Below are 72089 nucleotides of genomic sequence, written 5' to 3'. Positions count from 1 at the left end.
AACCCTTAGAAATTATTTGAAGGTGTTCTTGGTGTTCTTGGGTGTTCCTGGGTGAAAAATTGAATATTGGACGGAAAGTATGAATGTTCTTGTGGAAAATAAGGAGATTTGAAGGAATCTAGGAAAAATATTATGAAGATATGGTGTTTACGAATGCGTTTTGAATGCAAAATGTGGATGATTTCGGTGTGAAAAGTGATTTATGAGAATTGATTTCAGTTATACACTTATATATAGGGGGTTTCAGGCCCGAATTGTAACATCCGGTTTTCCAGGTATATTATTTCAATAGTTTAAGTTGAGAATTTTGTATGGACTCAACGATTGGGTGCCTCAACTCGTCGAGTAGGGTTGTCGCTGATGACTAAGATTAATGAGTGGACTCGACGAGTCGATGAGACGACTCGACGAGTCAGCACTGGATATAGAAACCCTAATTTTCTTGGGCCTGGGCCTATTTAAAGGGACTTATAGCCTCCTTGATACCCCCCATCACTGCCATTCGTCCCTTTAGAGAAACCCTAGAGTCATTTGTTTGCAAGAGAGGTAAAGAGGCTAATTTGAGGTAATTTCATTGAGAAGAAAATCAAGGGTGTTGCAAGGATCTCAGATGAGAGTTTGTTGATCAGTTTCATCTTCATTTCAAGCTTCAGATCTGGTATAAGCTCTTGCCTTCTTTGTGATTGAATAGATTTCCTTTGGTTGTGAAGTTAGGGCTTGTATCAACATTTGTGATGGGGTTTTGGGTGCATCCAAACCATTTTTCGAGTTATTCTATAGATTTGGACCTTGTGAGGTCCAGAGAACCAGAAAGTAGAAAGCCATGATTGAGTAACCTTGGAGCTTTGAAGCTATGAAGCTTTAATGGAGTCATAATGGTATATAGATCAATATACACCATGCATGAACCCCAAGTTCAGGCCTTTACGCGACTTTTGGATGCTAGAAGGCCAGATATATGAGTTAGAGTTCCAGATCTGACCTCAGGAGACCATATGAGTGATGCATTGGAGATGACTCGCCGAGTCTAGGAGATGACTCAACGAGTCGGATCAGGTTTGACCTAGTACCATGGAACCAGAGATAACTCGTCTAGTTAGGGGTCAAATCGATAAGCTGAGTGAATCCTGATGAGAACAGTATGAAATACGATTAGACTCGGCGAGTCACATGGGTGATCTCGGCGAGTCAAGTCAATCTGGTATGCTGACTTCGTGTGTGGGTCCTTTTGGGAAATCTAGAGGAGTAAAAGGGTCTTTTACCCATCCCAAGGGTTAGGGAATGAGCAAATATGGTTATAGTTTAAAAGAGTAAAAATGTGTTATTAATATAGATGCTCGTTTAATGTGTTAGGTGAAGGGTAGTTCGGATTATCAAGTGTGTGTCTATTTCCTACTAGTCGCAAGGTGAGTCTTCTCACTATACTTACCTTGAGTGGTAATCTACGTGTGACTAGAGGGTCTTATGTGCATACTCTGTGTTTAAGATACCATGTTATTTTTATTGAGATATTCTATTATTGCTTGTGATATGTATGCTATGTTTATTTGAGTATTGTGTAGAGGGATCAGAGTATCCAACCTAAGTTATGGGACCGGAGGATCCTACTGAGACACATTGACCATAGGGTCCTATTGAGTTACAACCTTGAGTGGCTAATGAACTGTGCATTGTATTTTGGGGAACTCACTAAGCATTTATTCTTACCGTGTTATGTGTTATGTGTTTCAATTACTTCCGAGGATCACGAGAAGGCACCTGCATGATTGTACTCCTGCATCGAGAGGAAGTGATGATCTGGGATTTTGAATAAATGTTTTGAGAATTTTAGTGGATAATTGTTACATGAGATTTTTGGAAATATGCGATACATGTTTTATCTTAATTTAAAAATGAAAATTTTGGTTGGAAAATTTACGTTGTCACAAGTTGGTATGAGAGCCTTTGTTTGAGGGATTCGGATGCACTTTCGGGTACATTTGGAATCAAACTGAGGATTTGAGAAAATTTTCGAAAAGAAAAGAGTTTTCTAAAAGAGAAAGTGTTTTAAGAGAAACTGAGATGGAGCAGTGTGTGCAATCAGCCAGAGCCCGAACGGTGACTACCCAAAATACCCTCACTTACTTGTGTTATGAGATAATTTATGAAATAATAGTAATGCATGCTGGAGAATAAGCTAGGTATTCTATATCATAAGGCTAGGGTGCCTGACTTATAATGCCTTAGCTTAGGAATCATGATTATTTGCTATGTGCTATGAGTATGTGCTAATAAGAGTAGAGAATAGGAGCATTTAGAGTAAGAGATCTGAGACGAGAATAGTCTGGTATTGAGAGGGGTAGAGTGCTTGGATATTAGAATCCTGGGAGGAGGATTTAGGGTGACTACAGGCTGGGTGTGGAAGGTCGTGTTGGGCCCGTACTACTGAAAACATCTGATCTGTATGCAACCTAAGTAAGAATCCTTAGGAAGCTAAGGAACAAGTAGAGAGGATAATTGAGTGTGAGTCTACTCGAGCTGGTCTCTGACAAATTTTGTGTTATGTTTCAAAGACATCTTGCTGGGGACTCACATCAACCCTGGAGGCAGCGGGACTAGTGATGACGAGATACAGAGGATCATCTATGAGGAGGTGGCCACAACCATCCGAGCAGAGATTCCTGAGATGTTTGGGTCTATTAAGACCACCTTGATCGAGACATTTGACGAGCGATACGCTACTGTCACTGAGGCTGCTGCTGCTAGACCTCAGGGAGGTGATTCGTTATTGTTCTGAGAGTTTAGTAACACGAACTCACCAGAGTTTGACGGGACTCGAGACCCGATCGCTGCGATGCGGTGGGACTCTGATATTGAGGGGTGTTTCTATACATGTTCGTGTCCAGATCACTTGAGGGTTCGGTTTGCGTTGAACCAGCTTCGCTTGGGGGCGAAGAACTGGTGGAAGTTTGTGACCTCTAGTTTCACCTCTGCAGACCTTGCTGCAGTGACATGGGAGAGATTCATTCAGATGTTTCGAGATGAGTACGTTCGCCCGATTGATAGGGAGCAGTTGGAACAGGAGTTTCTGTCTCTCAAGTAGAAGACAGAGTCAGTCACTGAGATCTCGAGGATGTTTCACGAGAGGGCGATACTCTAACCTAAACACGTGCCCACTGAGCATGTATGTGTGAGCCGGTACTTGAGCATACTGAGGACGGATATACGAGAGTTCATGGTGAGCTCATCATATAATACATTGGCTGGGCTTCAAGCCAATTCCAGGAGGAGGGATATCGAGCTTGAGTTACACACCAGAGAGGCAGAGGAGTCACGGGGTAGGGACCGTAGACCAGTGCAGTTGTGGCCCGCGACGAAGCGGGCAAAACCCGTTGATGCTAGAGTTGGGGGTCAGAAGGGCCGCACTTGTGGCAAGTGCGGTAAGAGCCACGAGGGTGCATGTCATATGGGGATTTTCTACAAGTATGGCAAAGAGAGGCACATGGTGAAGGACTGCCCCAAGGGATTCTTGGTTTGCTTCCATTGAATCCAGACATGCAACCATAAGGCCGAGTGCCCTCAGCTCGTGCAGGGGTCAGCACACGGATTTGCACCAGCTCCGTTGCGTCCTACTGATAGTCGGCCTGTGAAGGCTGAGATGCCGAGGGTTCGTGGGAGAGCCTTTCAGTTGACAGTGGAGGAGGTCCGCGCAACACTTGACATTGTGGCGGGTATGTAACTATTCTTTTCCATAATTTTGTTAAGATACTTGTGCTTATTTCATACTGTGTATATGTACTTTTCTTGTGAGTTTTGTACCTGCCTTGGTGTTATTTGACTCGGGTGCGAGTCACTTTTTCGATCTCTAGCTTTTAGTCGCCACATCATCATTAGGTGTGAGGCTTTGAGTCGGCCTCTAAGGGTTTTCATAGCCGACGAGCATACGGTTTTTGTCACTGACATGATTCGAGGGTGTACTCTAGAGATTTTTGGTGTCAAGTTTCCAATAGACCTAGTACCGATCGCTATGGGTGATGTCTATGTCATTGTGGGCATGGACTGGTTGAGTCGATTTGGAACCATGATAGATTGTGAGCGTCAGTTGGTGACTATACGAGACCCTAGTAGGGGAGAACTTACAGTATACGACGAGGGTACTAGGCCTGAGTCGACTTTCTGCTCTGCTGCCCAAGCAAGGCAGAGCTTACAACAAGGATGCATGGGGTATGTGGCATATGTGATTGATACGTGGGTTACTGCTGAGAGATTGAGTCCTATTTCCGAGGTGCTGATTGTGAGTGAGTTTGAGGATGTGTTTCCCGAAGAGTTATCAGGTTTGCCACTTGCGAGACAGGTGGAGTTTAGGATTGATTTGATTCCAGGCGCGACACCTGTGGCCAAGGCACCTTATCGCCTTGCGCCTCCAGTGATACAGGAGTTACCCTCTCAGCTTCAGGAGCTGTTAGGGAAGGGGCTCATTAGACCAAGTAGCTCGTCGTGAGGAGCTCCGATCCTTTTTGTCAAGAAAAAGGATGGTTCACACTGGATATCTATTGATTACCGAGAGTTGAACAAGTTGACGGTGAAGAACCGTTCTCCACTCCCGAGGATCGATGACATGTTTGATCAGTTGTAGGGTGCATCTTGGTTTTCCAAGATCGACTTGAGGTCTGGTTATCATCAGATGAGGGTTCGCGATGAAGATATTCAGAAGACGGCCTTTGGGACTCGTTATGGTCATTATGAGTTCATGGTGATGCCTTTTGGACTCACCAACACACCGAGAACGTTCATGGGACCTCATGAACCGGGTGTCCAGGCCCATGTTGGATCGGTCGGTGATTGTATTCATTGATGACATTCTTGTGTCCTCGGAGTCCAGGGAATAGCATGAGGAGCACCTCAGAGAGGTTTTAGGGGTTTTGAGATCGGAGAGGCTATATGCCAAGTTCTTCAAGTGTGATTTTTTATTACGAGAGGTATAGTTCCTTGGGCACCTCGTTAATCAGAATGGGATATTGGTCGACCTGGCCAAGATTGAGGCAATTATGTGATGGGAGGTACTGAGATCTCGATCCGAGATCATGAGTTTTCTAGGTCTGGCTGGTTATTATCGGAGGTTTATCAAAGACTTCTCCAAGATTGTAGTTCCTCTCACCAGGTTGACCCGGAAAGGTGTTGCTTTTGTTTGGGGTCCCGAGCAGCAGACCTCATTTGATACCCTTCACTAGAGATTGTGCGAAGCCCCAATGTTAGCCCTTCCCGAGGGAGTGGAGGACTTCATAGTTTTCTGTGATGCATCTACATCGAGATTGGGTGCAGTGTTGATGCAGAGGGGGCACATGATAGCATACGCATCGAGGCAGTTGAAGCCTCATGAGACGAGATATCCTACGCACGATCTCGAGCTGGGGGCGGTGGTGTTCACCCTCAAGATCTGGCATCACTATTTTTACGGAGTCCGATGTACCATATATACAGACCATAAGAGTCTGAAATATCTTATGGATCAGCCCAACCTGAATATGAGGTAGAGGAGGTGGTTAGATGTGGTGAAAGATAATGACTGCGAGATTTCATATCATCCGCGCAAGGTTAATGAGGTAGCTGACGCCCTGAGCCATAGAGTAGAGTGTGCTCCAATCCGAGATATATGTATGAAGATGACGGTGATGACTCTCGTCTTGGATACCATCTGGAAAGCCCAGGCGGAGGCCGTGAGACCAAAGAACCGCAAAAGGGAGCGAGTGATTGGGCAGGTATCCGAGTTTATAATGGATAGCCGAGGGCTTATGACCTTCCGAGGGTGGATTTGGGTACCCTATATGGGTGGAACTCAGCGTGTATTAATGGAGGAGGCGCACAGGTCGAGATTCTCGATCCATCTCGGGGCCACTAAGATGTATTGAGACTTAAAGAGGGATTATTGGTGGACCTGTATGAAGAGGGATGTTGCGTGGGTAGTTGAAAGATGCTTGACCTGCCGTTAGGACAAAGCAGAGCACCAACGTTTACATGGTCCATTGCAGCCTCTGGAGATTCCCCAGTGGAAGTGGGAATAGATCGCCATGGACTTTATCACTAAGTTACCGAGGACTGCGCGGGGAGTCGATGCGATTTGGGTGATCGTGGACTGATTGACGAAGAGTGCTCACTTCATTACTATTAGTGAGAGCTCTTCAGCGGAGAAATTTGCCGAGATTTACGTGAAAGAGGTGGTGTATCAGCATAGGGTGTCGATCTCAATAGTGTCAGACCGAGACATGCATTTCACCTCCAAATTCTTGGGGAAATTTCACGAGCAGTTGGGCACGCATCTGCATTTCAGTACCGCGTACCACCCGCAGACATATGGACAGAGCGAGCGGACGATTCAGACGCTCGAAGACATGTTACGTGCCTGTGTATTGGACTTTGGAGGAAGTTGGGACACATACTTTCCTTTGGCTGAGTTTTCATACAACAACAACCACCATTTGAGTATAAGTATGCCTCCATTCGAGCTGTTATATGGGAGGAGGTGTCGGACTCCTATTTGTTGGGGAGAGGTGGGTCAGAGGGTAATGGGTGGCACTGAGATAGTGCTCAAGATAACTGAACAAATTCAATAGGTTTGACAGAGATTACTGACAGCCTAGAGCCGCCAGAAGAGGTATGCAGACAGACGACGCTCTGATCTGGAGTTGCAAGTTTGAAATTTTGTGCTTCTGAAGGTATCCCCGTGGAAAGGGGTGATTCGATTTAGAAAGAGGGGCAAGCTGGGACCCCGATACATTGGTCCTTTTAGGGTAATTTCCAGAGTTGGCAGAGTAGCCTACCGACTGGAGCTACCCACAGAACTGAGTCAGATCCATAACACCTTTCATGTGTCCCAATTAAGGAAGTGTGTGGGAGATGAGATGGCAATTGTATCTCTAGAGGACATTCAGGTGGATGCCAGCCTGAATTCCAGTTCTGATTTTAGATTGAAAGATGACGGTCCTCATGAATAAGGAAGTTTCCCTGGTTCCGGTCCAGTGGTAGCATCGGAAGGGATCCGATTTGACTTGGGAGCCAAAGTCAGAGATGCGGGAGTAGCATCCGGAGCTATTTGCGGAGCAAGACTTCGAGGGTGAAGTCTAATTCTAGTGGGGGAGAATTGTAACATCCGGTTTTCCAGGTATATTATTTCAATAGTTTAAGTTGAGAATTTTGGATGGACTCGACGAGTTGGTGCCTCAACTCATCAAGTAGGGTCACGGCTGATGACTAGGATTAATGAGTGGACTCAACGAGTCGATGAGCCGACTTGACGAGTCAGCACCAGAGACAGAAACCCTAATGTTCTCGGTCCTGGTCCTATTTAAAGGCACTTATAGCCTCATTGACAACCCCTATCAGTGCTATTCGTCCCTTGAGAAAAACCCTAGAGTCATTTGTGAGCAAGAGAGGGAAACATGCTAATTTTAGGTTATTTCTTTGAGAAGAAGATCAAGGTGTTGCAAGGATCTCATAGGAGAGTTTGTGGATCAGTTTCATCTTCATTTCAAGCTTCAGATCTTGTATAAGCTCTTGCCTGCTTTGTGATTGAATACATTTCCTTTGGTTGTGAAGTTAGGGCTTGTATCACCATTTGTGATGGGGTTTTAGGTGCATCCAAACCCTTTTTCGAGTTCATCTATAGATCTGGACCTTGTGAGGTCCAAAGAACCAGAAAGTAGAAAGCCATGATGGAGTAACCTTGGAGCTTTGAAGTTATGAAGCTTTAATGGAGTCATAATGGTATATAGAGCAATATACACAATGCATGAACCCCAAGTTCAGGCCTTTACGTGACTTTTGGATGCTAGAAGGCCAGATCTATGAGTTAGATTCTAGATCTAACCTTAGGAGACCATATGAGTGATGCAATGGAGACGACTCGCTGAGTCTAGGAGATGACTCGACGAGTCGGATCAGGTTCGACCCTGTACCATGGAACCAAAGACAACTCGTTGAGTTGGGGGTCAACTCGATGAGCTGAGTGAATCTCGGTGAGAACAGTATGAAATACGATTGGACTCGGCGAGTCACATGGGTGAACTCGACAAGCCAGGTCAATCTAGTCTGTTGACTTCGTGTGTGGGTCAGTTAGGTACTTTTGGGAAATCTAGAGGGGTAAAAGGGTCTTTTACCCTTCCCAAGGGTTAGGGAATGAGCAAAGAGGGTTATAGTTGGAAAGAGTAAAAATGTGTTATTAATTTAGATGTTCGTTTAATGTGTTAGGTGAACGGTAGTTTGGATTATCAAGTGTGTATCTATTTCCTACTAGTCGCGAGGTGAGTCTTCTCACTATACTTACCTTGAGTGGTAATCTACGTGTGACCAGAGGGTCTTATGTGCATACTCTATGTTTAAGATACCATGTTATTTGTATTGTGATATTCTATTATTGCTTGTGATATGTATGCTATGTTTATTTGAGTATTGAATATAGGGATCAGAGGATCCAACCTGAGTTATGGGACCGGTGGGTCCCACTGAGTCACATTGACCAGAGAGTCTTATTGAGTTACAGCCTCGTGTGGTTAATGAGTTGTGCGTGGTATTTTGGGGAACTTACTAAGCATTTATGCTTACCGTGTTATGTGTTATGTGTTTCAGGTACTTCTGAGGACCACGGTAAGGTACCGACATGATTGTACACCTGAATCAAGAGGAAGTGATGATCTGGAATTTTGAATAAATGTTTTGAGAATTTTAGTGGATAATTGTTACTTGAGATTTTTGGAAATATGCGATACGTGTTTTATATTAATTTAAAAATGAAAAATTTGGTTGGAAAGTTTACGTTGTTACACTAATGGGCCTAAATTAAGTGATTTCGCACCTTAAGACCCAACCGAGAAGGATCTTCGGTAAACAAAGTGATTTTGGTCAAGGTTCTCGGTCCTAAGGTGGGGTCTCGCAGGGGGTGTTCGGCCGAAGGGTGATTTCGGTTTTGGGTGAGTTTTGATTCCATTTACTGAAAACAGATAAATAAATATAAATTTTCATTATTAAATCAAATGATTTTTAATTATTTACCCATCGTTTGACTTAATTGACTTGTTTTGATTTTTGGTTTGACTATCTTTGACTTTTATTGACCCAAAATAACCGGTTATTACACCCAATGTAGGGGAGAACTGGTTATGTATGGAGAAGGCACCAGGATGGGTTCAGGGTTGTGTTTTTCACCCATGTAAAGATCCGAAAATCCTTATGTTAATGTCGTTAGCTTTCCATTACCCAAAGAATGTTTATGTGAAGGATTTTAGGTTATGAGCTTAAAATAGAATAAATTAAATAAAAAAAGATATTAATTAAAATCTAAAAGAAGTAATTTCATTTAGTGGGTGTATAATTTAATTAAATAGTTTTGTGGAAAACTAAGTTACATAATATAATTACATGTGTTTATTGGATTTTAGATTGAACATAATTCGTTTAATTGGTAAAAGATGTTGAGGGGCTAAATTATGGTAAAAAAATAGAACTTTAAATGTTATTTTATTAGGGTTAGGGGTGTGTGGGATTTACCAATAATACTTGAGGGACAAATTACTAAAAATCAATGATAACTCCCGAAGATTAATATATGTATTAATATGTTATAATAAAATTCGTCCGTTTTTCGTATATGCGTGCAATTTTGGAGTGCATCCTAATCAATTGTGTGTGTCGTTTCTTTCTAGTGAGTATCTATTAGAAAAACCAATCAAGATGTGATTGTCGAATACAAAGAGGAAGCATAAAGAAAGAAAAAAAATCAGTTTGATTCCTTCCCCTGAGTTTATACGTGGAACAAAGAAAGCGATTCCAACAGTTTTGGCCTTATGGTTATAATCGACAATCACTAGGAAGGAGAAGAAAAAATCATGAAGAGGAGGGAGGAGGACTGATCACGAGGCTCTGTAGTGAGAGAGGTGGATGGGTTTGTGATGCAGATTTCAATTGAGGTTGAAATTTTATCAACAATCTTGGTAACTTCTTGATTCTTCATTCCTCATGTAATTTTAATTTAATTTATAATGTGTTGGTCGAAATCTTGGGTTATTTGTCATCTCTTTGGTGTTAGTGATCACACCTTCTTTCTCCTTACAATCTTTGAATATTCATATGTTTAGTTCTAGTTATGTTGGGTGTATTTTGATGGTTTATTGCTATCAAAACTTGGTTATAAACACCCTTAAGAATTCTTAATTCGTGTTCATGTATTACTCCATGTTTTGGAGACCTTGTTTTCTTTGTTGATTACTAATTTGTACCATGGTGTGAGGATGAAGTTGCTATTAATGTTTCTTGACAAGTTGTTACTATTAAGAACTCAATTTTTATCTTTGTGGGTGCATTTGGTTATGACTTATTGGCTTTAGTGGTCAAAAAGTCCTTGAAATTAAAAGGTGGAAAATTCAGCAAAATTACCAATATGTACCTGTTTTCAAAAAATCAAGAAAAATCATCAGAAGTCATATTAATGATAATAAATTCTCAAAGTTTTCACTTTGAGTCTAGTTTTTCTGTGAATTTTTCCAGGACATGTTGTTGCCTCCAACTTTGGTGAAAATCGCTTGTTTCACCAGTCAAAAAGTCCTTGAAATTAAAAGGTGGAAAATTCAGCAAAATTACCAATATGTACCTGTTTTCAAAAAATCAAGAAAAATCATCAGAAGTCATATTAATGATCATAAATTCTCAAAGTTTTCACTTTGAGTTTAGTTTTTCTGTGAATTTTTCCAGGACATGTTGTTGCCTCCAACTTTGGTGAAAATCGCCTGTTTCACCAGCTGGTCAGAATACAGCTGTATTGATATGCAATTTTGTAAAATTCATAGAAAATTATAGAAAAATCAGTTGGGCATGTGTGAGTATTAATTTTAAAGCTAAAAGTATGAACTACCTAAATACGAAATAAAGTTCAAATTTTTATAGGTTTAGGTAGTGCTAAAGCGGCCTTGAATAGACCGTTGTTTCAGGTTAAAATCTGAGAATTTGACCTAATAACCAATTTGCATGTTTGGGTAGTAAATTGCCATAATTTGTTATTGTAAACTTTTAGTAATACACATGTTTGTGTTTAACTAGGGTAAGGTTTATTACCTCAAGTTATACAAGATTTGAAGTGTGGAAAGGCTGCTTGATTGACAAAGGTATGTCAATCATTGTGGTTGTTGAAGGTACTTGTTAAGGATTCCACATCTTAGAGGGATTGGAATGAACCTAGGTTGTTTAGGTTGCATGTACCCCAATTGTGATTGACATGTTGATACGAATCATTTTTCCTTCATGTTATTCTTTTTGTTTGCTATTTTTATGTGAGGGGTGTGATAGGTTCATGATAGAAAGACGGATTTGTGATGGTTGTGTGTGGTATGTGCATGTTATGTTTTTTTTGGAAATACTTCTCTATGTTGGTTAGGAGTAATGATGAAATTATGATATGTGCATGATTATACAAAGATGTAAAATGCCTTTACTTGATGCCTTGTTGCATGTTTACATATTGTGAAGTAGAGAAGTAATATGCCATCTAATATTAATAGAAATTGAGCATGATTATTTATGGAAGTTTGTAGTGTAATCCTTATGTGATGAATTAATAATATATTAATTAAAATGGGGAATATACTTAGTGGGGTGTAAATGGTAGCAACCTAGACTTAGGTGTGTACCCTATTTGGATACTTGTGAGGGACTTAAAGGTTGGAAGATACCTAAAGGGAAAGAGCTTAAGCCACTAGTGACGCCGAGTGGTGTTTCTAGACCACCAATCGGGACATGGTTCATGGAAACTAAAATTTTCAAGGACTAGAGTGATATTGGCGTAGTGATGGCGTTGGATCAAATATCACGATTGGGTGGGAAGTTCTAGTGATGGGAACAATGACATGTACTACTCTCGAATGACAACGTGCATAGTTGTATGTGCAACGTCGGAGTAGCGAACGGGTCTTACCTTCAGATTAGTGATGGACCTATCGGCAACAATGTTACGAGTGAGAGTCGCGCCTCACTTAGTACATTAGGTCGAGTTGGTCACATTAGTAGTGGACGAGCTTTTTACCTCTTGTGTTTGTGATGGACTCAGGGTTAGTGATGGAGCCATTGGGTTGGGGTTGAGCCGGTCACTTAGTTGTGAACGGGTTTTACCTTCAAGTTAGTGATGGACCTATGTCAGAGGTGTCTTCCTTATGGGTTAGTGATGGACTCATGTGTGGGGAATCTTGCTTGCTGCTTAATGATGGACCCAGGGCTAGGAATAAATATTAATTATAAAAGTTTAAAAGATAAATAATAACGGTAGACCCTAATGTTACTTTAGTGAAGAACATGCGATGTATGTGATGTATATGATGTGTGTAATGTATGTGGTGTATGTGTGGTATGTGATGCATGAGGTGTATGTGATGATATGTTATGTGTTTTTTCCTAACATTGTACTTACGGTTTCCTGACTTAGCATTTGTCGACACTTGTTTCTTTGCTTGTTGTTGCCTTTCATTGGTACAGGTAGCATACTTTAACAACATGGTGAGGATGGTGAATTTAGGTAGTTACATTCCATTTTATGACTTAGTATTGCTACCGTGTGGACATTTCATGGAGTTTTCTTAACACTTTTTTTGAGAACTTGTTTTTGATTGAGTTTATGAACTGTATTTTGATGAATGATGTTTTTGAAAATAAAAGTAACATCGGTGATGTTTCCTTTAAAATTTAAATAAGACTTCCGCTAACGTTTTCTTTTTAAATAAATGTTTTGAAAATAAAAAATATGGTGAAAAATCATAATGTTACAAGTTGCTATAAGAGCCATACTGTGAGTGAACTGAATACATAGGCCAATGTTCAGACTCACATTGTACACTGGCTCAATTTGGTGCTTTAGGATCTTATGGGGGTGGGGTGGGGGGATGGGGTAGGACATGTGTTGAGGGATATATGATAGTTATATGTAACTTCTTGAACTTTCCTTCCTGAAATTAGTGAATACCTGTAACTATTCATTATTTAGGAACATATCACATGCTGATGAGGATGATAACCTTGGGGGTACTGGTGAAGATCAGGACAACTGCACACTTGAGATGCCACCATTTATTTTTCAGACCCCACCTACTGGTCGTCAGCCGCGAGTTCAGCCAGCCCGTAGCGATCACAACACAACGAGTGCTGCTATCATTGCAGATCTTCAAGAACAACTTGAGACACGAGAGGCTGAGTTGAAGAGACATGATCGAGCCATGGAGAGGATGCAACAGCTTATGCAAGCCGCTAGTCTCCTAACCCCGGAGGATGAAGAGGTGGAAAATGAGGATCCACAAGAGGTGATAGATGAGAGTCGCTCAGTTACATGTGAGCGGAATAGGAGCCCATGAGAGATCATGATGAGGGTCATGGTAGTTCCTTCAAAGCATTCATGGACCGCAAACTCCCTGTCTTTTTAGGAGGTGATTACCCAACATTGTGCATGCAATGGTTGCGTATGATGAGGCAGATTTTCCATTCTAGCGACTTCACTAAGTCATAGAAAGTCAATTATGCAGTACTGAAGCTAGATGGTGAGGCTCTTCACTTATGGGAGGCGTTGGACTTTGTTTTTCCTGAGGCTACACTTGATGCCATGACTTGGGAAGCCTTCAACCACAGTCTTCAGGAGCGTTTTTGTCTTGTAGGAAAGATGAGGAATATTAAGTGGGAGTTCCTTTCATTGGAAAAACGAACATTGTCAGTTGCGAAATACAATTTGGTGTACTCAGATATGTTACAGTTCAAGGAAAATTACTGTCCTACTGAGGCAAAACAGGTGGAACATTATGTTGAGGGGTTACCGCCAGAGTATCGGGCTAATGAGAGGCAACGTAAAACTTTGGCGGCTGCCATGGACGAGGCTATTCAGATTGAAGTGGATATGGCTACACCAGGGCATGCTTTTACAAAGAGAAGGGAGAAGAAGAAGTGTGAGGGTTTGTCTAAATCCTCTCAGACAATGAAGGGTTACCATGAAAAAAATGGTGACATGTCGGGCTTGTATATGAGGTGTCCTTCCTCGCACAAGGGGTCGTGCAATGTTAGTACTATGATTTGAAGATGTTGTGGAAACTTGGGCCACAAGCAGTTAGAGTGTAAGAATACCGAGCCACTCTGCATTAATTGTCGACAGAAAGGGCACATGAGTGGGTAGTGCACAAATCCTAAAGTGTATCAAAGTGGCAATGGTAAGAAGACCGATGCACCAAAAGTGCAAGCGTGAGCATTCCGTATTTTCATCGAGGTGGTCAGACGTGATGATGAGGTACTCTCATAGATTTACATATAATTGTTTTGTTTCTGTGTAATTGTTTTTTGATGGTAGTAGTGGTAGATCATTTATATTTGCTACTTCCTATGCATGTTCTGGGTTAGTTCAAATTTTTTCTGAATGTTTGTGTTAGACATTGCGATAGCGGTAGAGAATCTTGTTCCTATGTTTGGGGAAATGTTCGATGAGTGTCCTATTGTGATGGTTAGAAACATTTTCCCTTTGAATTGGACTCTGACTGGGCTCAATTCGTGCAATGTTGTCTTGGATATGTTTTAGCTGTTTGCCTATCAAACTAAGATTCTCTACGCTAGAAGGATGTGCGAGTTTTGCATTTTGAGTGAGTGTATGTCTGTTTTGTGAGGAGAGAACTCTAGGGTTCATTTCCATCCTTTGTACTTTATGGATATCAAGTGTTAGGTTCCTTTGGGTCATGCAATGGAGAGATTAAGGTAATCAATAGTTGTCTTTTTGTGGAGGTGGTCAAGGAGTTTCAACGCTAGACCGTCGAAGGGTGACATTGATAGACTCTCACTGGATGAGCACTATTTTTTGAAAATCAAGGCAAGTAAAGAGTCAAGTGTCATGCTGATAAACAAGTGATGTGTCTACTAATTGATGCACATAATGGGAGATTTGGTAGATATCTTGGTTAGAGGGAGACCAAGAGGCAAGGGATGAATAAAGCCAAACTCATTAAGTTCCAATGGAAGGATGGGTGCAAGTCAGAAGTGACCTCGGTGGTTGGAGAATACCTTAATGTTCGTTACCCTAAGTTGTTTTTATCAGTTTCAGATTTCGAGGACTTAATCATTTTGAGGAGGGGAGAATTGTAATGACCCGAAAATCCTTCTGTTAATGTCTTCAGTTTTCCGTTACCCGAAGGAATGTTTATGTGAAAGATTTTAGGTTATGAGATTAAATTAGAATAAATTAAATAAAGAGATTAATTAAAATCTAAAAGAAGTAATTTATATTTAGTGGGTATATAATTTACTTAAATGGTTTTGTGGGAATTAAGGTAAATAGTTTTATTACATGGGTTTATGGAATTTTAGATTAAACATAATTTGTTTAATTAGTAAAAGATATTGAGGGGCTAAATTATCGTATAAAAAGAACACTTTACATGTTATATTATTAGGGGTAGGGGTGTTTGGGATTTACCAATAATACTTAAGGGACTAATTGCTAAAAATCAATGATAACTCCCAAAGATCAATTGACGTATCAATATTTTATAACAAAATTCTTCCGTTTATTTGGTATATGTGTGCGATTTAGGAGTGCATCCCAATCAATTGTATGTGTTGTTTCTTTCTAGTGAGCATCAGTTAAAAACACCAATCAAGATGTGCTCGTTGATTGCAAAGAGGGAGCAGGAGGAAAGAAAAAAATCCATTTGATTCTTTCCCCTGATTTTATACGTGTGACTAAGAAAATGATTCCAACAGCTTTGGGCGTATGGCTGTAATTGACAATCACTAGGAAGGAGAAGAAAAAATGTGAAGAGGAAGGAGGAGGACTGATGACGAGGCTATAAAGTGAGAGGGGTTGACGGGTTTGTGTTGGAGAGTTCAATTGAGCTCGAAAATTTGTCAACAATCTTGGTAACTTCTTAATTCTTCATTCCTCATGTAATTCTACTTCAATTTCTAATGTGTTAGTTGAAATCTTGGGTCAATTGCCTTCTCTTTGGTGTAATTGATCTCACCTTCTTTCTCCTTACAATCTTTGAATGTTCATATGTTTAATTCTAATTCTGTTGGATGTCTTTTTATGGTTTATGATTGTCAAAACTTGGTTATGAACAACCTCAAGAATTCTTAGTTCATGTTAATGTATTATTCCATGTTTTGGAGACCTTGTTTTCTTTGTTGATTACTAATTTGAACCATGGTGTTAGGATGAAATTACTATTAAAGTTTCTTGACAAGTTGCTACTGTTAAGAACACAATTTTTTTCTTTTTTGGTGATTTTGGTTATGACTTGTTCGAGTCGTAATTTTAAATCTAAAAGTATGAGTTGCCTAAATACAGAATAAAGTTGAAATTTTATAGGTTTAGGTGGTGCTAAAGTGGCCTTGAACAGACTGCTGTTTCAAGTTAAAATATGAGACCTTGACCTAATAACCAATTTGTATGTTTGGGTAGTAAATTGCCATAATTTGTTCATGTAAACTTATAGTAATACATATATTTTTGTTTAACTAGGGTAAGGTTTATTACCTCAAGTTATACAAGATTTGAAGTGTGGAAATGGTGCTTGTTTTACAAAGGTGAGTCAATCTTTGTGATTGTTTAAAATACTTGTTAGGGATTCCACATCTTAGAGGGATTGGAATGAACCTAGGTTGTTTAGGTTACATGTACCCCAATTGTGAATGATATGTTGATATAAATTCATGTTATTCTTTTTGTTTGTATTTTGATCTGAGGGGTGTGATAGGTTCATGATAGAAAGACGAATTTGTGATGGTTGTGTGTAGTATGTGCATGTTATGTTTTTCTGTAAATACTTGTCTATGTCAGATAGGAAAATGCATGCCAGTTATATAATATGCCTTAATGATGAAATTATGATACGTGCAAGACTGTATAAAGATGTAAAATGCCTTTACTTGATGTCTTGTTGCATGTTTACATATTGTTAAGTAGGGAAGTAATATACCGTTTAATATTAATAAAAAATGAGCATGATTAGTAAGGGATGTTTGTAGTGTAATAATTATGTGATGACTTAATAATACATTAATTAAAAAGGGGAATACACTTAGTGGGGTTAAAGGTTAGCAACGTAGACTTAGGTATATATCCTATCCGAATACTTGTGAGGGCCTTAGAGGTTGGAAAATACCTAAACAGAAAGAGCTTAAGCCACTAGTGACGCTGAGTGGTTTTTCTAGACCACCACTCAGGACATGGTTCATGGAAACTAAATTGTTCAAGGACTAGAGTGATATTGGAGTAGTGATGGCGTTGGATCAAATATCACATTTGGGTGGGAAGTTCTAGTGATGGGAACAATGAAAAGTACCACTCTCAAATTACAACGTGCATACCTCTATGTGAAACGTCAAAGCATCAAACACATAAAATTGGGAGCAATGTTACGAGTGAGAGTCGCACCTCACATAGTGGATTGGGTTGAATCGGTCACGTTAGTAGTGGATGAGATTTTTACCTCTTGGGTTAGAGATGGAACGAGGGTTAGTGATGGAACCATTGGGGTAGGGTTGAGCTGGTCACTTAGTAGTGAAGGGGTTTACCTTCAGGTTAATGATGAACCTACATGCAAGGTGTCTTCCTTACGGGTTAGTGATGAACCCATGTGAGGGGAATATTCCTTGCGGGTTAGTGATGGAACCAGGGCTAGGAATAGTTATTAGTTATAAAAAATAAAAGATAAATAATAACGGTAGAGCCTAATGTTACTGTAGTTAAGAACATACGATGTATGTGATGTATATGATGTATGTGATGTGTGTGGTGTATGTATGGTATGTGATGCATGAGATGTATGTGATGATATGCTATGTGTGTTTTCCTAACGCTGTACTTATGGTTGACTCACTTAGCATTTGTTGACACTTGTTTCTTTGCTTGTTTTTGCCTTGCATTGGTATAGGTGGCATAGTTTGATGACTTGGTGAGTATAGGGAATTTGGGTAGTTACATTCCAGTTTATGACTTAGTATTGATACCATTTGGACATGTCATGGAGTTTTCTTAACACTTGTTTTTATTTAGTTTATGAATTATATTTTTTTGAATGATGTTTTTGAAAACTAACGTAACATTGGTGATGTTTCCTTTAAAATTTAAACCAGACTTCCGTTAACATATTCTGTTAAATAACTGTTTTGAAAAAAAAATGTTGAAAAATCACGATGTTACCAGACAAGTCTTGATAGTATATTCATCATGGGTGCGTGGGTTATATGGATTATGTGGTGGTGGATACTCATATTGGGGATCAAGTTTCAATTTCAAAGGTCCCGTTTGTCAGGGATGTTGCTGATGCGTTTCCGGAGGAATTACCCGGTGTGCCTCCTGATAGGCAGATCGAGTTCAGGATTGACCTTGTGTCAGGTGTGGCCACGATTGCCAAGGCGCCAGGCCACTTAGCACTGCCAGAGATGTATGATTTTTCATCTCAGATGCAGGAGCTACTAGGCAAGAAGTTCATCAGACCGAGCAGTTCTCCGTGGGGAGTGTCAATTTTATTCGTCAAAGAGAAGGATGGTTCACACCAGATGTGCATTGATTATCGGGATTTGAACAAGTTAATGATGAAGAACTATTATCCCCTTTCGCAGATAGATGACCTATTTTATCAGTTGCAGGGTGCATCTTGGTTCTCCAAGATAGATCTGAGGTCTGAGTTTCATCAGGTCAGAGTGAGAGAGGAGGATGTGGAGCAGACTGCGTTCCAGACTCGTTATGGACATTATGAGTTTGTGGTGATGTCATTTGGCCTTAATAATGCACCAACAATATTCATGGATTTGGTGAACCGAGTATGCGGGCTGATTCTCGATCGTTCTGTTATTGTGTTCATTGATGATATCTTGGTGCATTCCAAGACTAGAGAGCAACATGAGGAGCATCTTTGCGAGCTTCTGGGAGTTTTGAGGTGATAAAGACTTTATGCTAAGTTTGGGAAGTGTTAGTTTTGGTTACGAGAGGTGCAGTTCCTTGGACACCTTCTTAACCAGGATGGGATATTGGTCAATTCAGCCAAGATCGAGGTTGTGATGCAGTGGGAGGTTCCGAAATCTCCCTCAGATATTAAGAGTTTCTTGGGTTTGACTGGGTACTATTAGAGATTCATTAAGAATTTCTCCAATATTACAGTAACCATCACTCGTCGGGGTGGAGCCCTGAGCATCAATCGACATTTAAGATCCTTCAGCAGAGACTATGTGAGGCTCTAATTTTGACCCTCCCAGAGGGAATTGAGGATTTTGTGTTATTTTGAGATGCATCCATCACTGGCTTGGGGGCGGTCCTCATGCAGAAAGGATGGGTGATAGCTTATGCTTCGCGACAACTAAAGATGCACGAGATGCATTATCCCACACATGATCTGGAGTTGGGGCTAGTGATTTTTTCCCTCAAGATTTAGAGACACTATCTTTATGGGGTCCTCTATACTATCTACACGGATCACAAGAGGTTAAGACATATTATGGATTAACCCAACCTGAACATGAGGCAGCATAGGTGACTGGACGTAGTCAAGGATTATATCTACGAGATCCTTTACCATTCGAGTAAAGTGAATATGGTGGCAGTTGGCTTGAGCTGCAAGTCGGCTAGGTATTCAGATGGGGTATGATGTATGAGAATATCAGTGAATTCCCTACTTTTGGAATTGATTAGGGAGGTTCGGGCCGAGGTTCTTCGAGAAGAGAATTAGAAGAAAGAGAGGATCAGGGAAGAGATTGCCATATTTGTTCTGGATGGTTGTGTGTGTGTTGACCTGATGCGGTCGGGTCTGGGTTCTGATGTCTGGTGGGGTCATACAGAGTATATTGGAGAAGGCTCATAAGTCTCAGTTTTATATCCACCCGGGGGCCACCAAGATGTATCGGGATCTGAGGTTGAGGTATTGGTGGTCGTGTATGAAGAGGGAGATATCTTGGTATGTAGAGAGATGTATGACCTGCAGGAGTTTCAAGGTTGAGCATCAGAGGCGGCATGGAAAGCTGCAACCCCTGGAGGTTTCCATGTGGAAATGGGAGCAAATTTCATTGGATATCATCACCAAGTTGCCGAAGACGACAAAGGGTTTTGATAAGAAATCTCACTTTCTTGTGGTTCAGGAGTATTCTTCGGCTGAAAAGTTGGCCGATGTATATGTTCATGAGATCATTTCTCACTATGGGGTTCCGTTCTCCATTGTGCTAGACCGTGATGTTCGGTTCACCTCCCGTTTTTGGTAGAAGTTCCATGAGGAACTAGGCACAAGTTTTCACTTTAGCACTGCTTATCATCCACAAACTGATAACCAGAGTAAGTGGACAATACGAACCCTGTAGGATATGTTGCAGGCCTGTGTTATCGATTTTGTTGGGAGTTGCAACTCCTAACTACCTCTTGCAGAGTTCTCCTACAATAACAACTTATCATCCACTCCAGCATTGGTGCTCCGCCTTCTGAGCTCTTGTATGGGAAGAGATGTCATAACCTAAAATGTTGGGATGAGGTTGGCCATAGGGCTATGGGGCAGACTGAAGTGGTCCTTCAGACCACGAAGATGATTCATCAGATTTGGGAGAGATTGCAGACTGCTCATAGTCGCCAGAAGAGCTATTCCAATTGACGTCGATCTTATTTGGAGTTTCAAGTCGCTGACATGGTGTTACTGAAGGTCTTGCCTTGGAGAGGTGTGATATGCTTTAGGAAGAGGGGAAAATTGGGTCCCCAGTATATTGGGCTATTTCGAGTGATAGCTAGGGTTGGTAAGGTTGCATACAAATTGGATCTTCCCCGAGGAGCTCAGTCAGATTCACAACACTTTCCATATTTCGCAACTGCAAAAGTGCGTATTGGATGAGGATACAGTGGTTTCATTATATGATATTTAAGTTGATGAGTGCATGAACTATGTTACGAGGCCGAAGGATATCTTAGAAAGAAAGGTATACGTTTTGCATAACAAGGAAGTACCTTGGTAAAGGTATGGTGGCAGCACCGGAGGGGCTCCAAGTGGACGTGGGAGCCAGAGGCTGAGATGCGGGAGCATTATCCTGATTTGTTCACTACAGCATACTTCGAGGACGAAGTCTAGTTCAAATAGGGGAGAGTTGTAACACCATGGTTTTTAGGAACTTTCAAATTCATCCTTATGTTTTAATTTAATTAAGTAAGTAGCCATGAGAAGCCCTAGTGGAAATCTTGTAATTTTTGGGATAGGAGGAGTACGCTAAGCGTACATGAGGGTACACTGAGTATACTAGGGCACTCCCTAGTACACTGGGCGTACACTTATGTATGCTGGGCATACTTATGTATGTAGGAAACCCTAAATTTTAGGGTTTGATAGGTATTTAAACATCCTAATGGCTCATTTATCCCAACCTTTTCAGCTTCCAAATCCTTTGAGTCATTATTGCAAAATCCTATCCCCTTCGAGTGTGATTTGAGCCTTAAAGTGTGTTCTTGGTGTATTAGAAGAAGTAGAAGATGCATCAAGAAGCCTTGAAGTGGAAGCAAGCTTGTGGATCTGGGATCTTTACCCCCTTGTGAAGCTCCAGATGGTATACAATATATACCTTTATGTTTTGATTGTTAGATCTCATCTTTGGGAGTTTTATGTTGCTTTTCTTGTCCGAAAGGTCCCATTCTATGCATGTTTGGTAATTGATGTTTTGAGCTATCCTTGCAGACCCTAGGAAGGGTCCTAATCCATCAAAATGAGGTCCCAATGGCTGATATTTTTGAAGGGTTTTGAGCACTATATCAATCATATGGTGTACATGCAAACCCTAAAGCTTTGGATCTAGTTTGTCTAATGAACATGCAATAATCATCCAAAACTCATAAACCGTACATCTAGCATAAAATAATCAAATTAACATATGAATAAGGCTTTAGATCTTACCTTGATTGTTATATAGCAATAATAATCTCAATCCTTCTTGTAATTGACTTCTGAAAGCTTAGTTCCTCAAATGTTGCACCTCCAATGGAGTCACAAACACCACTAGCAACAAGATGACTTAGAAGAAGGAGGAAGAGGCACACAATGTCCAAGAAACCTTAGGGATCACTAAGCCACGTTTTTGGGGCCTTAGGGGTTCCTTATATAGGTAGGCTATTAGGGTTATCAAACAAAGAAATGCTAATCTGACTGCTTAGGCTCTAAGAAGCCCATGGACTCCCTCCTTAGAGGCCTTGGACGGATTCTTATGGGTTTCCTCATAGATTTCGTTCACTCCAACTTCTATGGAGTCCATTAGCCCATCTATGCAACTATCTTATAATTACAATATTAGTTCCTTTTATTTAAATAATCTATTTTAGCCACAAAATTAATTCTTAATTAATTCTTAACTAATATTACTTAAACAATATGATTTCTCTTTTAATATATTATTCTCATAATATATTAATAAATCATAATTAATCATCTTTCTCCATAATTCATCCTATCAGTTGCTATGGTGAAGGCAACCCAAAAGGACCATGCTCATAATCAAGTCAAGTACATACCAAAATAGTTATGCGCTTAGATACCTGATCCAACAGTCTCCCACTTGGATAAGTCTAATAACTATTTTGTAATTACAACTTTAAAACCCGATCAACACTAGTAGCTTTCAAATATCGTTGCCAACTCTGATCTTATCAGATATGCGTCCTTTAGATAAGGGAACATATATTCCTCCATTCTAGATATCGTATAGACATGAGACATGGATTTTAATCATTCTCTCTGTCTATGTTCTATTTCCTAATTTCTGATTTAGGACGACTGACTATTTGAACAAATCAAATCAGTCCCAGCTTGGCCAAGCACTTTAGGGTGTCATCACTAAATCATTAGGGGCCCACAGATATTGCTTTTATCCAACTTTGGGTAAAAGGAACAGATAAACTTTGACTCAAATGCTCGCTTGCATTTACTCATCAAATCACACACAACAATAACTTTTATAACACCAAGTTACTGGTGCGTTTAATTATTATCAATGTGCAACCGACCAGTAAACAATAACTCACACGTCTTGGTTTCAAGAATATATAATATTATCGTCTCACTAATCACCCGTGATAAAATGCATGAAGTGATTCAAGTGAGCGTGGGTTTAATCCAATACACTAATCTTATTAAAGCACTCATGAAATCTGCAACAAACTTTTGCTATGTCTAAACACTTTAGACAATCTACAGACGTACTCATGACACTCTTGATTCATACCTACTTCTAACGTATGGCCGACTATGGAGGTTTGAATAACCTAGTCATTCAGGCAGTCAAAACATGCAAAATAAAACACAAATAATAATACTTAATCCTATATGGCCTCAAAAAATTTAAGTATAAATAAAACACTTCTTATTTAGTCACTATATTGATTAATCACTATTCATTGTAGAATGTTTCGGATAATTAGCTTGACACTTGAATTATAACAATAATTATCCCATGTACACTATGTTTCCTATGGTCCATACTTTTTGAAATAGATTAATGGAAAACATTTCCAATAATACTCATTTCACAATTCCTAATCCTTATCATTAGTGTAAGAATACCAAATTCTTGCCACTATTAGAATATGTCAGATTCTAACATTTTATGCAATGATCCTTTCGTAATGTCATAGCACAAAAGTCACCAAGACTCGGCCAATGAAATTACAAAATGCTCAATCGGAGATTGTTACAAAACAATTCCATAGATGTGAAGTCTCATATTCAAAGTACATACCTTTGAACATCCTTCTTGCATAAAAGTTTTTTAATCTAGACATAGATTCTTAATTGCCAACTCCTAATATGAAAACATTCCATATTTTTCATATGACAACTCATTCGAAATAAAATCTTATCTATTCATAATAATGTCAATATGGTCCATCTAATACTATACTTCCAACTACTCACAAGCGACAAATCCTTAGCGAACCTCATATCGTCCTTTGACAGTTGTTTAATTATTTTAGTCAAATCCGATTCTAGTCCCTTTTTCCGTCTTAATGCCCTAGGCATTTGGAAATTTTTAGAACAATCAAATATTACATCATATGCAATTGATCCTATACCCGAAGCGTATGGGAGACGATTCATAATGAAAAATGTGCTACTTTTCCAGGTTCTCGCTATAATATTACCATATATAGAGTTTCCTTATGTTGAATCTTTTCAACATATTACTCATATATGTCATTTGACTAAATTTTGATTAAAATTTCTCGATCTAAGCTTTTAGATTTGAAATGAATCTTTTCAACATATTACTCATATATGTCATTTGACTATCCATGTGAATATATCGTAACAACAATCATAAGACGATGTTTGTGACAAATCTAACTCATATGGATTGAACTTGTTCAATCTTGATTTCTTGTCTCATGGTAGCACGAGTGCCTTCCAAGTTGATAAACAGCTCACCTATTCATATAAATTTACTTTCCATTGATCAAGGTTCTTTGCTTTTATGCAGTCAAATGAGAACACATAGAACTCATATGCACAATCAACATAATTGGATTGGCGTATAAATAAGAGTATGTCAACACGATAGGTTATAAAGCTCAAGTCGTGTGCTAGTGAATATCGATAAGGTTTATTCTTGAAACTTTTCAAGATCATTAAAACTCCCACTGACCTCTTGACATATAAGATTCTCTTGTCAAGAAACAATCCTTGACAAAACAAATTTTCAAGGGTTAGTGTGAATTCCTATCAAGACTAACACTTTACACAAATGGTTTAGTTGGTCTTTGTCTTATCCAAGACATCACAACTTACCAATTTCAAATGTGCAAGAGTAAGAAACTTTCCTAATCCACATTTGATAAGTGTTACAAACATTTCTTAAAATACGTCACTCAAGTCATAATATTAGATTACAACTCTAAGACTCAATATTGGAACGAAGTATGATCCACCTTTTGACTTAACCATTTTAACAATTCACGATTCCTCTTCTTAGCCATATAAATGCACTAAGATATCCTTAGAGGATCAATTGTGATATGGCTCTTAATCATTAATATGATCATAAAACATGATACAAAAGTACTCTCCCATCTCTTCAAATTAGAGAAACTTTTATCTTTCCGCCTAATTGATTCTTCTTATTCGTTCTCCTATTCGTTGAAACTATTTCAACCACTCATAATTACACTTAATCTTATAATTATAACCATATTTACTAAGCTTTAGTAAATCATGACGAATAATTTATTGTTCTTTTGGTGTACTTGACTAGTGCACAACAATGTGTACCAGTTCTCCTAGTTCTTCACTTGACTCTTCGTCAAGGAATTAGTCTTAATTTTCCAAATATGGTGGTTCTCATTCACCAGAAAATACAAGATGTATGATTCCAAGCTTCTGTCCAATTGAAGCTTGGGTGATGAGAATCTTTCTTTATTTGATGAATTCTCGACATAACCACAAATAACATAATAAAGAATCGCATCCATTTCAACATTGCTCATAATAGAAATACACAAACACCAATTTTCATACATGCTATTGCAAGGAAATATGTAAATAAGACAAAATCAAATTTTATTTTATTTACCAAAATGCGGAAAAACTTGTCCTTACAATGAAATTCAAATGAAAACTATGCTATTACATATTCCTAAGCAATTTATCATAACTCTAAAAGTAGCAGCTCAAAAATCCGATCTTCGAATCATGCGATTGAAATCCATTTCTTCGCGATCAAATTCAGCTCACTTCTTCCTTTAAGCTTCCTCTCTTTTCTTCGATCCTACAAAAACATCAAAATGTAATCTTATCACATCATGTATTAAGAATCTAAAATAGGAACTTAATAGAGTTAGATAGTGGATTCTATACCTGAAGCTGAGCCATAAGTCTTGACTCTCCCATCTCTTAGATCTCTCAGGTATTCAAGGTAGCTTCGTAACCAATGCTCATTCCTTTGACAATAAAGGCAAATGGAATCTTTTGGAATAGCGCATGGGAAAATTTCAGATTTAGCCTTTCTCTTTACCATCCGGTCAAATGGTTCGACCATGGCCAATCCCTTTCCATTAGGAAGAGAATACTTTTTTGAACTTCCAGTGTCACTAGTGTCCATGGAAGCTTGGGACATTGAACCACCAGACAAATTTGCTTTTCCAGAATGCCAAATCATTGTTGATTCAGCAATAATAAGCAAATAGATGAGTTCAATGAGGGTCACATCGTGGTCCATCATATAGTACTCTCTTACGAACTCACTATATGAGTCAAGAAGCGATTGAAGAACCCAGTACACAACAAGCTCCTTGGAGACAACAACACCCAACATTCCCAACCTGTTGATGTGTGACTTCATCTCACAGACTTTCCATTTTCATGTTTACTTGCCAAGAGGGCTTGAGTGAGCTTGAACTTTTCAAGCTTTTGAGCTTTTGGGTCAGGGAGAACAATTGGAGGAGGTGGAGGAAGTGAAGCATGATTTTTATTTCAACGATCCAATCGCGGAAGATCATCTTCTATAGATTTTGGAAGACCATAGTTGTTAGACATCTACAAAATGGGAGAAAATTCAAGTTAGTTGATAACAGTCCTTGATATGACACCCAAATGAAATATCAAGGCTAGGATCCAACAAAATACTCTTCAACCTAGAAGACGGATGCTGTAATCTAGTTGCAGAATATTTGAAGGTAGGCAAATGAAGATTTACCAATTTGCACCATGAAAAACGAAAACAAATTAGGTTTTAAATGTATTGAAAACTGCTAGATATTTTGAGATTCATTGAATTTTTCAATGACATGTTTAAATCTTGGTTATGCCCTTCAAGTTTGTGATTGGGATGCCGAGGATCACAAAAAAGGTGTGAATAACCATGCTAATGTACTTGGTGCACTCAGTGTCATTATCACCTAATCAATGTGCCGCTTAGCCACACACGCTCCATTGATATATGACAAACATCGAGTCACCCTTTGCTACTAATGCCAATCCCAAATTAGTGTGTCGGTTAACCACACGCACTCCACTAATGTCTCTGCAAGGGTACAATGTGTAATTCCATGGAATAACATCATTTTCACATTTTACCTAAAGTAACTAGGATTTGGGAATTTGTGAAAGTGTTTAGTTTCATGGTACTTCATTATAATTATAATGTAAGGTTGTGTCCTATCTTACCCATTCAGCTAGCGACCCTCTACTAGTCAAGAGCGTCGTGTGTAAGAGTGGATACCCAAAGGCGGTCATTTTAAAGGCCGCTTCCTTAAACACCCCGTATAGACCAACTTCGTGAATGAGACCAATAACAGTAAGACTGACTCTTTACTCATACATATAATATTAGACTTTTAATTTTATATAGTATAAGGGTGTATTTTATACTTTTAAAATATTATATGGTTTAATTTAATAAATTATAGTATTAATTTAATTAAATATAAACCATTACATTATGGATTTATTAACTCTCTTTTAATTATACACTTTAAATAATTTAATAAAACCATAAGGGTGCAATTTTAACTTTTCAAAGTACTAGGGTTTTAGAATTTAATATTTCAAAATTAAACTTTTAATCAAATTTTAAATTCTAAAACTTGAGCACAAGTTTTAGAAACTTTTCAAAAACTTAGGGTTTAGAATTTAAATATTTCAAAAATTAAACTTTTTAATCAAAAATTTAAATTCCAAAACTTAAGGGCAAGTTTTGAAACTTTTCAAAACTATCTAGATCAAATTACAAATAATTCAATTAATCAAATAATTGGTGATTATCTAATTTTGACCTAATTCAATTACTTGCAAGATAATTCAAATCAAAACCAAAAATAATTAATATTTATCTTATAAAACAAGTAATTATCTTAATTTTGACAATTATCTACTATTTGGATTACGATAATCAATACCAAACCTAAAAAATTGAATTTTAAGTGCTAAAAATGTTTTTGGTAACTTTCCCAAGCCAAATCAGCAAAAAACCCCGAAGTTTCCTTTGTCTGAAGCTTGGACTCGCCAAGTCAAGGACCGGACTCGTCGAGACAGCCTGACTCGCCGAGTTCATCAACTAACTCGCCGAGTCAGTCAGGAAGAGGACCAAAAACTTCGATTTTTAGGTAGTGAATGACTAAATAAGCATCAAATACATCAAACAAACAGCCTAGGCTCTGATATAATTGAAGGGTTTTGAGCACTACATCACTCTTATGGTGTACATACAAACCATAAAGCTTTGGGTTTAGTTTGTCTAATGAACATGCAATAATCATCCAAAACTCATAAACTGTAGATCTAGCATACAATAATCAAATTAACATATGAATAAGGTTTTAGATCTTACATTGATTGTTATATAGCAATAACAATCTCAATCCTTCTTGTAATTGACTTCTGAAAGCTTAGTGACTCAAATGTTGCACCTCTAATGGAGTCACAAACACCGCTAGCAACAATATCACTTAGAAGAAGGAGGCAGAGGCACAAAACCTCTAAGAACCCTTACGGATTACTTAGCCACATTTTTGTGGCCTTAGGGGTTCCTTATGTAGGTAGGCTATTAGGGTTATCAAACAAGGAAACCCTAATCTGACTGCTTAGGCTCTAAGCAGTCCATGGACTCCCTCCTTAGAGGCCTTGGACGAACTCTTATGGGTTTCCCCATAGATTTGGTCCACTCCAACTTCTATGGAGTCCATTAGCCCATTTATGAAACTATCTTATAATTACAATATCAGTCCCCTTTATTTAATTAAGCTCTTTTAGCCACAAAATTAATTCTTAATTAATTATTGACAAATATTAATTAAACAGTATGATTTCTCTTTTAATATATTATTCTCATAATATATTAATAAATCATAGTTAATCCTCTTTGTCCTTAATTCATCCTATCAGTTGCTATGGTGAAGACAACCGAAAAGGACCATGCTCATAATCGGGTCAAGTACATACCAAAATAGTTATGGGCTTAGACACCTAATCCAACAATTGTCTCATGCATCTTGTAGAGGGTATTAATGGATTAAGACGTTGTATTAAGGACTTTATGGACGTGCAAAGTCATAAAGTTGGAGACTTTTTTACTTTAGGGTGCATTTGGACCATAGATATGAAATATGGGCTTAAGTGATTAAGCCATTAAACACTTAATGAAAACTTGAGGACTGCAAAGTTACGCCCCACATAGGTGGAAGTACGCCCCGCGTACTTGGTCAACCATCCCATAAGTTGGTCAATATGAGGCTTCATGTACGCTCAACATACCTCTGAGTTACTCCCCACATACTCGCGTGAGTAAGCCCTTGTTGAGTTGACTCGACTGGGTTAACTGAATTGGTTTAGTGGGTTTGATCATTTGACTTTGCGTTTGACCATGTTTGAACAAGTTTGACTTTGAGGGCATTTTGGATATTTCGGGTTTTTGATGGAATTGGTCACTTGGTGGATGTAGGTATTGAGTATAGAATTGAGATTCAGAGTCTGGCCTTATCAGTTCTATTTAGTTTGTGAGGTGAGTCTTGCCCACTGTATTTACAGGTCGAAGGCACCAAGGTCGACCCATTGGTTTGATAACCTGATATTCATTGATGTGCTGAGTATGGAATAGATATTGTCACACCCCCGAACCGTCAGAAAAACAACGGCGGAAATGTCCCGGGGGGGGGGGGGGGGCGACGTCATGCGTAGTATCACAACAATCGTATCATAGCAATCAAGTAAACACAGCCATCACATTACAATATGAATATTTACATCTGTTTGGGGACATAATTTATATACAATAGTTTATAAAAAAGATAAAGACGAGACTCCAAAAATGCTTCGTCTTTTCCAAAAGCTGGCAAGGTACCTGTCTATCATTGCCCTGAGAATACAAGCAATTTTGAAAACGTATCAGCATAAAGCTGGTGAGTTCATAAGCATGTTTTTGTGTATTGAAAACTAGTCACTGAATTCGTATAAATGGTTTCTTTCCATTATAAGTAAAATGTCGTTTGTATCAAAAACCATTGTTATCAAGTTCTGAAATATATATGCATGCTTGCCAAGAAAATCCAATACTTTCTAACATGTTTGTTGGTTTCTGTTATAAAAAGTGTGTTCTGTTTGAAAACCCTGGCTACCACCACTATGTAATGTAAGTTCTGTTCGAAAATCCTGGCTACCACAAGTATGTAATGTAAGTTCTGTTCGAAAATCCTGGCTACCACCAGTATGTGATGTAGGTTCTGTTCGAAAATCCTGGCTACCACCAGTATGTGATGTAAGTTCTGTTTGAAAACCTTGGCTACCACCAGTATGTATAGTAGTTTTATTAATTAAAATAAAACCAAAGGTTGTGTCCCTGGAATTCCCTCCAGTAGGTAGATAGGTAGTTTTATTAATTAAAATAAAACTATAGAAGAAAGAAATCCTGTAAACAAATGTTAGTTTATACTTATTGTTAGTCGTATAACCATACTAATATGATTGGTGACCTCATTGACGTTTCTTCAGGCGTCGTACGATTACAAATTTGTCACCCCAGGCGTGCCCGCCTAACTGTAGCTAACAGTTCAGGTGAGGGATTGTCGGTCCCGAATAGATCTATTCACAAATTTCACGCTCTCCCTCCAGGAGACTCTGGTTATACTACCAGTGAGGATTTATTTGTACCCCGAGGGGCATAACGAAGATAAGTCTTACAATCCTGTAATAACTAGTTTACGTGTCGTTCCGTTGTTTTCAAGTTTGGAATCATTCGTAATGGTATAGAGTATAAATAATTATACACAAAATAATTATTTAGCAAGATACTCTAGTTTTGTATTCGTAGTAATGGATATATGTTTGACTTTGCATGAAGTTTGAATCTGCAAGACTGGTAATTGAAATCCCAAACTATACCCATTGATTTTGGGAAAAACAGATCCAAACAAAGAAACTGGTTAATAAGGTGTGTATCAATGTCCATGCTTCAAAATTATGCTTAATTGTGTTTGTTGCGAATTTTGCAATTTGATTTTATAGTTCATTCTAATTTTTGTTTCATAAATGTCCAGGCTTGTATTCTTGACATTGACTCATAATCTGAGGTAAAAACACTTCCATCGGCTAATGTTTTCGATTTTTTCATGTTTTCTTTGATGAAAGATTGGAAATGAGTGAAAAACCATGTTGATGTTCTTGGTGCTTGGAAATGAACGGAACCACAAATCAATTTTAAAGATTAACCTAAGGTCGGTTTTAGTGTTGTGTAAAGTTTCATTTTTATATTTATTTTTCATTTTATTTGGATTATCTTTTGCTTTTGTAAGTTTATGAAATATGAGAGAGTAATGTTCCCACTATTAATGACTACATTATTTTGTACATTCTTTTCCTTGAAGGTTCATATATTAAGCACTGCATTGATGGTAGCTATCTGAGGTGTATCAAAATATGGACAAAAGATTAATAAAAGGTTAAATTAAAATACTTCTATAACTACTTATCTTTTCGGATATATGTTGTTAAAACATATAACAACTTACAAAAATCAATAACACATTATTTTGACATATGTTTACATTCTAGACCTTTTGTCAGCTTTGTACAAACCATTGAATTGATAAACTCTAATTAATGTCCAATATATATATATATATATATATATATATATATATATATATATATTAAATCTTATAGCTTTTTGATTATGAGCCCCCACTCTTAAGAGGTTGCAAAGAGGAAGAAGCCCATAATCCAATGAAAAAATCCTTTGAAAATGGAAACGGGCAATGTTTCCTCAGTTTTTTTTCCTACATTTTGTTTTATTTTTTTAGTATAAATCCATATGTTAACTGATTATGTTTATCTTGCATTCTGGTGGGTGCCTCATGTAAGGGTGTTTCTTGGTAAAACCAAGTTCGGATAAAAAAAAAACTCTACTTCAAATGAAAGGTTATGTAAAGGAAATAGTGTAGTCCTATGGTTCATACTTTATTTTATGTTTTGTAAGGTATTTTACTCTAATATTAATTTTTTGCATTTTAATTACAGTAAATAGCAAAGTGCTTTCATGTAATTGTATATTTTAGCATCTAACTTTCATTTTCAAAATTCTCGGCTATTTGTGACAACTAGCATCATACTTTTGACGGTTTTTATTATAATATTGTATCTTGAGTGGTTGAGTGTTGGTTGCGTGTTTATGGAAAAAAAAACTTGCATGGTGTTTGTATGATTGGTAAAACGTTTGAAGTATGCTGCTATAACATGTAAAAAATAATGTATATCCTCAAATTGTTAATGAGGGAAAAGCATGTTGCTATTCTATGCAGTTTTCGTCTTTTGTCCATATGCTTGATAACATTGCATCCTATTTTGATATTTTCTCTTAATTGTTAATGTCAGCATCTTTCATTTTTTGTTTTGTTCGATCGGTCAACTGCAAGAAATAACTACATGCCCTTTATTTCGTCAAGTTAATTGTTAGTTGTATGATATTGACCGGATTTCTTATGTCTGAAAACATTGGCTTAATATTTTTTTCTTGCCATTCAAAAGTTACTTGCCTATAAAAAAAAGAGATGAGCTATAAAGGTAATTGAAACAAGTATTCCACAAATATATTGCTGAAACAACTTTCTATATTTCTTTAATACATAATGGCATGTATAACCAAAATTGAAATTTGTTTCTGATTTTTTTATATTCTTTGTTCAATCCTATTACAATTATTGTTTTAACTCATTTTGATATAAGTAAAATATAGCTATCAAATTCATTCATCTTGAAAAAAAATGCAACTAAAATAAATTATTTTATAGCAACATATAAATTCATTTTAGTAGGTTTTACTCTATTAAAAAATGAACGTATTACTTATACTATTAAGCTAAAATTATATTTATAATTTTATTTATTTATCTTTAAGTGAGTTTTACTCTATCCCTATGAATATATTCGGATATTCAAAACTTCATATACTTTTGATTAAACTTTATTGGCATGTAGATTATCCCTATGAATAGAGTTGGACAAAATAACTGGTTCATGATCTGAAATGGTTTGAAATTTAAAAGCGATTAAAAAATAAAACTTGTCTGGTTTAAAACGTAATCGTCTCTATAAATTAATTTTCGAAAAAAATTATTTTCATCTGTCACTAAGCACGAGTAAACAACTAGTATATTATTTATATGGTTTGGTATATATATATATATATATATATATATATATATATATATAGGGTTAGGTTATTTTGTTTTTACTAACTATTGTGTGCCAGAATGCACAGATCTGGACCATTGGATGGAATATAATCAAATGTCATGATTTGAGGGTCTATGGTAGTAGAATAGGATAACATGTACCATATAATCACACAAATTTCAGCATAAGGGCATTTTAGTCAATTAACCTATATTAAAAAAGGAAATTTTCGGATTTTTAGGGATGATTAATTCCTTTATTTTTTAAAAATCTGAATATTTTAAATTAATTCAAATTTAAAAATCCGATTTTATTCTGTTAGAATGATAAAATGTCAACCATAAACTAGTAAATGTATTTTTTGATTTTATTCTGTCAGAATGGCAGAATGCCAAACATAAACTAGTAAATACATTCTGAAAGAATACACAAAATCGATTCTTGAACTAATAATATATCAAAAAATTACATTGTATGATTGTAATTTATTGAATAATAACAAACATTCTGAAAGAATAAACAAGCATAATTCTTAAAAAATAACAACATCCTTAAAAAATGAGTGTGATCATTCTTTAATTCATTCTTCAACCATTTCCCATCAGGTCTTCAAGCCATTCTTGAAGCCTTTTCTACCAGAAATTCATTGCCAAGTAATTTGTAGTGATACACTTGTAAAACCTGCACATTAAACATACAAATAATTAACTACAATTCTATCAGAATATAACCAACAATATTCTTACAAAATAAACTATTCTGCAAGAATATTATTTAAGAATTTGTATTATCAAGAATATATCCAACAAACAAAATAAGGAACTAGCATCAACCTATTCTGATAGAATAAGGAACTAACATTCTTCGGGTTCCATGTGTTTCTTCTCGATATGTTCAATGTATTTAACTACAAATTCTGACAGAATAAGGAACTAGCATCAACCTATTGTTATGAAAATGGCATCCAACCCAATCTAAATTGAGTTATATAGTTATGAAAAGAATAAGGAACAAAGTGAAGTAAAAACATTAATGATTTTTAACTATTTTTTCATTGAGACATTTTATCAAACACGTGGTGTGCTTCTTCAGTTTCTTCAAAAAAAATTAGTGATAGTCTTACCAATTCAGTTTCTTGAATTCAAGAAACAACCCCAAACAACCATGAGTTATATCCCATCCATTATCATAAATTTTTTCAGGAAAACCCAAACATCCAAATTTACATGGATTCAAATTAAAATAAGATGAGGAAGAAGATCACCTGTTGGCCATGGAAACAATAAAGAAGATCAAAAACTGCACACTTTATGAAATTGAATGTCTCATTCGAATGAAACATCAACTTCGATTCATAACGAATTAACCTTTTTTATCAATTAATTGAAAGAAATAATAAAGAACATCAAAAAATACATACCTAACGATTATAAACAAGACTTCAAAGTTCAAACGATAAAGGCTTTATACAAAATCTCGGATAGATCCCGATGATGATGAAGACCGATCAACAATTTGATGGTGGTGGAATAGCCACTTGCTGCGGATTTGGTCGACAATGAAGACCACCAAGCATAAAGAAGTGGGAACAATGGTGGTCGGCGGACTAGGAGGTGTTGGTGATGTACGTCTTTGGAAAAAACGGTGGTGTAGGGTTTTAATAGGTAAATAAAAATTGATCCCTTAAATAAATGGATATTAGTTGTTAATTTTGGATATTCATTAATACATATATGTAATATTACTAATTTACCCTTATTTAATTAATTAATTGCTAATTTCTGATTGGTGCATTTAGGCACACAATATTTGTTAAAAAGATTTGAACCTATATATATATATATATATATATATATATATATATATATATATATATATATATATATATATATATATATATATATATATATATATATATATATATATATATATATATATATATAAAAGATTGAATTGGGTATTCTGTAGGAGATGCCGCTGGTATTACACCAACTTGTTATTTTACTTAGCATGGTTTTTAATATTTGTTGCACATAACGTTACAAACTTGTTATTCTACGTTTAAATTCCGTATTTCTACTTGAATATTAATTTTGCATCTCCGCTCACTAACATTATAAACCTATTATCGCATGTAGAGGATGCTATGGATGTTATATATGCATGCAGTGGCAGAGCTCTTAAGGGTCAGGGAGGCCATGGCCCCCTGTTTTTTGGCCTTCTAATTAGCAAAGTAGATGATAAGATCTGTGAAAATAATAAGGAAAAATGGAAGCAAATAAAAAAAAAAAGCATCTCATACATGGCTTTGCATCTTCGGCGTCACTTTGCCTCTCCGAGTCTCTGGCTTCTTCACTTTCCACAGCTATCCATTTGGTCTCTTCGAAAACTCACACTCTAAAATAAAAAAATATAGAAGATCAATTTACTTTTCCATTGATAATGTCACGAAGGGTTTAAAGAAAAAGAAAAGTCATCTTCCCAATAAATCAATACTTGTTGTTACTTTAGTGTATTTTCAATTGAAAAAATGAAATTTATATAGTTAAAAGATGTCGGTATAATTTTTCGAATATAAAAATCAAGTAAACTATTTTAACAAGTAAAAATGTTTTAACCATTTTAAGGTACTTTAATATTTTATATGGACATTTACTTGTGATATTTTGTCAAAAACAACCTCAACATATTACAAAACTCGTTATACTTATTAAAAACTTAAATTTTAATTGCTAAAACTCATTATATTTTTTAAAAACTGAAATTTTAATGGATAAATTTACTAGCACTCTTTTAAAGATTACTTTATGGTATATGTTAATATCAAAATTTTCAAAATCTTTTGACTAGTAAACAAATGTCCACTTAATAATAATTTTATTTTGAAAATAATCAATATTATCTTTTGAATAATCAATATTTATGACATTCTGTAAATAGTAGTTCTTTTAATAATATCTGGTTGTTCAAAAAAATTGTAAAAAACAAAAAGGAAAAAACTTATCAAACCTACAACTTATTTAACTCAATCTTTGTGTCGGCCCCTCTAACTATAATGGTTGTGTTTCGCCCCTGTATGCATGCATTGCGTTTCTGATTTACCTACCTCATTCAAGATTATGTTCTTCACAAAATCAACATCCAAATCTTGTTGTATCATATAACTTCACTTTGTTGCCTCACTAGATTTGCTTATCGTATTCTTTCTTCCAACATCAAGAGAGGATATATACAATGAATTTGCTAAAAGTTATATATTTATAATTATCCTTTATTCTCTTATTTTACAATACTCATCAATTTTTATTCTTTTCTATAGAGTCCCAATAATATCAACATTTCAATATAATAACTCAAACACCAATATTTAATTCTTACTTCACCATATCCACAATTCTACCTTATATTTCAATACAAATTTGAATATTTTCGTCTAATACTTTAATAGCATAATTTAACACACCCATTAATATTCTAAAGTATGGAATTTACCAAATTCCAACTCATGTGGTAATTAATTTATTATTACTAAAATATTGAAATACATAAAATCCACTGACTTAAAAAAATGTTATGGTTTATTACCGAGGTAGTAACATCTTTAATTTATATTACTTACATTCCAGAATATATATAGTTTTTTACTAATATCCGCACATTAGGAACGAGCTAAAAGAATCTTACAAATGAAGATAAAATTATTATTATTATTATTATTATTATTATTATTATTATTATTATTATTATTATTTCAAAAATTATTGGAGAAAATAAGGCAGGGTTGGATAAAAAATGGTAAATATAAACAAATGGCAAATATAAACCAACATAATATTTTAAATATAAATAAACAATGGAACTATTGCCTCACGAGTCCTGATTCCTGAACACATAACAATTTTCTTGAAGACAATTTGTATTCTTTTGGTCGATTGTAAATTAAAATCATAATTGTTTAGATAGACGGATGATTATGATGCCAATCAATCATTTATATCAGTTTTAACGAAAGTGATTATATGATATTTTAAATCCAAGAAAAATCTCACTGTAACCCAACGAATTTTTGGATTTTGGTTTAAATGGTCCCTTATGATATATTTTTTACATTATAAGGGAACGAATTAAACCCTTACCGGCTACTTTGACCAAGTTATATGTAATAATAGGTTACTGATGTCAAAAAAAGTGTTACATAATAAATAATATGATGATTTGTAATTATATACCTATACATGTAATCATATACATATATAATGGTCCTAGTCACCCAAATATTGGTCTCCACCACCTTCTTCCCTTATTTCCTTCTTCAAATCATCTCATTCTATTCTTCCACACTTACTGGTTTTCTTTCTAAATAAATGAAATCATTTTTTTAATCTTGGGTATGAAAATGAAGATGAAGGCATCCCGTGAAATTAAACTCAAATCAAACATCACCATTACTTCAGAAAAAAAACATCACAGGTTTGGTGAGAAGACTCACATCTGAAATGATGAAAAGGTAAACTGAATTCAGATGTGTACCATGCTGCTTCTTCTCGACTGCCTAAAATGATCAAGTGATTAACTTAATGCCATCCCATAAGTTCCCTCCGCGTCAACCCTGGACAAGGTCAAGGTCAAAGTCAATTGTCAATGTCAATAGTCCATGCTGACCTTAGCTTGTCGAGTACAACCAGCCACTTGTCGAGTTCCCTGCATAACTAGTCAACTCGCCGAGTCACTCGACTGACTCGTCGAGTTCCATAATGTTTGCGGCCGTAAAATCACAACAGCAAACCCATCTAGTCAAAACCACTTGGCCGTAAACTCCTTGGCCGACTCATCGAATTGATTAAAGAACTCGGTGGGTTCCTTTAGTCCTTCTTGTTCACGGCCTTTTCCTGCGGGATCTAGCATCCTAAACTTCTGATCTAGCCTTTCCTTGTGTAGATGTCATGTAGTGTTGCAAACTTTACATGCATGCAAGGCCACACATGGCCATAACACCAAAACTAGCCTTCATACAAGATTTTATTCCATATGAAGGGAATCAACGACCTAAAGGAGACAACTTTATGCCATTGGGGATCTAAAGAGGTCTAGATTTGGAACCATAAGTCCAGATCGAGTATGACTCCATTTTGCACCAAAAATGGCCATCTACTTCCAAGTAGAGGGGTCCAAGTAACTAAAGCTCAAGATAACGAATTTATACCTCAAGATGATGGCCAATACAGTGTAGATGTCGGATCTACTACTTCTTACCTTGCTCCTTCTTTGTAAATCTCTAAAAATCCTTCACAACCACCCAAAATCACACACAAACTCTCTTTAATCTCACTCAAGAGTGTTCACGGCCGCAAACTGCTTTCTGAAGGGAGATACGGTGTTAGGGGAAGCCACAAGGGCAGCTAATTCCCTTTATGTAAGGGGCAACCCCCAAAATTAGGGTTTCTTTCCTACAGCTGCAACTCATCGAGTCGGACCTTCCGGCTCGCCGAGTTGGTCGCGATCCGCGTCCATGAATAAATGCCCTTAATCGACAAGTCGTACTCTAAACTCGCCGAGTTCATGCACCCAAAACCCTGAAATTAACAAAATCAAACAATACCAGGAACTGGTGTTACATTTGCATCAACATCGTTGTTGATAGGATTAGAATCGATTTTAGCAGCTGCATCTTGGAATCCATCCACATTTGATTAAAGGGAGGTTGACCATTCTTCCACTCAACCTGAGAAGATTGAAGCAGTTTAGAATCAAATGGAGGAAGGGTGGGAGTTGGACCTGAAACATTTTGAGAGACAACAACTTCGTAGGATGAGGTTTGTCTTGTTCGAGATTCCGAATCAAGAGATATTTCTGAGGGTCCAAACAAGGTGTCAAAGTCAACTTCATGGATTATTTGCGGGTTCGTACACCCTGACACTGGAGCATCGGACTCCATCATATGAGAGGTAACATGGGTTGGGCCAGATTCCAAACGAATGTGTCATCAAAGGTAACATCAAATATTTCTTCCAAAAAATGATTTCAACGATTAAGAACTCGATAAGCCTTTGATTTAGTAGAATATCCAAGAAAGATGGCTTCATCAGCTTTGGGTTGAAACTTGGTAAGCTGATCACGATTATTCTTGATGAAGCATCTATATCCGCAAACGTGAAGAAAATAGATACTTGGCTTTCGACCATTCATGCCTTCTTACAGTGTCTTATTGAGGCGACGATTGATGAAACTCGGGTTCTGAGTAAACCATGCAGTTGAAACAGCTTCTGCCCAGAGATAGAGTGGAAGATTTATAAAATTTAGCATGGATCGAGCAGCTTCAACAAGTGTTATGTTACATCATTCGACTACACCGCTCTGTTGCAGAGTGTATGGAGTAGAAAAATTATGATCAATACATTTCTGGGAGAGAAAATTCTCAATGGTGGAGTTTGTGAATTCTGAACCATTGTCACTTCGGATCCGCTATACTGGGAGTTTGATGAGAACCTCAATTCCTTTGATAAAATTGATGAGTTCGGAGGCAGTTTCTGACTTGAACCTTAGGAAGAAGACCCAAGGGAACCTAGTAAAGTCATCTACAATCACAAGAATGTATTTTTTGTGATTCAAACTTTCTACTGTAGAGGGTCCACAAAGATCAATGTGTAGAAGCTCTAGCGGCTTCGAGATTGATTTTTCAATGATGAAAAGATGAGCCTTCTTTGATTGCATTCCACACTCATATGCAGCACATAAATGATCATCTTTGAACTTGAGAAGTGGCAAAACTCTAGCCATTTCACTGGAAACAAGATCATTCATATATCTAAAGTTCAGGTGAGCAAGCCACCTATGCCAGAACCAACTAACCTCAGGAACAAATTTTGAGAAAAAGCAGAGTAGGGGCTTGCCAATGATCATGTTCATGTCAAGAGGATATATGTTCTTGTTGTGATTTGACTTGATCAAACTTTCCTTTCGGTCTTCTAACATGACGTAATTGTGTTTCTTGTAGAATTCAACTCGATGATCTTCATCAGTGAGTTAAACCACACTTATCAAATTATGCTTCAAGTCAGCTACACATGCCACATTTGAAATGGAGAAGTTGCCATTTGTAAGAATTCCATATCCTCGGATCTGAGATTTGGAGTTATTGCCATACGTCACATAGCCAACATTTGGTGAAAGTTTGAGATCTCGCAGAAAGTCCTTCTTCCCCGTCATGTGCATGGAGCAAGAACTATAAATATACCATATTGTTTCTTGCTTCGAAGCATAAAGTTATTGGAAAATTAGTGAGTTGTGGAGTTTTTAGGCTCCGAGTTAGGTTTTGGGACAAAGGCACTAGTCTTAGGCTTCGGTTGTGACTTTTGAGCAACAAAAGATTTATGAGATTTGTTTCGAGGTTCCTTAGGAAAAAAATAGAAGGCCATGGTTCTTTTATCTATCCAATAATCATACTCAATGACATGAGTGTACGAAACAACTTTTCTCGGACAATGAGCTTCCGGAACAGTGGCCTTTTCCGGAGTCACTATTTCATCAATTGGTTTTTTTAATTTTCCAAACAGAATTTTGTTTTGAATATTTTTTTGTAATTGTTTTCTTGTAAAATATTTCTTTGTTTTATTGTACACCTGCTTTGAAAGAAATTCATGTTTAAAAATTGTGCCATCGGCTTTTGCTATAAAAACAGATGAAACAGTCTGAGAAGAGTTGGTTCGGAAAGATGTAGACTTCTCCTTGGTGGGACTGGCAACATTCTTTTGTTCTTCAGGGTTGGAAGGATTTGAAGGTTTGGAAGGTCCCTTGAGGATCTTAGTGGGCGAGAAGGTGTATTGACTTTTAGTTGATAAAGGAGTATTTTGAGATGCACTCTTTTTGGAGTTCTCAAGGAATCTAGAGTTTTGTCTTGACTTAACTTCCTTTTTGTGAGCATTCCGGACTTCTACCTTAGCATCGACAATATCTTTCCTATTCAGCTTGGGTTTTCCTTTGGAATGAGGCGAGGATTTTGAGGTTTGACCTACTAAAGGATTGTTGAACACAGGCTCAATTTGAACTAATTTTGATTTAGAAATCACTTGGATTTTAGACTCACATGAGATTGAATCATCGACTTCAGTTCCAGTTGTCTCCTGATTTTTTTTTCAACAACACAGTTGTTGGGAGGGTTGTGGTTTAGATTTTGAATGACAATGTTTGGAATACTAGAGTGGAGTTCCGACGTCCAATTCAAGTCCAGGTTTATTAGAGGTGGAAGATGCGTGGAATCAGGAAACTTGACAACTATAGGCTGAAACTCAAGAATTAATGAAGCAAATTTGTCAGGAGTCTCAAGAAGGGTGACAAAGGCACGACAGGGGTGTCCGAATATTTGATGTTCATAATGTTGGGTTTTGAGCATTCTAACACCCCTATGGTGTACATGCAACCCTAAATACCTTGGATCTATGTTTTCTTTATTATATATGCAAATATGAACTTTCCAAGATATTACCCTATCTAGCATACAATATTTTGATACTTGGGTAATATAACAAGTTAGAATACATACCTTGTTGATGTAGCTTGTCTTCATCAAGCTTGAGTGCTTAGTGCCCCAAGTGTGACACCTCAAATGCTTTACACAACACCATGAACACTTGGATTAACCTTGAGAATAAGGATACTTTGGTTCTCTCTAGTGAAATCGGCCTTGCCCTTTTGTGTACACACACTAGTGCCAATTTCACCAACCAAGGACATCTTTATATAGTGTGGAGATTGGGTTAAACCCATGTCCCTTCATTTCATATAATCCATGGGTTAAACACTCCATGGACTATCCATGAAGGCTTAGCCCAACCTAAATGAACTTGGCCAATAACACACATATATATTTAAGAGTCCATATTTAATTAGTTCATTTTGATTACTTAATTAATTATAAATTAATTCTTGATCAATGATAATTAAATAATAATGATATATTAATATATTACAACTTATAATATATTAATATAAATCACTAGTATCTTTTTTCATCATCTTGTCTATCCAATTATCCCGATGCCATGCAACCCAAATGGACCATGTTGGGTCGGGTCAAGTCTTACCAATTATAGTTATGGACTTAGATATTAATCCAACAGTCTCCCACTTGGATAAGTATAAAACTATTATTGAGTATGACTTCAATACCCGATTAGAAATCGTAGCTCTCAAAAGCTTATGTCGAACTCTGACGTATTAACTGAACTCTGATCTTGTCAATGACTTTTCCATTAGATAAGGGATCATATATTCCTCCAGTCTAGATATCATATGGACTGAGACATGGATTATAAATTATTCTCTCTATCCATTTGTTGTTTCTCGATTTCCAATTTATGATGACTGACTGATTGGAAAAAGATCAAATTAGTCCTACTTGGCCAAGCACTCACATGTGTCATCATTAAATCATCAAGGGGCCCACATATATCGCTTTTAACCTAAAGGTAAAAGGAATGGATAAAATTCGACTCATATGGCTTGTTCTACTACTTGTTGAATCATACACAAAGGCACGTTTTATAACATCGAGTTACCAATGTGTTTTCATGAAATCAATGTATAACCAACTCATAGTAACAACTCATATCTCTAGGTTTGAAGAATATATGATATTATCGTCTCATGATCACTCGTGATAAAATCCATGAAGTGATTCAAACGAGCGCGGGTTGAATCCAAAAAACAGAACTTATGAGCACTTATGAGTGTTGTAGCACCACTTTGTCCAACATCTTAGACCTCTATAATCCAAACCATGACAGTCTTGATTCATATCTACTTCCAACATATGACCGACTATGGATGGTTTGAATAACTTAGTCATTCAGGAAGAATGATCTTGTTTATTCTGGAAGTCAAAACATGCAAAATAAAACACAATAATAATCGAATCCCATATGGTCTCAGAACTTATGAACACAAATAAAACACCTTTTATTTATCATCATATTGATTACACATTATTCATTGTATACTGTTTCAAACAATCAACTTTATACCTAAAATAAAAAAACTTGTTGTCCCATGCTCCAAGCATGTACACTATGTTTTTCTAAACAATAGCTTTGCCATACACCAAGTATGCACTCTATGTCCGTCTATGATCCTTACTTTGTGAACTAGATCGATTGAACATAATTTCAATGATTCTCTTTTCACACTCCCAAATCCTTATCGAAAATGTAAGAATTCCAAATTCCTACCATTTATCGAAATCTGTTAGATTGTAAACTTATATCCAATGATCTTCTTGTAATGATTATGCACAAAGTCACAAAGACTTGTCAAAAGACATTACAGAGTATTCCAATGGAGATCAACTCCATGGAAACTTCCTTCTTGTATTAACTTTTCCTAATCATACACAAATTAAACAGCTTCCACCTATGGAATCATTTCCATATTCCCATTTTGACTATCACTTCTGAACAAGAGTTGCATTTTTTCAGAATATGTCAATATGGTCCTTCCAAAAATTAACACTATACCTCCAATTGTCCCTAAGAAACCAATCTTTGGTAAACCTTAGATTATCCTTGACAATTGCTTAATCATTTTAGTCTTATCCAATTCTATACCTTTTCCTTTCTTAATGCACCAGACATTTGGAAAATTATAGAAAGGATGAATATTATAGCACATGCAATCGATCCTGTACCCAAAGCAAATGGGACACGATTCATGATGTCTCACATAAAGACATGATTCTAGACCAGTCTTTTGCTACAAAATTTTTTATTTTCCATGTTCTCAAAATTTGACTATGAAGAGGGATGCTGTAATCGTAATCGAATTTTAAGAAAACAATATATAGAATTTTCTTAAGTTGAACCAAACCAACATAAAATTCATATATATATTCTTCACTAAAGATGATTAAAATCTCAATCTAAGCTTTTATAATTGAAATGAAGTATAATTTCCTCTCCCTTAATTATAGCAAAACAACTTTTTAACCCCGCAATTCCACGAATTGAAACTTTTGTTTTCTATAATTAACATTGCTAACTTTCAATCTTTATCATAATTATCATGCTCCCACCAACATGATGATTATTAGCATAACACTTATGCTCCCACTAGCTTTGACATGTACTCAGAAATCAGATGGACTTCTAGAAATCAATAGTATATTGACTTTCATACCAAAGTTTAGACTTCTTGATACAAGATGCTTTGATAAAACTTTATCAAAATCATACACCTTTCCTTAGATATCACACATGTGTGTGTCTAAACAATTTTAGAACTATGGAAAGGGATGCCGTAATCATAGTCTCAATTGTTTAGATCTTTGCTATCTGCTTCAAATCTACTTGGTGGAAGTGTTTCCTCACCATCATTTTCATGAAACAAAGTGAAACCTTATGACCCTTAGATTTTATGGTGTATGTGTTCTTATCCATGTGAATTGTCAAAACCATAGTCACAAGACAAGGATAATGAGAAATCCATACTCATATGGACTGAACTCAATCTTAATTTCTTGCCACCTGACAGCTCAAGGGCCTGCCATTGCTTCCAAGTTGTATGCAACCAATTGAGAACTCTAAGAACTCATATGCAAAGCCAACTTTAACTAGAATGGGCACAAAAATACAAATATTTCAGCACGATAGGTTATAAACCTTACGTCGTGTGCTAGTGTTAAACTACAAGTTTTTATTCTTGATTATCCTTTCAAGATTTTTAAGGCTGTCACTATCCTCTTGACATATAAGACTATCTTGCAAAATATTCAAGAGATAGTTTGGATTCTTTATCAAGAAAAACACTCCACTCAATTGGTCTTAGTTAGTCTTTGTTTTATCCAAAACATCACAACATACCAATTTCAAATGTACAAGAGTATGATACTTTTACTCTTACATTTGACTAGTGTTAAGAAACCTTCCTTTAAGATATGTCACTCAAGTTACAATCTTGGAGTATGACTCTAAGAATTGTTTTTGGAACGAGGTATGAATCATCTTCTTGATTTGACCACTTCAACAATTCATAGCTCCTCTTCTTAGCTATCAAAATGCTCTTAGATGATGAATTGTGACATGGTTGTTTTAATCATTAAGATGATAATATAACATGATACTAAAGTACTCTCCCATCTTTTTTAGATTTGAGAAACTTTTATCCTTCTACCAAATTTGATTCTACTCATTCGTTCTGCCATACATCAAATTTTTTTTCCAATGTATCAGAATTACACTTAAACTTGTAAGTGTAACCATATTTACTAAACTTTAGTAAATCATGACGAATAGTCTTATAGATCTTTTGTGGTGGACTTGATCAGTGCACAAGAATGTGTACTTGATCCCTTAGTCCTTCACTTGACTCACATATACATGTGAACAAGAAACTAGTCTTAATTTTCCACAGCTGAAAGCTCTTATTCATCATACTATCCAACTTGTATGATTTCCAAGTTTCGATCCAACTGAAACCTTGCCAATAGGGTTTGAGTGACCTTGAACTTGTGGGTTAGGGAGAATAATTTGAGGAGGTGGAGGAAGTGAAGTTCCAAGAGATTTGGGAAGAACATAGATGTCTGAACTAGACATCTTTTGGGAGATATTCAAGATAGTTGATTTAAGGTCCTTAATATAACAGCCAATATGAAATATTAAGGCTAGGACCCAACACAATATTTCATAACTTGGAAGAGGGATGCCGTAATCCAAGCTATAAAATATTTGAAGGTATGTGAATGATGATTCACCAATTTCCACCATGAAAAAACGAAATAATTTATTAGGTTTTTTAATTGGATTTGAAATTCCTAGATCTTTTGAGATTCATTGAACTTTTCAATGGCATGTTTCAATCTCGAGTGTTCCCTTCAGGTTTTGTGACTGGGATGCCGAGGATCACAAAACAAGGTGTGAATGACCATGCAAATATACTTGGTACCCTTAATTTTTACCCCTCAATCTATGTGCCAGTTAACCACACAAGGTCCACCGATATTATGATAAATATTAAGTTGCCCTTTGCCTAAGCTAGTGTGCTAGTTAACCGCACACGCTCTACTAACTAACTTAAGCAAAGTGCAAAGTGTAATTTCATGGGTTAGCACCAAATTCACATTTTCCTAAGTAACTAAGATTGGGTATTACTAAGAGTTTAGTTACTTAGTATTTATCATTAATACTTTTAATGAAAGGAGAATTATAGTCCTTGTCCAACCTGTTCGACTAACGACCCTCCACCAGTCAAGGAAGCGGTGGGTGAGAGTGGACACCCATTAAACTGTCATTTTATAGGCAGTAACCTTATACCCCCCCTTATAGACTAGCTTTGTCAATGAGGCCTACGAAAGGTAAGACGACTTGATCTTATACATATATATAAATATTATTAACGTATAATATTATAAAGTACAAGGGTTGAATTTTAACTTTTAAAATTCTAAGGGCTTAACTTGGAATTAATGTATTCATGGAAAAACTTTACAAATTCCAAGACTTGAGGGCAAGTTTTGAAACTATTCAAAACTATTGGATTTTCATAACTTATGATTTTAATTAAAGTTTTAAAAACTTTTAATGAAGAGACTCTTGGACATCCATAACTTGAGGACAAGTTATAGAGCCATGAAAACTATTTATAAGAAAAGACTCTTGATTTTTGTAACCTATGAAATTTTTATGAGTTTTAAGATTCATAAATATGACTTTTCATATAACTTGAGGACAAGTTAAAAAACACATTTTATGAACAATTTTTGGATTAATTTGGATTGAAAAAAACTAAATTTTTTTTTTTCATCAATCTAAAATAACTCATAAAACAATGTAACACAAAAACTTTTGGTAATCCATAAGTTGAGGAAAAATTATGTACTCCATTAAAATACATTTAGATCAAGAATCAACTAACAAAAACTTTTTGTAAATAATTCCTATGATCTACCAAAACTCATAAGCATGAACAATCCATATAAACAATTTCAAGAATTACATCAACATAAATAAAACTTGAAAATTTGATTTTAACCTTGAAATTGGTGTACTAATCATTACCACTTTAAAAATAGGTTTTATAAGTCCAAAACAACTTAAGGTAATGATTCTAAACCAATTCCAACTTTAAAACTCGAAGATATGCTGTCAGGGGTCAAACTCATCGAGTGAATGAACTAACTTGACGATTTGGATGCATTTTGCCTTGGACTCATCGAGTCCCTTCATGGACTCAGCGAGTCTGCTGAGCAGACAGCACAAAAATTCAAATTTCCAGCCAATTTTGCAAGTATAACAAGAAAACAAGCTTAGGCTCGGATACCACTGTTGGGTTTTGAGCATTCTAACACTCCTACGGTGTACATGCAACCCTAACTACCTTGGATCTATGTTTTCTCTATTATACATGCAAATATGAACTTTCCAAGGTATTACCCTATCTAACATACAATCTTTTGATACTTGGGTAATATAACAAGTTAGAATACACCTTGTTGATGTAACTTGTCTTCATGAAGCTTGAGTGCCTAGTTCCCCAAGTGTGACACCTCAAATGGTTCACATAACACCATGAACACTTGGAATAACCTTGAGAATAAGGATACTATGGTTATCTCTAGTGAAATTGGCTTTGCCCTTTTGTGTACCCACACTAGTGCCAATTTCACCAACCAAGGACATCTTTACATAGTGCGGAGATTAGGGTTAAACCCATGACCCTTCATTTTATATGATCCATGGGTTAAACACTCCATGGACCATCCATGAAAGCTTAGCCCAACCTAAATGAACTTCGCCCATCACACATATATATCTAAGAGTCCATATTTAATTAGTTCCTTTTGATCACTTAATTAATTATAAATTAATTCTTGATCAATGTTAATTAAATACTATGATTATATATTAATATATTAGAACTTATAATAAATTAATATAAATCACTAGTATCCTTTTTCCTTATCTTGTCAATCCAATTGTCCCGATGCCATGCAACCCAAATGGACCATGCAGGGTCGGGTCATGTCTTACCAATTATAGTTATAGACTTAGACATTAATCCAACACATAACGTCTCCCATAAAACTTAGATTTTGTAACTCCTTCAAGGGACTAACAATTGGTTTCAGAAACTCGCTTCTGAGACCAGGAGCTGTTGACCAAGGATGACGAAAATTGTGAGTCCTCCATTCATTTGCTTCCAGAATATCAATGAAATTGTGAAAATCATCTATTTTATCATTTAGACGTTTATTGTCAGAATTTAAAACATTTCTTTCAAAATAAGTGATTTCACATTTGTCTTTAAGAATGATACATTCATCTTGTGACATTACAAGCTCTCGTTCTAAAGACTCTATTTTGAACTTCTTATCCTCAAAACATAATCTAAGACAATTTAATTCATTGTCCATCTTTTCACTGGCTTCTATGGCTGACTCATCTGCTTTGTAAATGGCGTTCATGTCTGATTGGATCTGGGTTAGACATGGTCCATAAAGAGATAAGTTAAAATTATTATTAGTAATCATAGATTTTACCTGTTAAATGATGCTTCTGCCAGATGGATTATTGGTAGCCATGTAGCAGTAGTTTGGCTCAGCATCTTCATCATGTCTTTCTGATCCAGATAACCAGTAGCCTTCATCACATTCTGTTTCCTATCGAGCCATAAGACACATGTTCCTTCTAGTGGTTACGTCATCATCATCTCCAGATGACCAATACCCTTCTAGATTCCTTGATAAAGTGGTAACCAAATCCTTTTCACTCTTCGCTAGTTCTTGAGCACGACGTGCATAGTAAGCAGAGTATTTAATCTTGGGTTTGTGTGGAACTTCGGCTAGGCAGTCTTTTGCAAAGTGATTTGCATGTCTGCATTTATGGCATACAATCTTGGGTTTTTTGAACTTTAGAGTCTGTAATGACTCTAAGGTGTGATATTGTGTAGGAAGGATAGGTTTGTAGGAAGGTAGGTTTTCGAAAGGTTTATTGAAAGGTTGAGGATTGTTTTGGTGAGGGGTATGGAAGCGGTTGTTTTGGTGAGAAGCTTGGAAATGATTGTTATATGGCTTGTTCTAAGGACGGTTGTATTTGATGGAAAGTAAAGCAAACTCCTGTTGGAAGCAGAGATCGGAGTCCATTAGTTGATAGCTGGTAGTAGTGGGAACATGTATGGTTTGAGGTGGGGGTTGAACAGAAGGAATATGTGGAAATGCAATAGAGAAAGGGTTTGCAATAGTAAGGTTTGGAGGTTGTGGTTCGAAGGAACTGACTAGAGTTAGTGGCCCTCCATTGAGTTCGGGCAGCGTTTATGCAACATTTGATTTATGACCTTGAAGCTCATCAAAAAGTTGGTAGAGCTTCAACTTTTTCAAATACCTATTGATTTGAAGTCATGATTTCACATTTCCCCATCCCTTTCCAAGACTATTAATAAACTTGAGGTTGTATTCAAGTGGGGTTCGGGTTATTCCATGAGCAGTCATGTTGTTGAAAACAATTCGATATCTGTTTGAGGCAAAAGCAACATATTCACCAGGTGTTGTGGTGAAAGTATCGAACTCATTGACAACAGAGGTTAGTTACTTGTCCTTCATGTTTTCTAACCCTTCGAACAAATCTTGAAGTGTATCCTAAATCTCTTTTGCAGACTTGCATAGTTTGATGTGATCAAAGAGAGAAGGTGGAACACCAAACACCATTTCGAAAAAGGCAGCTTGATCTGTATGCATCTTTTCAAGATGATCAGTAGTGAGAGGTGCTTGTCGTTGTTGGTCCTGTCCCAAGAGAACTGCAGCAACATCTCTTACAACGGTTTGGACTGGAACATGAGGACCTTCTATGAAGGATCTCCAGATAGAATCACCCTTTTTCTGTTCCAAGTAAAAATCTTTCCATTCTGACTTTCCAATGATCATACTCTTCAACAACTAGCAGTGGCGCATGTGTAGGGAAACCCACGCTATATTCTATATGCATTTAATACATTTGTTGAGTGTTAGAAGCAGCCATTGAAGTTAAGATATCTTGAGCATAAGTGGTATGTAGAAGAATTTTTATCCTAAACACAGAAATGATCGAAATACCAAGGTAATCTCGAATCAACTATAATCTATTATTATGGATTCAAAGGAAAACCACTCAAGCTATGATACCAATTGTGATAACAAGGACCTGATTGTGTAGGAATAAGGTTTGAAAACTCAAACGTTGAGTTAATGCTTTAGATAAATGTCTGCTACTAAACGGATGTTCCAATCAAGTCTGGTTTGACCTGTCAAGACTTGAAGTTAATGATTCAACAAAGTCTTCAATTCATAAAGTAAGAAGTTATTGATCAAAGTAAAGAAGTTAAATGATCAAGAAGAATGTTTGAAAGATTTGATATTAGCGAAGTATGCAAGTGAAATAAATGTAAAAATATCTATCTTTGGTGAAGCAATCCGTCACTTTGATTTGTAATTGAATGCTCCTTAAGTAGGATAATGTGTTACATGGTACTAACTCAAAAACATTCATAGAACCGGATAATAGAGTTACTCATGACACTGTGATTATCTAAGTTGACAAAAGATACTAAATTCTATGATACGTTACATCAAGCAAAATGATAAAAGTAACAAATGTAGACGGATAGACTGATTTCGGAACATCTTCACCATCTCGAACTTCATTGACTACAGAACATGAGCTTTTACTCCTGACACAAAATCTTCTTCTCTATCTACTTGGAACTCCTTTCACTTCGGAACTGAGGCTGATCTCGGAACATGTTGGGTGATTGCTAGAGGTTCACTTTCAGGTACTAAGACTTTAGTAGATGATGACGTTGAAAGTCTCTTTTTTTAGGTGACGTGAAGAAATAAAGGGGAATGGTGGTAGTCGAAGATGCAGTTAAAAATGGTGGTCGGCAAGTAGAGGTGGTTAGAGATGGTTTCCTATGATAAGAGAATTGAGGGAATGGATAAGAGATGTATATGAACTCATCTTATTTTTGTAAAATAAAAATAAAAATAAAACTAACAAAAATTAAAATAGGACAATATAGCCTTTTCATGTATAGTACATACAAAAACAATGAAAAAATAATTTTACACGGACGGTCCAAATTAAAAAAAAATGTAAAATTTGAAGTAATTCATAGAGAGGATTTCAGCAATTTGCTATGGATCTAAGTACTATGGACGTATTTAGCAAAGAGCAATTGAGAGTTTCTAGTATTTAGATTTAAACAAAAAACTTTGTTTATGTATGCGAGCGTTTTGACTTTTAGTTTAAATAAAACGTTTCAAATCTAAAAGCTATTTCATGTAATATTTAAGAAAAGTTATTGATATTTTAATCTATTTCTAGAATTACAAACACACACACACACACACACACACACATATATATATATATATATATATATATATATATTAAAACAATTATCATTTTATATAATTTTATATAAATTATAAAGCTTCCACTACTTTTATCAAACATCTATATAACAAATAAAAAAGAAAAACGGCAAAATAGGTCCATATGGTTAGCAAAAAAATGTGGATAAGGTTCAAAAGTTTCTGACTTGCATGAAAGGTTCAAAATCAAAATATTTATGTGATTTTGGTCCTAAAATTAAAATATTATTGTAGTTTTGGTCCTTGGAAAACCTGAAAAGATAATTTTTCCTTTATTATTTCTTCTTTTACATTTTTGTTGATTTATTTTAACATTTCATTAAAATTATAACAAAAAAAAAGTAAAAGAAAAAACCCAATGGTAACCGACTCCCCCTTTCTCTATCAACTCTCTTGCTTATATTCTTCTTCCTCACCCCCACCTTCAAATCAAACTTATCACAATTCAGTGGCATCAGGAAGAAATAAATTGATTTCTAGGTTTTCCGGATTGACGATTAACATAAACACACACAAATCGATGTATGGAGGAACTAGCAGAAGATCTAATTTTGGAACGACTCTTTTCTCCCTCTCTCTCTCTCTCTCTATCTCTTTATCTTCCCCAACTTAATATTCTTCATCTTCTAAAATGACGGAACTATAGGAATTTGAACTAATGATCTGAGGAAGTCCGACTTTTCAGATCCGATGAACTTGTCATATTTGTTTTAATCTACCTTTGTCATGGCAACGAGGATGAAAACTTCCTCTCGATTCAACTCCAGATCCTGTGCGAGTACTGATTTTATGGGAAGGATCAATCCCCAGTCACGATCCTACCAGTTCCTGATGGATGTGGATGCCGATTCCCCATTGAAGATACTGATTTGGAGATGCCTAACGCCCATGACCCATGCGGTTGTGTCTAACATTATTGGTGGTTGGATCTGAAAGGTCATTGAGGAGATCCTTCGATGCATTCTAACTGCGGCTGGTGGTAGCGGTGGGTCATATGTGGTGTTATGAGAAAATGGGAGAGATTTCTCCTTGTGGAAGCTCTGCAACATAAAGGTCACGGTGTTGATGAATAAAAATGAATCAAAGGGAGGCATAAGTTTGAAGCAAAGATGAGCCAAGTGAACTGAAGTATAAAAAGGTTGTACGATCCATACATCACATTCACATACCATTCTATCTATCTGTCTCTAACGATCTAATGTTCAAGGGTTTTAGTGGTGGTCTGTTGGCTACGAAGGGAGAGTGTAACCATTTTATGGATGGATATTTGATTTTGGTTTGGTTTGGTTTTGTTCATTTCAATAGATTTTTTTTTTTATCTTTGATTATGAAGTAATTTTTTTAATGTTATTTCATCTTATTTGGTGGTGGCTGGTCGGATGTGACGGACGAGTAGTTTTTGAACGAAATAATGAGAGAGAGAGAGAGAGAGAGTACCTATGGGGATGGGATGACTTTTTTTTTATTTTTCATTTTTATTAAATTAATAAAGTATTAAAAAATGTAGAAAAGAAATGAAAATGACAAAAATGTACTTTCAAAGTTTTTTTTGACCAAAATCATAAAAATATTTTGATTTTAGACCATCTATGTAACTTATAAACTTTTTGAACCTTATCCACGATTTATTGCAAACCATAAAAACCAAATTTTTAGTTTTGTAAATAAAAAACTACATATTTCAACTGTTAACTAATTTTGCAAAACACACTTAATATACTCTTAAACTTAAGCATATAATTGACTGTATAATTTAATTTCACATAATTATTTTTAAAATACATATCCATAAACAACTCTAGACATAGAAACTTCTTAAAAAGCCAAATGTTGCAAAACAATAATTGTAGCTTTAAGCTTTTTTGCAAGATGAAAGGATTAGCACCTTATCTTGTTCTTCGTTTATATGTTTTATTAGTATTTTTCTTAGACAACTGAAAGAAATAGATGAACTAAATAAAGTTAATTTCATGAATCTGAAATTATATATATACAATTTATATCTAACTGAATATGTCAAATTCTATAAAAATAATACCATGGATTCAAGTCGTTTAAATGACATAACCTTGAATCTTGATATTGATATTGTAATAAACTTTTTTTTTTTTGTATATATATATTTTTTCAATTAACAGAATAAATAAATATTTTCAAACATAGCATGGAATATATGAAAGTATATTTTCGTACCCACTACCCAGATTGCCCTCGAATTTTTTTTATAAAAATAGGGAAGTCGAGAATATCAAACATCACTTTCCCATATCTTCATGATTATGACGTGGGGACAAGGAGGAGATCTCATTATCGGATAGCTATTTACTGAAATACCCAAACAATTTCTTTGACTTAACTGCCCTCCATTACCTTGTTTTGTTTAAGGTTTGATATTTCTAGGGGTATATATGGAATTGTACTTTTAACATTTTGTGAAAGCGACCAATTTTATGTTAAATAATGAAAAAGAAACAAAATCAAAATATAATGGGAATTTTGGTATCTACCATCAAAGATATCGTATATAACGTAGGACCATGCAAATTGGTGTACATTGACCAAGTATTTAATAATCATAATTACAACAACTATGATTATGTTAAATAAAGGGTTTTTAGATGTAGGTTTTAAAATTGAAGTAAAGAGGTATTAATATTTTTATTGATATATTTCCTTCATTACTTTAATACAGGGGTCTTTGACCTGAAATGTTTGAGAGTATTTGAAAACTTTTAATTTCTAACGTTTGATAAAATTCTTTGTTTTAAATAAAAAACCTGGTTTGATACAAAAAACTTTTAGCGTTTAGTTTAAACAAAACGATTTAAATCTAAAAACTACATCACGTAGTTTTTAACAAAACGCTATAAGATATCCGCTATTAGCTCGTTTTGTCAAACATACTACAAGCTATGTTGTTTAGATTTTTCTTCCATAACTGTAGAAGTACTCTTCATTCTCAACTGGTATCTAAATCTACCTGTGAGAACATATGATATCTTCGTAATTCTTCACTAACCAATCTATCATAATCACGATATCAAAGCCACATATATTAATAGGTATCAAATCTACCGAAAAGTTATGATTTCCAATACTAGAGTGCAATTTTTATCAACTCTATTAGCTACCAAAATGACACCATTATTCGTACTTACAGTATAAATGGTTTTAGAAGCATGAAAGACACATTCCAAGAAACAAACATAATGATGTGATACAAAAAAGTTGGTTGCTCCATAATCAAATAAAATACTTATAGGTCGAGAATTCATAAAGAAAATACTAGTCACATCGTCTGAATCATTACAAGCCTCCTCAACGGTAATCTGAAAAGCTTGAGCACATGCCTTGGGTACCTCCTTATTTTGATTTAAGGTACTACCCATCATTGGTCTTTGTATTGGCGCTTTGCTTTCATCACGTTTAATACATCGACATTCATGTTGTCGGTGGCCCAAAACTTCACAACAATAACAAGTACGGTTCTTTTGTGGGCAATTAGTATGAACGTGGATCAACTTACCACAATTGAAACATCTCAGACTTGTCACTTTAGTATTCATTGTCCATAGTAATGTTTGTTGTACTTTTAGACAAGTCCTAGGTACATTAGATTGCTATAATGTAATGTTAATTTACATAATTCATATTTTCTTAACCAACTTATTCACAATGCCCGGAGAGTTTAAGCTTGTGACGGAGAATGCAAAGTAGCTTAAGATTAAGATTGTCACAGATGGAAAGATCAAGACTATTACTGAGTTAGTACATAATATGCTATATTTATTCTTTTTATTTCAGTTCCATGTAACGTTGTGTTTCGAATCGTTTCCTATTGCAGCATTGTGATCAAGGAGTGGGTATTAGCAGACTTAGAACCCTTGAAGAATTGAGTTTGGTCTCATTTGGAGGTGGATAATGTAGTTTGGATGATTAGAGTATTCCGTTTATTTAACTTTGGTTGGTTTTCAAAGTAAATAAAGTTTATAGATGTGTAGGTCTTCTCGTTACTTTTTCGTGGATATAAAGACCATCGAAAACGGATAAGGGATGCAAAAGTTATGACCATTTGAAGTTAGAGGAGTGTTGGGACAAAACGGGTACGCATAGCGTACAAGGGAGGTACGCAGGGCGTACACGAGAATTTGGACACGGGTGCATTTAGGAAAGCCCTCCGTTCCCTATGGGAACGCATTGCATTCGTCAGGCCAGATTACAACTCTAATTTAGGGTCTTGGACCCAATTTAAAGACCTTAACTCACCTCCATCCCTCATTTCCTTGAACTTGCATCCTGTCTAATCCTAAGAACGAAACGCTAGCCTCCATTTAAGTGATTCTAGAGCTTCAAGGTGATTTAAGTGTGTTTTTGGTGCTTGAGGAAGATGGAGGAACTTCTTGAAGAGTCATTGCTTGACTTGGAGCTTTTGGATCCAGGCTTTATGCACATAGATCTATCTTCTGGAGGTATAAAGTCTCAACCTTGTAACCTCTTTCATGTAGATCTAGCTAAGTGGTATTTTGTTATGGTTTTTTTCACTTTATGGTGGTTCTTGTGAGTAGAAGTTACTCCAGAACCTTTGAGCTTCATAGTTGGTCCTTGTTGAGGTTATGGATTCATAAAGTTTGGATACTAATGGGTATAAACCTTCCATGCATGATTTGGTAGTCATTTGATGAAGTTTGGGACTTAGGGATTTGATTTGGATCCCATTGAGTTATGTTAAGTCATAAAGTTGGAAACCTTATGACTTAAGAAGTCCCTTGAAATCAGATCTGCAAGTTTGGATTGAGGTCTTAAGGTATTACAATGTTTTTAAGATATTTTTGGGTGATTTTGACCTTTGAGATTCATCTTTGGTGTTTGACTTCATTTTGCCATGTAAAGCCTTAAGGCCTTCGACTTTATGGATCAAGTCACTTGTATTTAGCTATTATAACGTTTTGGAAGTTTGGCTAAGGATTAAGTCATTGTAATGACTTTTGGGTGGCTGTCGGGAATGCTGGGGAACACCTCGTGTTCTAGCTATGATACTTGTTTTGGGACCGGCAACGTACGTCGTGTGTACAAGCCATGTACGATGTGCGTATGTCTGATTAGATGGGAATTGGGATTTTTGGACATGCACTATTTTGGTAGTGGATTCAGTTGGGTTGAGTTGTTTCTTTTGGGCAGATAATTATCTTGAGAAGACCTACAATAGGTTTGGGCCCAATTTGGAAAATTGGGCCATGGGTTGGGCCTTGGTTGGTTATTGGTATTTGGGCCTTTTGGATTATTAGGTTTGGACCTAATTCTTGGTCAAAACTAGGTAAGGGGTAAATTGGTCATTTACCCTTGTAATCGATTTATGGTTATTGATTGGAACCCGATTATTGATTGGGAGTTGTTTTGACTTTGTTAGTTCGGGGATCTGTCAGCCAGCAACCAGAGATTTTCTTTTTGATTCGGCAGTGCGAGGTGAATCTTCTCACTATATTCATGGGTCGAAGGAATCAATGTCAGCCCATTATGTATTTTGTGGTATGCTAGTTGTCTTTGGGGAGCCCATGGTAATTGGATATCACACCACGGGGAGAGCCCATGGCATTCTAGGTAAAGACCATAAGGGGAGCTCATGGTATTTGGATATCAGACCATTTGGGGGAGCTTATTGGATTCCAGGTCAAGACCATGGGGGAGCCCATGTCAAGTATATGTATGTTGCATGATATTCAATGACTGTATGTTATATGGTATTTTTTTAGGAACTCACTAAGCTTGGTGCTTACGGTTTTCAGTTTATGTTTCTGGTAATCCGGTCTTCAAATAAAAGAGCTCAAGAAAATTGCAGGGCAAACACCATATGCTTCCGCATTCTGTGAATTACTTTGATTTGATGATGTTTTTTTCTAACTCTTTCTTACCTTGGTTTTATGAGAAAGATATGTATTAACAATTAATTAATCTAAAAACAAAAGTTTATATGTCATGATTTTAGGTACATTACAAGTGGGTATCAGAGCCTTTTCAATGGGGATTCAGACATACTCTCGGGTAAGTATGAACTCAAATTGAGGATTTCATAAATTTTTCAAAAAGAAATTAAACATCCTATTTTGGATCGTCCGTGATTTAGGGATCGTGGGCTGTAACCCGGGCATGAGAAAGCTTCAGCGCTGCAACGAGTTGCTAGAAGCGTAGGGATTCTCGTCACCTTTATGTGGATATGAGTTCCATTGGAAACAAAGTTATATCGAGGAGACTATGGAAGTTAGAAGTTTTTACAAGATATGTCCCTTATTTGAGAAAGGTGGCAGCTGAGTAAGCTGGGCATACGTGTGTGTACGCTTAGCGTACCAGAGGGTATGTTGGGCGTACTACGCCCATAGTGAAAACCCTAAATGAGGGGGTGTCCCTATATAACAAATAATATGTCCTCATTCCTGGCCACCATCCTCAGGCAATCAACCCTCTCAAACCCTAAATACTCTTCCATTGAGTTTGTATGTCCATTTGTGAGCTATTGAGTGATCTTATGTTTCTTTGGAGTGAAAAAGGAGCCTTGAAGAAGAAGGAGTGGGATTCCATGCTTTAGATCTGAGCTTATCTGAGCTGGATGCTTCATGTTGAGGTATAAAGCTCAATGATTTCTCACTCTTTTGATTTGTGCATCATTCTAGTGTATTTAAGGGTTTAAGTCCCAAAGTTGGAGAATTTATGAGATATTGAGCCCCAGAGTTTATTATTAGCTTCTTGGAGTTTCTTTAGTGGTGTGGAGTTATAAAAATCGAGACTTGGACATTTGAATCAAACCATGCATGAGATATGTGCATTTTGAGATGAGAACATGAGAGTTTTAGGTGTTTGTGACTTTACCAGCCATGCAAAGGCTTGAAGTCATAGACTTTATGAAGTAAAAGCCTCTAGGGAGTCTAGATCTGTGAAATAAGCTAAGGTCTTAACAGGTTAAGAGCAAGAAAGTGAGAAAAGCCATATTGGACGTACGCCGAGCTTAATCCTAGTACTCCCCACGTACTGGGTTGGTGTCTCCAATCACATTTTGTGCATGCTTGTGTATGCTGAGTGTACCAAGGGAGGTACTGTTGCGTTTTGGTATACTACAACATCTTATGGTGCACATACAACCCTAAATACCTTGGATCTATGTTTTCACTAATTATACATGCAAATGGTTTCCAAGGTATTAATCTTACAACTATCAGGCGTTTAACATAAAACATAATATACTAGTTAGCATGACATACCTTTTGATGGAGCTTGAAGTCTTGGTGTATTTGGCCTTAGAGAGCTTAGCCCCAATAGTGTGGAAGCCTCAAATGAAGTCACAACACATCACGGACAAAGGTAGGACTTGAGAGAGAATTCCATGCACCAAAAAACCTCCATATTTCACTAAGAAAAGAAGTGTACACGTTTTTGGTCATGAAGTAGCACATTTATATGTTGGATTCCAAGAGTCATGGGTATAACCCAAATCCATACCCATGGGTGTTATGATCCATGGTCCATGTGGCCCAACTCTTTATGGATCCATACATAAACTTCGTGCAACATGGATCATAAGCCCAACACATATAAATATAACTAATTACCATAATTAGTCCCCATAGATTTAATTAGTCTCTTTTGACCACTAAATTAATTCCAAATTAATTCTTGATCAACACTAATTAAAATATATGATTTCATATTAATATATTATAACTTATAATATATTAATTAACCATAATTAAACTTCTCTCAAAAGTCCATCCTAACAAATTGTCCTGATGATATGCTGTTGGGTTTTGAGCAATCTAACACTTCCTAAGTGTGCATGCAACCCTAATAAACCTTGGATCTATGTTTGTCTAAATACATGCAAAATAATAAATTTTCCAAGGTTTATAACCTATCTAACATGGCATGGGGAACATTTCAACATAAAAGAGTTAGAAGAGATTACATACCTTTTGATGAGTTTGGTTCTAAGGAGTTTAAGGGCCAAGCACCAATAGTGTGAATGCCTCACATGGAAACACAAAACACCACAAACTCTTGGAAACTTTGAGAGAGTATACACACTCTTGTATTTTCGGCCACACACATGCACACACACACTGGTTCACTAGTTCTTCCTTAGGCTCCATTTCATGCTCCATAAGCATGCTTATATAGTGTGCATGGTTAGGGTGAAACCCTAATAACCCATGTCTTTTCCTTTCCAAGGATCCATGGGTTAAAAGCTCCATGGATCATCCATGGACTTCCATATAAGCCTAGCCCATTAACAAATGAGTATTAGCCCACACTATATAAAACAAATAGCCCATAATCTAATTAGTCTTCCTTTTAATTTCTAAATTCATTCATAATTAATTTAAGACTAAAACTAATTAAATAACGTAACCTCATATTAATATATTATAACTTATAATATATTAATAAACATATGTGTATAACTCTCATAAAATTATCTATAATAGTTTGGATGAGATGCAACCCAAATGGACCATGTCGGTCGGGTCAAGTATATACCAAACAAGTTATGGACTTAGACACCTTATCCAACAGACTCCCACTTGGATAAGTCTAATAACTGTATTTGCCTATAACTTCAGGAACCAACCAGCAATCGTAGCTCTCGAAAACTCCGTCGAACTATGAAGCGCCATTTTAAGACAAGTGATCACATAATCCTCTGTTCTCATGATATCAGCCGGACAAACATATGGAACTATGTCTTGCTTATTGTCTAGCAATTGTTTCTCGATTTTCCGATTTGTTTGACGAAGAACTTCACTGAACACATCGGTTTAGTTCTGACCGGGCCCGGTACATGGGTCAACACAAAATCATCGAGGGGCCCAGATATCGCTTCTATTTCTAGAAGGAACAGATAAACTTCGACTGATATGCTTGTTCTACTACTTATTGAATTGTACACAAAGGCACGTTTTATAACATCAAGTTACTGATGCGTTTTCGTGCAATCAATGCACAACCAACTCATAGGAAACAACTCATATCTCTAGGTTTAAAGATTTATATGATGTTATCGTCTCACGATCACTCGAGATAAATTCCATGAAGTGATACAAGTGAGCGTGGGTTTATACCAATACTCATAACTTATGAGTACTCATGAATGTTGCAGCAACCATTGCCATGTCTAAACACCTTTTAGCCATCTACAAACCCAATTCATGACAATCTTGATTCATACCTACTTCCGACGTATGATCGATTGTGGAGATTTGAATAATTAATTATTCTGGAAGTCAAAACATGCAAAACTGAAACTATAGTAAATAATTGACAATGATAGTAACACTTTACTCATAAATAAATCACAAATTTTATTCATCATCAAACGTCGATTACATTTTACAAGTTTCAGGAAAACTATCTAATCTGTAAAACTAATATCGTCCCTCAGCCCGATGCGTCTCGCATGCTGAAAATGCTTAACCCTCGTTAGTCCCTTCGTAAGGGGATCTGCAGGATTCTCATCCGACGATATCCTCCTTGCCACAAGGAGTCCTTCTTCAATCTTGTGTCTTATGAAGTGATATTTTCTGTCAATGTGTCGGGATCTGCCATGATCTCTTGGTTCCTTGGCTAAGGAAACCGCACTATTGTTGTCACAGAAAATCTCCATAGGTTCCTTAATAGCTGGTACAACTCCAAGGTCTCCGATGAAGTTCTTTAGCCATATCGCCTCCTTCGCTGCTTCACTCGCTGCTATATACTCTGATTCACAAGTCGAATCAGCCACCGTCTCCTGCTTGGAACTCTTCCAAGAGATTGCCCCTCCATTTAAGGTAAAGATCCAGCCTGACTGAGAGCGGAAATTATCCCTATCATTCTGAAAACTAGCATCACTATACCCTAATACTCGCAAGTCATCACTCCCACCAAGGGTAAGGACCCAATCCTTAGTCCTCCGCAGGTACTTGAGAATGTTCTTTACCGCGGTCCAATGAGCCTTGCTAGGGTTCCCCTGATACCTGCTGACCATGCTCAAAGCAAATGCCACATCAGGGCGGGTACAAGTCATAGCATACATGATCGAGCCAACTGCGGAAGGATACGGTAATTGGCTCATCTCAACTATCTCTGCCTCTGTACTCGGACTCTGAGTCTTACTCAATTTGGTATTTCTTTGGATCGGTAAATCTCCTTTCTTGGAATTCTCCATGTTGAACCTTTTCAACACCTTATCCAAGTAGGTACTCTGACTAAGTCCAATTAGTCTTCTACTCCTTTCTCTTAATATCCTTATCCCTAGGATATAGGCAGCATCCCCTAGGTCCTTCATAGCAAAGTACTTCCCAAGCTAGGACTTAACCTCCTGTAAGGTTGGGATGTCATTTCCTATAAGTAGTAAGTCATCCACATACAGTACCAAGAAGCTAACTATACTCCCACTAGCTCTGACATACACGCAAGACTCATCTTCGCTTCTCGAGACACCAAAATCTTTGACCTTCTCATCGAAACAAAGATTCCAGCTACGAGATTCTTGTTTTAATCCATAAATGGATTTCCCAAGCTTGCATAATCTATTGGGGTACTCTGCACTGACAAAACCCTCAGGCTGATTCATGTACACATCCTCAGCCAACTTTCCGTTAAGGAAAGCAGTTTTGACATCCATTTGCCATATTTCATAATCATGAAATGTTGCGATGGCTAGCATAACCCTAATAGACTTAATCTTTGCTACCGGCGAAAAAGTTTCATCATAATCAATACCTTGAGTTTGAGTAAAACCCTTCGCAACTAGTCGAGCCTTATAAGTATGCACTTTTCCTTCCATGTCTGTCTTCTTCTTGAAGATCCATTTGCACCCAACTGTTTTACGGCCTGGTACATGGTCAACCATGTTCCAAACTTGATTGTCATACATGGACTGTATCTCGCTGTCCATAGCCTCCTTCCATTTAGCAGACTCCGGGCCTGCCATGGCTTCCTTAACACTGCTGGGTTCATCCAGATTTACCAATGTACTATCACTGATAAACGTATCACCTTCCGTAGTAATATGAAAGCCATAATAAAACGCAGGTGTGTTTCTAACCCGTGTGGAATGCCTCAGAGGTACAGACTCGTCAGCTGGATCAACAGGAGTTTCCTCCTTAGGTTGATTGCTAGTGTTTGAGGTTCCTTCACCAATTGATTCTCGAATTTCTTCAAGATCAATTTGCCTCCCACTGTCTCCTTGGCTTATAAATTCTTTCTCGCGAAAGACCCCTCTTCTTGCTACAAAGACCACATTCTCACTGGGTCTGTAGAAGAGGTAACCGAAGGATTTCTGTGGGTAGCCGATGAAAATACATCTTTCAGTTCGGGGTTCAAGCTTATCATGAGTCTCAAGTCTCACGAAAGCTTCGCAACCCCAAATTTTGATGTGGTCCAAATTGGGAACCTTCCCAGTCCACATCTCATGAGTTGTTTTGGTAACCTTCTTTGTAGGGACTAGACTAAGGATATGGGCGGCAATCTCTAAGGCATACCCCCAAAAAGAGATTGGTAACGAAACTCGACTCATCATAGAGCGAACCATGTCCAACAAAGTTCGATTACGCCTCTCAGCCACACCATTCAGCTGTGGTGTCCTGGAAGGAGTCAATTGTGAGACAATCCCACACTCCTTAAGATAGTCAAGGAACTCGGTGCTAAGATACTCACCACCTCGATCGGATCGAAGCATCTTAATGTTCCTGCCCAATTGATTTTCTACTTCCTGTTTGAATTCCTTAAACCTTTCAAAGGTTTCTGACTTATGTTTGATTAAGTAGACATACCCATATCTACTAAAATCATCAATAAAAGTCACATAATACCGATTAGCATCCCTTGTGGCGGTTTTGAATGGTCCTCATACATCAGTATGTATTAGGTCCAACAAACCCTCACCCCTCTCACAAGTTCCAGTGAAGGGTGATTTTGTCATCTTTCCAAGTAGACAAGATTCACAACTATCATCCGATTTAAGGTCAAATGATTCCAAGACTCCACTCTTTTGGAGTTGGCCTATGCGTTTCTTGTTTACATGTCCAAGATGACAATGCCACAATGATGCTTTATCTAGGCTAGTAGAAGAATCAATATACAACACATTATTTCCTAAGTTGTCTACAATCGACACCATTTTATACACACCATCACAAGGTAATGCTTTAAAATAAAACACATTTTTAAAGAAAGCATTAATACCACCACATTCATTATCAAACGAAAAGGTAAAACCTTGTTTGTACAAAGCATGAAAAGAAATAATATTCCTCGCCATTTCAGACGAGTACACACATTTATTCAAATCTAATTTTAACCCATTATTAAGCAACAAAGTATAAACTCCAATCTTGGAAACAGGTGAAGCCTTCGTATTCCCCATGATCAAGTTTATCTTCCCGTGCTCCACATTCTCACTTTTTCTTAGGCCCTGCAAATCATAACATATGTTAATACCACATCTTGTATAAAGCACCTAAGAGTTAGAATATGTTGAGTAATTAGAAAATATAGTGTAAATACCTGCATGGGTGGGTTTCACTTTCCTATCCTTTAGATCCTGCAAGTACTTAGGGCAGTTTCGCTTCCAGTGTGCCTTTTCATGGCAATAAAAGCATTCAGCATCCTTGGGAATGGCAGAAGGAGTGACAGAACCGCTATTGGTCTTTGATGAGGAGCCTTCAAGAGACTTTCCCTTGGTACCCTTCGAAGGGTGTTTCCTCTTCTTCCCTTTGCCTTGCCCAATAGCCAAAACAGGGGTAGATGTTGGAGTAGGAGTAGTAGAGGTAACAACTGCTTTACCCTTAAGACCGGATTCCGTGGTCTTCAAGAGTCCTTGAAGCTTGCTGAGAGTAACTTCCTCCTTGTTCATATGATATGTCATTCGAAAATGATCATAACAAGAAGGCAAAGAGTGCAAAATGATGTCAATTGCCAACTCCTCAGGGATGTTAACATTCAGCTTCAGCAAACGGTCCACATACCTTTGCATCTTTTGCATGTGGCCCGTGACGGATTCACCGTCCTTCATGCGGGTAGTTATTATGGAGGAGATTATTTCATACCACTCCTGACGAGCACTCTGATGGTACCTTTCCATCAGGTCTTGGTGCATCTCAAAATGGTAGAAATCTTCATATGACTTTTGGAGCTCGGCTGTCATCGTGGCCATCATGATACATGCCACCTTAGTAGCATCTCTCTCATGAGTCCTGAATTCAGCGATCTCCTCAGGAGTAGCAGTAGACTCATCAAGTTCTTTTAAGTCCTTATCGAGGACATATTCTTTGTCCTCATAACGAGTAACCATCCCGATGTTCCTAATCCAATTCATGAAATTGGAACCATCAAAGATGACCCTCCCACAAAGATTCATGAGAGAGAAAGAACCAGTTGGGTTAGAGCCCGAAGCATTAGTGTTGGAAGACATATGAAAGATGAGAGTAGGTTTAGATTAGATATATAGGATCCTTAATAAGACACCCAAATGTAATATTAAGGCTAGGATCTAATCACAATATATTACACTTAGAAGAGGGATGCCGTAATCTAAGTAGTAATATATTTGAAAGGTAGGTGAATGACGATTCACCAATTTCCACCATGAAAACGAAATGATTTATTAGGTTTAATTGGATTTGAAATTCTTTGATTCTTTTGAGATTCATTGAACTTTTCAATGGCATGTTTCAATCTCGATTGTTCCCTTCAAGTTTTGTGACTGGGATGCCGAGGATCACAAAACAAGGTGCGAATAACCATGCTAATTCACTTGGTACCCTTAATATTATCACCTAATCAATGTGCCGGTTAACCACACACGCTCCATTGATCTATGACAAACATTAAGTCACCCTTCATGATCCTTACTAGTCCTAGTTAGTGTGTCGGTTAACCACACACGCTCCACCAACGACTTGGTAAGGTACAAAGTGTGAATTCCATGGACTAGCACCATGTTCACATTTTTCCTAAGGTAACTAATATTGGGAATTAAAAGAGTTTAGTTACTTTATAATATTCATTATACTTTTAATGAGAATTTAAAGTCATTGTTTACCCGTTCGGCTAACGTCCCTCCACCGATCAAGCAAGCGGTGGGTGAGAATGGACACCCATTAAGTCGCCATTTTATAGGCAACAACCTTATACCCACCTTATAGACCGACTTCGTGAATGAGGCCTTACTAACGGTAAAACGACTTATTCTTATACATATATATATAATAATTAACCATTAATGCTATAAATAGTATAAGGGTTGAATTTTAACTATTAAAACTCTAAGGGTTGGAATTAAAGTTTATTAAAGTGTGTGAAACTTTACATATTCCAAAACTTGAGGGAAAGTTTTGTAACTATGCAAAACTCTTCATTTCATAACTTATGAATTAAAGGTTCATAAAAATGAAGACTCTTCATTTTCATGTAACTTATGTGTTTTAAGTGTGTGTTAAATAAGAGTGACCTTTGGAAATCCATAACTTGAGGACAAATTATGGACTCCATTAAAACACATAAATGATCAAGAATTAATTCTAAACAATTCAACAAATAATTCCTATCATTTTCTAAATTCATAAGAACATTAACATGATCATCAAAATTTCAAGAATTATATGAACACATAAAATCATGGAATTTTGATATATGCTATTGTAAATGGATTAGAACAAACATTACACCAACTAAAATAAGTTTTAAAACACCAAAACAGTTTAGGGTAATGTTTCTAGTCCATTTCCAGCAGCAAAAGTCGAAAAACTGCACTCTTTCGATCCTACTCGTCGAGTGCATGAACCTACTCGACGAGTAGGTTGAAGTTTGCCTTGGACTCGTCGAGTCCCCCCCCCCCCCCCCCCCATGGACTCGGCGAGTCCATCATGCAGACAGCAACGATTTCGACCCTTTTCACTATTTTGCATCAAGTATCAAACAAGCAAGCCTAGTCTCTGATACCACTGTTGGGTTTTGAGCAATCTAACACTTCCTAAGTGTGCATGCAACGCTAATAAACCTTGGATCTATGTTTGTCTAAATACATGCAAAATAATAAATTTTCCAAGGTTTATAACCTATCTAACATGGCATGGGGAACATTTCAACATAAAAGAGTTAGAAGAGATTACATACCTTTTGATGAGTTTGGTTCTAAGGAGTTTGAGGGCCAAGCACCAATAGTGTGAATGCCTCAAATGGAATCACAAAACACCACAAACTCTTGGAAAACTTTGAGAGAGTATACACACTCTTGTATTTTCGGCCACACACATGCACACACACACACACACACACACACTAGTTCACTAGTTCTTCCTTAGGCTCCATTTCATGCTCCATAAGCATGCTTATATAGTGTGCATGGTTAGGGTGAAACCCTAATAACCCATGTTTTTTCCTTTCCAAGGATCCATGGGTTAAAAGCTCCATGGATCATCCATGGACTTCCATATAAGCCTGGCCCATTAACAAATGAGTATTAGCCCACACTATATAAAACAAATAGCCCATAATCTAATTAGTCTTCCTTTTAATCTCTAAATTAATTCATAATTAATTTAAGACTAAAACTAATTAAATAATGTAACTTCATATTAATATATTATAACTTATAATATATTAATAAACATATGTGTATAACTCTCATAAAATTATCCATAATAGTTTGGATGAGATGCAACCCAAATGGACCATGCCGGTCGGGTCAAGTATATACCAAATAAGTTATGGACTTAGACACCTTATCCAACATATGCAACCCAAATGGACCATGCTACTCTCGGGTCGAATACATACCAATAATAGTTATGGGCTTAGACACATAATCCAACAGATACGCCCCACGTAACCTCGTTGTGGGCCTTTTTGGAGTAAATCTTATAATGGGCCTTAAGGGTTGGGCCTGGATCTTTGGGCTTGCATACTAGAGACATTGAGCAAAGAAATATTATATATATGCATTAGGCCCTTGTGTTGGGCTTTTCACTTGGACTTGAGAGTTGGGCCTCGGGAGAGCTCAGTCATTATTGGGCCTTGGTGGGCCCAATGGGTTTTAGGTTATTGATGGGCTAGTTAGTGGACTACCTTTAGACCTAAAGAGTGAGGATTTAGACTTAGATCTTAGTCGGGTAATTGTGGATTTTGGTCTAGTGTTAGAGGCCGATGTAATAGTAGCATTTATAAGAGTTGTTCATCATCCGAGGCAATTCTTCTCACTATACTTTAGCTAGAGTTGTAACCTTTTTGTGAACGGAGGGTCTTTCGTGCTTATATTGAGAATTTTGATATCCTGCATTAACTCTTTGTGATTTATGTTGTGTATTATTTCGTGCTTACTGAGTTAGGACTGGAGGGTCCACCTGAGTTGTGGGACCGGAGGGTCCCACTGAGACCCATTTACCGGAGGGTCTTATCTGAGTATAGCCATGGGAGGCTAATGAGATATGTGTTGTATTTTGGGAAACTCATTAAGCTTTGTGCTTACCGTGTTTGTGATATGTGTTTCAGGTTCTACTCACGATCGCAGGAAGGTTCCGACTTACTTGTACACACCATAGAAAGATTTACGTTTTGAGGATCTTGGATTATTAATCAAACATATATGGAGTTGTGTTTTTTGAATTAAATAAATGGGATTTTTGTGAAATGTTTTATGAGAATTATGTGATTTTAAAATGAAATTTTTGTTTGAAAATTTACGGTGTTACAAGTTGGTATAAGAGCCTTGGTTTGAGGGATTCGGATGCGCCTTCGGGTATGTCTGGACTCAAACTGAGGATTTGAGAAAAAATTTCAAAAGAAATGATTTTTCTAATACAAGCAAGTGTTTCTAAGAGAAAAACGAGAAGGAAAAGTGTGTACAATTAGTTAAAGCCCGAAAGGTGATTTCCCAAAGTACCCTTACTTATTTATGTTATGAGTTATTATTGAGATATTAGTGATGCATGCTAGAAGATAGGTTAGGTATTTCATATTTTAGGGCTAGAGTTGCTTGATTTGTGATGCCTTAGCCTAGGGATTATTGATATCTGTGATGTGCTTTGAGTATGTACGGAGTAAGATTATCTAGTAGGAATCTTTTAGAGAGAACTTTGAGTAGAGGAGTAATCTGGGAGAGATACCTAGATGAGCATTAGAGGAGCCTACTCAGGGAGTAGTTAGATACCAACGAGAGGTAGGGTTGCTTGAGTTTGGTGATACCTTTTTAGTGTGAGTAGAGCAAGTGGAGTTGTAACCTAGAGTGGTTTTACGTGTTGGTGGAGATTATTCAATGCTTGAATGCTGCTTTCTTTGTGCTTTATGGAACTCTTCATGATAGGTGTCAACTCCTAAGTGAATATGATGATATTTAGGAGGTAGATGGTTGGCATCATAAGGAGTTCTTCAGCAACTGATGGTAGAGTAGTGTGAAAACCTAGGAAGAGCCTTAGGAGTGACTTTAGTAAGAATTGTACGCTGATAAATGAGAGTATTCGTTGGGTAGCGACCAGGTATATCGGATCGGTGATCGAGAAGGTTGAGCAGCTACTTAGGAAATCTAGGACAATCTGTGTGGAAGGTATGGGTAGATGTGGTAGGTAGTATGGGACCATACTACTGAAAGCAAAGGAGCCATAATCGAAATAGGGAGAATTCTAGAGGTTCTAAGTAGCAGATTAGGAGGTGATAACATGGTTCGAGTACCATGATTCGTAGTAGATTGAGAGGTAATAACATCGTTCGAGTACCATGATTCCTGGCGGTTAGTGCTTCAGAGTTTACCAGTTACCTCGTTGTGATTGATAAGACTGAGAACAAATATGATGGAGTGTTGGGCCAGAGGGCCATGTTGAACAAGTTTCTTTAGAGTATAACTTGAGAGGGAAATCGAGTTAGTTTTTGATAGATTTTATGGGTGCAATGCCAGTTGGAGTCGCAAGACTTAGGGATGAGTAGAGATGACACTTGTGAAGGATCGCGGTCTGAGTTGAGTAATCGACCGATAGATGAGACACTACATTCTATGGTAAAAGTTGTGATGTCCCCAATTCCTAGGAGAAGCAAAAGAGATAACGAGCTTTCGACTTCATAGTTTGGAGGTAAACCCTATGGGGTAGCATAGGGTTGCGACCTTTTCACCAGAGTATTTTGGCAGTATGTTTTCTGTGAGGTATTTCTTATACCATGAGAGACTCATTAGTGAGACTAAGATGGAAGAGAACAAGGAGGTGCCTTACTGAGGGATGCATATTTTTAGCAGTAGTTCCAGTTGATTAAGAGGAGTATATCGGGGTAGTGGGCCTTGTTATCTACATTGTGTATCGACTATTAGAGTGAAGTATATAGTTTCTATGATGATCCACATGATGGAATGTTGGATGAGGGATTGATGACGAGGTGTATGATAGTGCATTAATCTGGGATTAAGAGCCATGACTAATTTGGGATAGTTGGGATACCCGACGATGTGTCGGTGTGAGGTTTTGGGATGGCTAGAGACAATCACATGGGGAGGATTTTGAGGATTTCCTATGAGATTTGGGATATTTGGAGTTGCTTTGTCTTTATCGAGAAGATCATCGAGTGTTACGTGGTATGATTCCATGAGTCAAGTGTGATGTACCAGGTCAGACAGTCTATGGAGTATATGGTTGGTATGCTAATTGGTGATGGTTCGAACCCTGAGTTGGGCCTGGATCTTTGGGCTTGTGTACTAGAGACTTTGAGCAGATAAGTATTATATATATGGATTGGGACCTTGTGTTGGGCTTGTCACTTGGACTTGAGAGTTGGGCCTCGGGAGAGCCCATTCATTATTGGGCCTTAGTGGGCCCAATGAGTTTTAGGTTATTGATAGGCTAGTTAGTAGAGTACCTTTAGACCTAAAGAGTGAGGATTTGGACTTAGATCTTAATTGGGTAATTGTGGACTTTGGTCTAGTGTTAGAGGTTGGTGCAGTAGCAGTATCTATAGGAGATGTTTATCATCTGGGGTGAGTTTTCTCACTATACTTTACCTTGAGTGGTCACCTTTGTGTGACTGGAGGGTCTTATATGCTTATATTGAGTATTTTGATATTATGTATTATGTCTTTGTGATTTATGTTGTGTATTATTCTGTGCTTAATGAGTTAGGACTGGAGGGTCCACCCGAGTTGTGGGACCGGAGGGTCCCACTACGACACATTGACCCGAGGGTCTTATCTGAGTATAGCCTTGTGAGGCTAATGAGATATGTGTGGTAGTTTGGGAAACTCACTAAGCTCCGTGTTTATCGTGTTATGTGATAAGTGTCTTGGGTTCTTCTCAATATCACTGGAAGGTGCCAACTTGATTGTAAACACTAGAGAAAGAGTTATGTTTTGAGGATCCTGGATTATTAATCAAACAATTATGGAGTTGCATTTTGCAAATTAAATAAATGGGATTTTTGTGAAATGTGTTATGAGAATTATGTGATGTTAAAATGAAATTTTTGTTTGAAAATTTTGCGATGTTACAAGAAAAGTATTTTAAGAAAAGAGAAGATGTGGTGCATGCAATCTGCCGAGCTCAAGTAAGTTTTCCAAAAATACCCATACATGTTAATTGATATGACTCAATTTATGAATCTATGAATTGCATGTTAGTTAGAGCTAAGGATTTGCTCAGGTTTTGCATGATAGAAGGCTAGGAGAGATTCCTTTATATGTCTATTGTTTGAGTTGGTAGACTTGCATGCTAGAGCTGATTAGTCCAAGATAGATTGGCCTATGTGATGCCTTTTAGCCTTGGTAGTGTTGAATGCTATGCTAAAATGGGGATATCTATTAGTACCAGTAATTGCTAAGTGTATGCTTTAAAAATTTTATACGGTTAGGATCTTATAGCCCTAGAATAATTGATTTAGCCTTATTTCTCATTCCTTATCTGGTTTCGGTCCTAGGGTAGAGTCTTTTATTCGACAGTCTATTTGATCCTATTTCGTGGAGAATTTTCATGCATAAGGCAATCGACTATAAGGGTGGAATTCTAGCATGAGTTGTGGTATGTGGATTGAATGTCCTATGATCGTTCTATGGATTGGTGTGTTACTGCTCAAATTCTTCTTGCTTTGCACTTTGTGGAGCTCTTAGGTAATGAGAGCTAACTACTAAGAAAATATGAATGCATTCATGAGGTGGGGTGACTGAAATTATGGGGAGTTCTTCAGAAGCTGATGGTAGGGTGGGTTCGGGAACCTAGGAAACCCCAGGGAATGCTTCAGTGGGTTTTGTTGTGCTGTTTAATGAGTTTTTAGGTGCATCAGATTAAGAAGGTGACTTAGATGATTCAAGATGATTCTTGAGGAAAGTATGGATAGGTTTGGAAGGGAGTATTGGGCACGTGCTACCGAAAGCATAAGATCCATAATTGAATTAGGGAGAGTCTTAGAGAAAGTAAAAAGCTTGTGGGAAAAAGGATTCTTGAGTATATTATGATCTTTTGCATGTTGTATTTCAGTTTAGTGATGAGCTCTCAGGAAGGAGGTTCAGGTACTGGTTGTGGATCAGGTGAGGAACTGAGCCAATCAGGGAGCAGATACGGGAATTCATCTCG

This window comes from Lactuca saligna, chromosome 8, assembly GCF_052625555.1.
Source record: "Lactuca saligna cultivar CGN05327 chromosome 8, ASM5262555v1, whole genome shotgun sequence".
Taxonomy (NCBI): domain Eukaryota; kingdom Viridiplantae; phylum Streptophyta; class Magnoliopsida; order Asterales; family Asteraceae; genus Lactuca; species Lactuca saligna.
The sequence above is the reverse complement of the archived record's forward strand: the minus strand, read 5'-3'. Positions refer to the sequence as shown.